Raw genomic sequence first — 72,089 nt, 5'->3', positions numbered from 1 at the left:
AAAAGTCACATGGTAAAGAAACTTGTTACGAAAAGTGACAAGCTTGATAAGAATCAAGTTAAGTCACTCAAACATATGCAAAGCATTAACAAGGAACAAGTATTGGTCATGTGATGAATTTAACATGAAAATCATGATGAACAAGTAATTTCACCTCAATTCACTCAATTCAATGCACTTACATAATTTGTCCTAGTGGTACAATCAAAACATGAATATTCAAACCCACTAGGTACTAGTAAATTAAGGCAAAGTATAAGTGCATTGATGAAATTCAATCAACAAGCAACCACTTGCAGTTTATTTAATTAGAAACAACTAAAGTAAACTAATATAATAACTAAAATAAAAATGAAATGCAATGAAGATTGAGTAAAACAAGTAGAAAAACATGGAAAAAGTAAGAAAAGAGAGGGGAGGAGGGGGCGGAAGTGCATTAGGGCTTAAATGGAAGAGAAATAAAAACTTTGCCCAAAACAGCACTTGTGCGTACACACAGACAAGTGTGCATACGCACATTAGGTGAAAAGGGAAGGGGTGCGTCCGCACGAATCGTGCGAACGCTCCGGACAGAGGGGTGTGTAAGAGGTGTGCGCGTGCACAAGTGTGTGCGCGCGCACAAGTGTGTGCGCATGGACATAAGACATTTTTTTTCTTGTAGGATCATATGTGCGTGCGCACATAGTTACATGCATGCGCACAGGAACGAAAAGGGTTGGGGTTCACGCGCACAGGCTATGCCAATGCTCCCACCAGAAGGGATGCAAGTTGGCATGCAGACGCACAAGCCTGTGCGGCCGCACAGAGAGTGCGAAAAGAAGGTTGCGTGCATATGCACAATCGCGTGCGCATGCACAAGGTGCAAGAACATAGGGATGCGTGCGCACAAAAGGTGCAAGCGCTCCAAACAGAGGGCATGTATACAAGTGTGCATACGCACGGGTCGGTGCGTACGCACAGGACACAGGAAATAGAAATTGCGTGCGTGCGCACAGGTGTGTGAGCACGAATGATGAGCGGATAATTTATACGCTTTTTGGCATTGTTTTTAGTATGTTTTTAGTATGTTTTAGTTAGTTTTTATTATATTTTTATTAGTTTTTAGTTAAAATTCACTTTTCTGGACTTTACTATGAGTTTGTGTGTTTTTCTGTAATTTCAGGTATTTTCTGGCTAAAATTGAGGGACCTGAGCAAAAATCTGATTCAAAGGCTGAAAAGGACTGCAGATGCTGTTGGATTCTGACCTCCCTGCACGCGAAGTAGATTTTTTTTGGAGCTACAAAAGCCCAATTGGCGGGCTCTCAATCGCGTTGAAAAGTAGACATCCTGGGCTTTCCAGCAATATATAATAGTTTATACTTTGCTCGAGATTTGATGGCCCAAACCGGCGTTCCAAATCAGCTCAAGACTGCCCGGCGTTAAACGCCGGAACTGGCACAAGAATGGGAGTTAAACGCCCAAACTGGCACAAAAGCTGGCGTTTAACTCCAAGAAAAGTCTCTACACATGAAAGCTTCAATGCTCAGCTAAGCACACACCAAGTGGGCCCGGAAGTGGATTTTTATGTCATTTACTCATTTTTGTAAACCCTAAGCTACTAGTTATCTACAAATAGGACCTTTTACTATTGTATTTGACATCCTGGAATCTTTTGATCACTTTAGATCTTAGGATCATCTTTGAACGTCTAGTTCTTAGATTATGGGAGGCTGGCCATTCGGCCATGCCTAGACCTTGTTCTTATGTATTTTCAACGGTGGAGTTTCTGCACACCATAGATTAAGGTGTGGAGCTCTACTGTACCTCGAGTATCAATGCAATTACTATTGTTCTTCTATTCAATTCAGCTTATTCTTGTTCTAAGATATCACTTGTTCCTCAACTTGATGAATGTGATGATCCATGACACTCATCATCATTCTCACCTATGAACGTGTGCCTGACAACCACCTCCGTTCTACCTTAGATTGAGTGGATATCTCTTGGATCCCTTAATCGGAATCTTCATGGTATAAGCTAGAATTGATGGCGGCATTCAAGAGAATCCGAAAGGTCTAAACCTTGTCTGTGGTATTCTGAGTAGGATTCAAGGATTGAATGACTGTGACGATCTTTAAACTCGCGATTGCGGGGCATTAATGACAGACGCAAAAGAATTACTGGATTCTATTCCGACATGATCGAGAACCAACAGATGAATAGCCGTGCTGTGACAGAGCGCATTGAACATTTTCACTGAGAGGACGGGACTGTAGCCATTGACAACGATGATGCCCAACATACAGCTTGCCATGGAAAGAAGTAAGAAGGATTGGATGAAGACAGTAGGAAAGCAGAGAGACGGAATGGACAAAGCATCTCCATACGCTTATCTGAAATTCTCAGCAATGAATTACATAAGCATCTCTATCTTTACTTTATGTTCTATTTATCTTTTAATCATTAATCCTCCATAACCATTTGAATCCGCCTGACTGAGATTTACAAGATGACCATAGCTTGCTTCATACCAACAATCTCCGCGGGATCAACCCTTACTCGCGTAAGGTTTATTACTTGGACGACCCGGTGCACTTGCTGGTTAGTTGTGCGAAGTTGTGATAAAGAGTTGAGATTGCAATTGAGCGTACCATGTTGATGGCGCCATTGATGATCACAATTTCGTGCACCAACGAACAGATGCCCTATTTTACAAAAAAAAATTTCTTCAAAATCTAAGGTGCCAAGCCTTAGCTCATCCAAAATTCAATCCCAAATCATTCAAAAATCCATAAATGCATGATCCAAATGATAATTAACCTACCAACTCAAAATTAAACTAACCTAAGTTAAGCCAAGATAAGCTAAACTGCAAGAAATCAAAACTATAAACAAAGAGAAAAGGGTAGGAAAGATGTTACCATGGTAGGGTGTCTTTCACCTAGCAGTTTGGTTTATAGTCCTTAAGTTAGACTTGTTGAGGAGACTCTTGCTAGGATGGCTTGTGTTTCCACTCCTCCTTGAATCTCCATCCATGCTTGGCTCTTAAAGCTCCTCCGGGATCCCATATTCGAGGTATCCGCTCTCCTTCTTGTGGGTTTCTATGCTCCAAGCCGGATGAACAAGTCCTCAATTGACCCTTGTAGCAATCCAACATTTTCCAAAATCACCCAATTGTGCTCTACACCCCACTTGAACTCTAAGTCTTGAATTGACTTTCTTGAAAAGCCTTGGACTCATTTGGCAACCAACACTCCTTTCTCCACCATGTACTAACCCAAGAAGGACCCTGAGTTGGTAATCCGTCTCTAAGATAGCATATTGGTGGGGGCCAATGAAGCTCATAGGTAAAATTGCCAGCCACTGAATATGTTCTTGTGCCGGAATTGCTTTCTCACTAACTTCCTATTCCCCATCACTCAAGTCATAACAAGGAGGTTGTGAGAAGTCTACCTCCATGTCTCTCTCAAACTCAAGGGGATGAGACTCATTAAGATCATTAAGGGGATTGACCAAGGAGGACAAAAAATCATTAATGATGGAATCCTCCTCTTGATAAATCTCCCTCAACTCCTCCTTTCTCTCCTCTGGTTCACATACTTCACTCTCTCCCTCTTGTTGTACTTCAAGCTCAAACCCTTCTTCTTTTCCTTGTGGCTCCTTGCTTTCCTCTTCACTCCATTCTTTAGTTTATCCTTTACATTTCTCAAGAGGAATGCTTTGATCGGATGAGCGAAGTAGAACCAAGCGATTCACCGCTTCGGCTATGATTGCCACAAATTGCCCTTGTGTCCTTCGGAATCCTTCTTGCTCTTGGAGAAAAGCTTGAAAGTCTTGATGGTCTTGGGTCAAGGGTGGGAAATCTTCACATTGATGTGAAAGTTGAGGTTCATAATTTGGGAGGAAGGTTGTATGTGTGGGAGGTGACTCATGTTGGTAAGTGCTTAGAGGTGGTATGTATGGATGTGGTTATTAGTAGTAGTGGTGTGGTGTTTGAAAATGTGATGATTGAGAATTATGTTGGAGGTATGGGTCATAGGCATATGGTGGTGGAGGTGTATAGTCATAGTGAAATCCACCATATCCTTGGGTTGGGTATGTGTATTAGGAAGGGTATGGTTCATTGTAGTATGGAGGAGCTTGCTCCTTCCAAAATTGATGCTCCAAACCCATGATGTAATCCACAATTGAAGTTATCAAACCCTACAAAATGATCACAACCAAACTCCAAACCAAGAGGGTGATAACTCATAGAGAAAATGGAAAATAAAAACTAAAGACATCAAGTGACAAAAGAAATAAAATGCTAATTATCAACAAAAGCAAACAGACAACCAAAAAGTATGTATTCACACTATTCACATATTTACAACAACCAAAATATAGCACTCATAACACTAGTTCCCCGGCAACGGTGCCAAAAACTTGATGTGAGCAAAACCGTCGGTTAAGAATTCCTTCTCAGTAAATGAGACTTAACCTCGTTGCAAGTATAGCTCTCAACCAACAAGTAATGCTCAATCAAAGTTTAAAATTTCTAAATAACCGAGAGTAATTAAAACTCGGGTCGTTCTCCCTATGAACTAATGCCATTGAGCGCACACAATTTTTGTTGTGGAAAGCAAGGGGTGTTTTCAATGAAGAAGTAAGCAAAGCAATAAAGGAATTAAAGAACTAGACAAAATTACAAGTAATAAAGTAATAAAAGAACAAAAGAACTATGTATGTAATATGAACAAGTAAAGCTTTAAAGTGATGGAAAAGTGATTTAAAACATAAATGAAACCTTGACTTGGGATGAGTTATGGAATCCCTTCCTTGCTATAACCACAACTACGATAATTATGATGGATTAATCTCACTAAGTCAACCCTTAACATCGAAGGATAAGTTAAGTGAGCTTACAAGTCCTAGCTAACTTACCAAATTAATTTGGTAAAAAGCTAGAGTTAGTGGAAACAATAACAACAAACAACCCACAAATTATCACTAAATGTTGGACATTATGGCTCTAGTAATCCATAAACTCATTTTCCCCAAGCCAAGGGGTGAAAATTACCCTATAATCAAAATTGGCATTTCATCAAACACATAGAGGGCATAAACATAAAGCATGGCAAAATTGGTAAATTGATGAAAACTATGAACCATAAATGATTAAAATCAATAAAGACAACTCAAACAAACATATAAAAGCCATCAAACATCAAATTAAATAACTAGAAGTCCAAAATTGCAAAACAATATATAAATTGACAAGAGAAGTGAAAATAAAGGAAAGTGTAGAACAAATGGTATAATAAAAGAGAAATTAAAGGAATAATTACGATGCAATTGCTAGAATCCAAATCAAAATTTGAAGTATAAAATGCTACAAACCCTAATTAAGAACCCTAAGAGAGAATTTCCTAATCTACACTACTCCTACTCCTACTATGTGTTTTTTCTATTCTAAGATGGCTCCTTGATATGTGTTGAATCCCCTTATATAGCACTCCAAATTCAGCTCCCAACCTTCAAACTTTGGGCCAAAAGCCCTCAGAAAATGCACAGCACGCGTTTCATTAACAAAATCACGTGCAAGGACCTGTACGGATGCACAGATGTGTGCGTCCGCACACTTGGCTGTTTTGGCTCCTGTGCGTACTGATGATTGGATTTTTGACGGTTTAGAATTTCACTAATGAAATCTCATTGTAAAGTATAGTTTTTAAACCAAGCAATAATCCTTTCATACAAAAGATTGTTTCTCGCAAGTAACAAACCCCTAAATTTATAAACCGAAGTATTGAAACCTCGGGTCGTTCTCCCTAGGAATCACAATAAAGTGCCTTGTTATTGGTTATGAGGCATGTTTGGGGTTTTTGGGATTTTAGACAAGAAATGTAAATTGCAAAAGAAATAAACTAACAACTAACAACGCTATTGTCAAGATATGAGAACTAGAAGTCCTATCCTAGTTATCCTCCTCAATTGTGACAACAAATTGTCCATTGCTCCCACTTAGTTGACCTCTAACTAAGGAGGAAAGTCAAGTGGATGAATCAATTTGATTCCTCAAGTCTTAATCAACTTCTAAAGGAAAGACTAGCTTTAGAGGCATTCAAATCAATTAGCAACTTCTAATTATCAATCAACAAAGAAATTAGATAACTCAAGAGTCACTAATTACTCAACCAAGGCCAAGAGGAACAAAACTACACTAAAACCCAACCAAGCATTTCATCAAACACATAAGAGGCATATAAGGAAAGCACATGAAATCTACAACAAGAATGAAATCTAACAATAATTATTGAAAGAAATTAACAACAACAATCAAAAGAAACACAATTATTATGAATTACCTTAAATTGAATTGAAAGAAAAGAGAAGGAACAAGAGTAGATCTACAACAAAATATAGAAGCAACATAAAGGAAATTACAACAAAAGAATAGAAGAAGAATGAATGTAATAATAAGGAATTGAAAGATAGAAGTAGAAGAAGATGAATCTAAATCTAGATCTCAGAACTAAACCTAATCCTACTCCTAATTTCTAGAGAGAAGTGAGAGCTTCTCTCTCTAAAACTAACTCTAAACCAATCCTAATGAGTGAAAATGATGAAAAGTTAAAAAGTCCCATTTTCTCTTTAATCCTTGGCTTTAAATAGCATCTTTGGCGCCACAACCCTTCTGAATTCACTGGCCACATTTTTATTAAAAAAATCATAAACCAGCACCGACGCGTATGTGCACAGCACGCGTACGCGTCCATGGGGTGATTCGCAAGGCGCGTGTAAGCGCCTGGTGCGTGCACGTCCATGGGCGAGTTCAACTCTTTGACTTTTCATGATTTCTCCACTTTGCATGCTTTTTTCTTCACTCCTTTGATCCATTCCTAGCCTTTTCAATTTGAAATCACTAACAAGCACATCAAGGCATCTAGTGGAATCAAAGGGGGATTAAAATCATCAAGTTAAAGGCCTAAAAAGCATGTTTTCACATCTAAGCACAAATAAGGAGACAATCACAAAATCATGCTAATTCATTGAATAAATGTGGGTGAAAGGTGTTAAAATCTCCAAAAATCAATACAAGATAAACCCTACAAATGGGGTTTATCACGTACGCACGGGTACTTGTGCGTATGCATGCTTAGAAATTTCCTCTTGTGCGTACGCACTCTGGCTTGTGCGCACGCACACTTAGCTAAAGCGGTCTTGTGCATACGCATGCTTTCTTGTGTGCACGCACAAGCTTGTGCACACGCATACCTTGATGTGTGTACTTTTCTTTGTTTTCTTCATGTTTTCTCTCTTGTACATGCTTTCTTCCACTTTTGGCCATCCATTCTTGCCTTTAAGGCCTAAAATCACTCACAAACCATATCACGGCATCGAATGACATAAAAGTGGGATTAATTTGCTCTATTAAAGCACAAGATTGCATGTTTTCACATTTAGGTTCAAATTGGGGACAAAACACAAACGTATGCTATTTTGGTGCTTAAGTGTGAGTTCATGTGCTAGAATCCATCCAAATTGAGTCAAAATATACCATCAAATATGGACTCATCAAGAGGCACCAAGATTCCAACAAAGACAACTGCTAATAGAGTTGTGACTCTTGATGAGCGGATAATTTATACGCTTTTTGGCATTGTTTTTAGTATGTTTTTAGTATATTTTAGTTAGTTTTTAGTATACTTTTATTAGTTTTTAGTTAAAATTCACTTTTCTGGACTTTACTATGAGTTTGTGTGTTTTTCTGTGATTTCAGGTATTTTCTGGCTGAAATTGAGGGTCCAGAGCAAAAATCTGATTCAGAGGCTGAAAAGGGCTGCAGATGCTGTTGGATTCTGACCTCCCTGTACTCAAAGTGGATTTTCTGGAGCTATAAAAACCCAATTGGCACGCTCTTAACGGCGTTGGAAAGTAGACATCCTGGGCTTTCCAGCAATGTATAATAGTTCATACTTTGCCAGAGATTTGATGGCCCAAACCGGCGTTGCAAATCAGCTTCAGAATTCCTAGCGTTTAACGCTGGAACTGGCATAAAAATTGGAGTTAAACGCCCAAACTGGCATAAAAGCTGGCGTTTAACTCCAGAAAAAGTCTCTACACATGAAAGCTTCAATGCTCAGCCCAAGCACGCACTAAGTGGACCCAGAAGTGGATTTTTACGTCATTTACTCATTTCTATATACCCTAGGTTACTAGTTCACTATTAATAGGATCTTTTGACATTGTATCTAGACCTCTGACACTTTACACATTTCTCATTGTATCTTCTACGGCATGAGTCCCTAAACCCCATGGTTGGGGGTGAGGAGCTCTGCTGTGTCTTGATGGATTAATGCAATTACTACTGTTTTTCATTCAATCATGCTTGCTTCCATTCTAAGATATCACTTGTTCCTAAACCTGATGAATGTGATGATCCGTGACACTCATCATCATTCTCAACTATGAACGTGTGCCTGACAACCACCTCCGTTCTACCTTAGATTGAGTAGATATCTCTTGGATTCCTTAATCAGAATCTTCGTGGTATAAGCTAGAATTGATGGCGGCATTCAAGAGAATCCGGAAGGTCTAAACCTTGTCTGTGGTATTCTGAGTAGGATTCAAGGAATGAATGACTGTGACGAGCTTCAAACTCCTGAGGGCTGGGCGTTAGTGACAGACGCAAAAGAATCACTGGATTCTATTCCAACCTGATTGAGAACCGACAGATGATTAGCCGTGCTGTGACAGAGCGCGTTGAACATTTTCACTGAGAGGATGGGAGGTAGCCATTGACAACGGTGAAACCCTACATATAGCTTGCCATGGAAGGAGCCTTGCGTGCTTGAAGAAGAAGACAGTAGGAAAGCAGAGGTTCAGAAGATAGAGCATCTCCAAAACCTCAACCTGTTCCACATTACTGCAAAACAAGTACTTATTTCATGTTCTTTTGCTTTTCACAATCAAACCTGATAATTATTGATATCCTGACTAAGAGTTACAAGATAACCATAGCTTGCTTCAAGCCGACAATCTCCGTGGGATCGACCCTTACTCACGTAAGGTATTACTTGGACGACCCAGTGCACTAGCTGGTTAGTTGTGAGGGATTGCAAAAGTGTGATTGCAATTTCGTGCACCAAGTTTTTGGCGCCGTTGCCGGGGATTGTTCGAGTTTGGACAACTGACGGCTTATCTTGTTGCTTAGATTAGGACTGTTTTATTTTAGTTGGTTTAGAGTCTTTTATTTGAGTTTAGTTTCATATTTTAAGTTTGGTGTCAATTGCATGCTTTTTTTTTCTTTTGGTTTTTCGAATTTGCATGTCCCTAGTCCCTTTTTGGTCTTTAAAAATTCTAAGTTTAGTGTCTTCTTTTTGCTTTCCTTTAAGTTTTCGAAAATTTGTGTCTGATTTTCTAAAAATTTTAAGTTTGGTGTCATTTTCTTGTTTTTCTCTTTCCTCATTTCAAAAAAATCAAATCTTCTCCAAAATAATTTTCAATCATATCTTTTCAATTGCTAATTCCAAAATCTTCTTAATTGACTAATTGATTTAGTTTTCAATTTGCCTTGATCTTATTTTAGTTTTCGAAAATTTATTTTGTTTTCCTTTTGTTTTATTTTAATTTTTTTCGGTCAAAAAAATTTAAAAAAAAAAGAATACTTTACTTTACTTGTGAATTCATATCATATTCCCTTTCTCCATCATGGACCTAAGTGGAATTGAACAGTCCAGAAGGACTCTGGGGTCATATGCTAACCCCATTACAGCTGCATATGGGAGTAGCATCTGTATACCTCCCATTAAAGCAAGCAGCTTTGAGCTAAATCCTCAACTCATTATCATGGTGCAGCAAAATTGCCAGTATTCCGGTCTTCCACAAGAAGAACCTACTGAGTTTCTGGCACAATTCTTACAAATTGCTGACACAGTATGTGATAAAGAGGTGGATCAGGATGTCTACAGACTATTACTGTTTCCATTTGCTGTAAAAGATCAAGCTAAGAGGTGGTTGAATAACCAACCTACAGCAAGCATAAAGACATGGAAACAGTTATCAGACAAATTCCTGAATCAGTTTTACCCTCCAAAAAGGATGACACAGCTAAGGCTGGACATCCAAGGCTTTAAACAAGAGGATAATGAATCCCTTTATAATGCCTGGGAGAGGTATAGAGGTATGCTAAGAAAATGCCCCTCTGAAATATTTTCAGAGTGGGTACAGCTGGACATCTTCTACTATGGGCTTACAAAAAAAGATCAGACGTCTTTAGACCACTCAGCTGGTGGATCTATACATATGAGGAAGACGATTGAAGAGGCTCAAGAGCTTATAGATACTGTTGCTAGAAATCAATATTTGTACTCTAGCAATGAGTTCTCTACAAAAGAAGAAGTTATGGCAGTAGCCACTGATCCTAATCCTCAAGAACAGATGGTTGAGCTTAATCAGCAATTACAACTGATGACAAAACAGTTAGCAGAATTTAAAGAAATGCTCCAAGAAACTAAAATTGCTAACAAGAACATAGAATCACAGTTGAATCAGGCAAAACAGCAGCTATCTAAACAGATAACAGAAGAATGCCAAGCAGTTCAACTGAGGAGTGGGAAGACATTGAATAACACTGCTCAAAGTAGCAAAAAGCCAAATAAGGAGCAATTGACAGAGGATAACCAAACAACTGTCCAAAATCCCTCTGAGGACACTAAGAGCCCAGAGAGGAATACTTTTGGCGTTCAAACACCAGAAAAGGGGGGAAAGTTGGCGTTAAACGCCCATTCCCTACCCAGTTCTGGCGTTCAAACGCCAGAAAAGGGAGAAAAGTTGGCGTTAAACGCCCAATATTCACCCAATCCTGGCGTTCAAACGCCAATGGAGGATCAGACACCTGAGAGTGCTGATAATAACCCCTCTAAAAAGGCTTCTCCAACCACTTCTGTAAAGAATAAACCTGCAGCAACTAAGGTTGAAGAATATAAAGCCAAGATGCCTTATCCTCAGAAACTCTGCCAAGCGGAGCAGGATAAGCAATTTGCCCGCTTTGCAGACTATCTAAGGACTCTTGAAATAAAGATCCCGTTTGCAGAGGCACTTGAGCAAATACCTTCATATGCTAAGTTCATGAAAGAGATCTTAAGTCATAAGAAGGATTGGAGAGAAATACTGAAAAAGTATTTCTCACTGAAGAATGCAGTGCAGTCATTCTTAAAAGCTTACCAGAAAAGCTTCAAGATCCAGGAAGCTTTATGATACCATGCACATTAGAAGGTGCTTGCACCAAGACAGCCCTGTGTGACCTTGGAGCAAGCATCAATCTAATACCTGCATCCATGGTGGACGAAATTGTGATCACTACAACTCAATTAATCCATAAACTTGGTGCTCAACACCATGGCATAAACACAACTTCGCACAACTAACCAGCAAGTGTACTGGGTCGTCCAAGTAATAAACCTTACGCGAGTAAGAGTCGATCCCACAGAGATTGTTGGTATGAAGCAAGCTATGGTCACCTTGTAAATCTTAGTCAGGCAAACTCAAATGGATATGGGTGATATACGAATAAAACATAAAGATAAAGATAGAGATACTTATGCAATTCATTGGTGGGAATTTCAGATAAGCGAATGGAGATGCTTGGTCCCTTCCGTCTCTCTGCTTTCCTACTGTCTTCATCCAATCCTTCTTACTCCTTTCCATGGCAAGCTTATGCAAGGGTTTCACCGTTGTCAGTGGCTACCTCCCATCCTCTCAGTGGAAATTTTCAACGCACCCTGTCACGGCACGGCTATCCATCTGTCGGTTCTCAATCAGGCCGGAATAGAATCCAGTGATTCTTTTGCGCCTGTCACTAACGCCCCACCTTCAGGAGTTTGAAGCACGTCACAGTCATTCAATCATTGAATCCTACTCAGAATACCACAGACAAGGTTAGACCTTCCGGATTATCTTAAATGCCGCCATCAATTCTAGCCTATACCACGAAGACTCTGATCTCACGGAATGGCTGGCTCGGTTGTCAGGCGAGCGCTCGGTTGTCAGGCGATCAACCATGCATCGTGTATCAGGAATCTAAGAGATATCCACCCAATTCTAAGGTAGAACGGAGGTGGTTGTCAATCACACGTTCATAGGTGAGAATGATGATGAGTGTCACGGATCATCACATTCATCAAGTTGAAGAACAAGTGCTATCTTAGAACAAGAACAAGCGGAATTGAATAGAAGAACAATAGTAATTGCATTAATACTCGAGGTACAGCAGAGCTCCACACCTTAATCTATGGTGTGTAGAAACTCCACCGTTGAAAAATACATAAGAACAAGGTCTAGGCATGGCCGTGAGGCCAGCCTCCCAATGATCTAAGAACTAGATGTCCGAAGATGAAAATACAATAGTAAAAGGTCCTATATATAGAAAACTAGTAACCTAGGGTGTACAGAGATGAGTAAATGACATAAAAATCCACTTCCGGGCCCACTTGGTGTGTGCTTGGGCTGAGCATTGAAGCATTTTCGTGTAGAGACTCTTCTTGGAGTTAAACGCCAGCTTTGGTGCCAGTTTGGGCGTTTAACTCCCATTCTTGTGCCAGTTCCGGCGTTTAACGCTGGAATTCCTGAGGGTGACTTTGAACGCCGGTTTGGGCCATCAAATCTCGGGCAAAGTATAGACTATGATATATTGCTGAAAAGCCCAGGATGTCTACTTTCCAACGCCGTTGAGAGCGCGGAAATTGGGCTTCTGTAGCTCCAGAAAATCCACTTCGAGTGAAGGGAGGTCAGAATCCAACAGCATCTGCAGTCCTTTTCTGTCTCTGAATCAGATTTTTGCTCAGGTCCCTCAATTTCAGCCAGAAAATACCTGAAATCACAGAAAAACACACAAACTCATAGTAAAGTCCAGAAAAGTGAATTTTAACTAAAAACTAATAAAAATATACTAAAAACTAACTAGATCATACTAAAAACATACTAAAAACAATGCCAAAAAGCGTACAAATTATCCGCTCATCAATCCACTATCAGAAAGCTTGGGTTGACTGAAGAAGTCAAACCAACCCGGATATGCCTCTAACTTGCTGATGGCTCCATTAAATATCCATCAGGCATAATAGAGGACATGATTGTTAAGGTTGGGCCATTCGCCTTTCCAACTGACTTTGTGGTGCTGGAAATGGAGGAGCACAAGAGTGCAACCCTCATTCTAGGAAGACCTTTCCTAGCAACTGGACGAACTCTCATTGATGTACAAAAAGGGGAAGTAACCCTGAGAGTCAATGAGGATGAGTTCAAGTTGAATGCTGTAAAAGCTATGCAGCATCCAGACACACCAAATGAATGCATGGGCGCTGACATTATTGACTCTTTGGTGGAAGAGGTCAATATGACTGAAAGTCTAGAATCAGAGCTAGAGGACATCTTCAAGGATGTTCAGCCTGATCAAGAAGAGCCAGAGGAAACAAAAGAATTTTTGAAAATTCCTCAAGAAGAGGATAAGCCTCCCAAACCTGAACTCAAACCACTACCACCATCCCTGAAGTATGCATTTCTGGGAGAAGGTGACACTTTTCCAGTGATTATAAGCTCTGCTTTAAATCCACAGGAAGAGGAAGCACTGATTCAAGTGCTAAGGACACACAAGACAGCTCTTGGGTGGTCCATAAGTGATCTTAAGGGCATTAGCCCAGCAAGATGCATGCACAAGATCCTATTGGAGGATAATGCCAAACCAGTGGTCCAACCACAAAGGCGGCTAAATCCAGCCATGAAGGAGGTGGTGCAGAAAGAGGTCACTAAATTACTAGAGGCTGGGATTATTTATCCTATTTCTGATAGCCCCTGGGTGAGCCATGTCCAGGTTGTCCCCAAAAAGGGAGGCATGACAGTAGTTCATAATGAAAAAAATGAACTGGTTCCTACAAGAACAGTCACAGGGTGGCGCATGTGTATTGACTACAGAAGGCTCAATACAGCCACCAGAAAGGATCATTTTCCTTTACCATTCATAGATCAAATGCTAGAAAGACTAGCTGGTCATGATTATTACTGCTTTTTGGATGGCTATTCAGGTTACAACCAAATTGCAGTAGATCCTCAAGACCAAGAGAAAACAGCATTTACTTGCCCTTCTGGCGTGTTTGCCTACAGAAGGATGCCTTTTGGTCTGTGTAATGCTCATGCAACCTTTCAGAGATGCATGCTATCCATCTTCTCTGATATGGTGGAGAAATTCCTGGAAGTCTTCATGGATGACTTCTCAGTATATGGAGACTCATTTAGCTCCTGCCTTAACCACCTAGCACTTGTCCTGAAAAGGTGCCAAGAGACTAACCTAGTTTTAAATTGGGAGAAATGTCACTTTATGGTGACTGAAGGAATTGTCCTTGGGCACAAAATTTCAAGCAAGGGAATAGAGGTGGATAAGGCAAAGGTAGAAGTAATTGAAAAATTACCACCACCTGCCAATGTTAAGGCAATCAGAAGCTTTCTGGGGCATGCAGGATTCTACAGAAGGTTTATAAAGGATTTTTCGAAAATTGCAAAACCTCTGAGCAACCTGCTAGCTGCTGACACACCATTTGTGTTTGACACACAGTGTCTGCAGGCATTTGAGACCCTAAAAGCCAAGCTGGTCACAGCACCAGTCATCTCTGCACCAGACTGGACATTGCCATTCGAACTAATGTGTGATGCCAGTGACCATGCCATTGGTGCAGTATTGAGACAGAGGCATAACAAGCTTCTGCACGTCATTTATTATGCCAGCCGTGTTCTAAATGATGCACAGAAGAATTACACAACCACAGAAAAGAAGTTACTTGTAGTGGTCTATGCCATTGACAAGTTTAGATCCTATCTAGTGGGATCAAAGGTGATTATATACACTGACCATGCTGCTCTTAAATACTTACTCACAAAGCAGGATTCAAAACCCAGGCTTATAAGATGGGTATTGCTTCTGCAAGAGTTTGATATAGAAATAAGAGACAGAAAAGGGACAGAGAACCAAGTAGCTGATCATCTGTCCCGAATAGAACCAGTAGCTGGGGCGTCCCTCCCTTCTACTGAGATCTCTGAGACTTTCCCAGATGAGCAACTCTTTGCCATTCAGGAAGCTCCATGGTTTGCAGATATTGCAAATTATAAAGCTGTGAGGTTCATACCACAGGAGTACAGCAGAGTGCAAAGAAAGAAATTAATTTCAGATGCCAAGTACTACCTATGGGATGAGCCATATCTCTTTAAGAGATGTGCAGACGGAATGATCCGTAGATGTGTACCCAGAGAAGAAGCACAAAGGATCCTGTGGCATTGCCATGGATCACAGTATGGGGGACATTTTGGAAGTGAGCGAACAGCCACTAAGGTCCTCCAATGTGGCTTCTACTGGCCTACTCTCTATAGAGATGCCCGAGAGTTTGTGCGTAACTGTGACAGCTGCCAAAGAGCTGGCAACTTGCCTCACGGATATGCCATGCCTCAACAAGGGATCTTAGAGATTGAGTTGTTTGATGTATGGGAAATTGACTTTGTGGGTCCATTCCCACCATCATACTCAAACACTTACATTCTGGTGGCAGTGGACTATGTATCTAAGTGGGTAGAAGCAATTGCTACACCCACCAATGATACTAAAACCGTACTGAAATTCCTCCAGAAACACATCTTCAGCAGATTTGGTGTTCCCAGAGTCATAATCAGTGATGGGGGTACTCATTTCTGCAATAAACAGCTTTACTCTGCTATGGTCCGATATGGAATTAGCCACAAAGTGGCAACCCCGTATCATCCACAGACAAATGGGCAAGCTGAAGTCTCTAACAGAGAGCTAAAAAGAATCCTAGAACGGACTGTCATAGCCCGAAGAAAGGATTGGGCAAAGAGCTTGGATGATGCTCTGTGGGCATACAGAACAGCATTCAAGACTCCAATAGGAACCCCACCATACCAACTTGTGTATGGCAAGGCCTGTCATCTGCCCGTGGAACTGGAACATAAAGCCTACTGGGCAACCAGATTCCTAAACCTGGATGCTAAGTTAGCTAGTGAAAAGAGATTACTCCAGCTAAATGAGCTAGATGAATTTAGACTCAGTGCCTTTGAAAATGCAAAGATTTATAAGGAAAAGGAAAAGAAGTGGCATGACAAGAAGTTGTCATCCAGAGTCTTTGAGCCAGGACAAAAAGTTCTGCTCTTCAACTCTAGGCTCAGATTGTTCCCAGGAAAACTTAAATCCCGGTGGAGGGGTCCGTATGTGATTACAGGAGTGTCACCATATGGATATGTTGAGCTTCAAGATACTGATTCTGACAAAAAGTTCATTGTTAATGGACAGAGGATCAAGCATTATCTTGAAAGCAATTTTGAGCAGGAATGCTCAAAACTGAGGCTGGAATGATCCTCAGTGAAGGTCCAGCTAAAGACAATAAAGAAGCGCTTGCTGGGAGGCAACCCAGTCATTAGCAGGTTATTCGTTTTGTTTCTACAAGGGCAATTATCAAAATTGAAGGAATTCACAGGGTTACAGAAGGATTCAGTGCAAAAAGTAGAGAAAAAGAGCTTGCTGGCGAAAAACTGCCAGTAAGGGGTACTTTGGGCGTTAAACACCAGAATGGGCACCATTCTGGGTGTTTAACGCCAGTAAAGGTGCCATTTTTGGCGTTAAACGCCAGAATGGGCACCATTCTGGGCGTTTAACGCCAGGTGTGCAGCATCCTGGGCGTTTAGCAAAACGCCCAGTGATAAAGGGATTTCTGGCGTTTAACGCCAGCCAGGGTACCTGGCTGGGCGTTAAACGCCCAAATTGGCCAACAAATGGGCGTTAAACGCCAGAAAGGCAGGGGGAGGAGATTTTGTTTCCCACTTCAAATTTTTTCAAACTTTCTTGTTTTGATCCATATTTTTCTGCATAAACACATCACAAACTTTCATCATTCACCTTCCAGTTTCAAAAATTAAAATCTTCTTCAAATCTATTTCAAATCCCTTCCTAGGCTCTTTCAAAAACTCAATTATCTCCTCAAATTTTTCCATATCTTCTCAAATCTCCCTCAAATTTTTGAAAATCTCTCCTCCTCTCCTATTTAAACACGTTCGGCCACCCCCTTTCCCCACACCATTCGAATTTTCTCTCCTCCTCTCTCCCCTCTTTCCTTTCTTTTGCTTGAGGACAAGCAAACCTCTAAGTTTGGTGTGCTTTTCCGTGATTACTAAGCCAAGATTCATCAAGATCATGGCTCCTAAGGGAAAACAAACCAATTTAAGAGGAAAGAAAGAGAATAATCCAAAGAATCTTTGGAATCAAGAGAAGTTCTTAACCAAAGAACATGAAGACCATTATCACAAAATAATGGGTCTGAGGTCAGTGATCCCGGAAGTTAAATTTGATCTGAAAGAAGATGAATATCCGGGGATCCAAGAGCAAATTCGAAACAGAGGATGGGAAGTTCTAACCAATCCTGAGATAAAGGTTAGAAGAAATATGGTTCAGGAATTCTATTCAAATCTGTGGCTGACAGATAAGCAGAGAATGACTGAAACTGCTTTCCATACTTACAAAACCATGGTCAGAGGGAAAGTTATCTACTTTCATCTGGACAAAATATGAGAGGTCTTCAAATTGCCTCAACTGCAAGATGATCCTGAATCTTTTAATAGGAGAATGGTGAGAGCAGATAAGGGGTTGGATCAAGTTCTAGAGGACATTTGCCTCCCTGGAACTAAGTGGATAACCAATTCAAAAGGTGTCCCAAACCAACTCAAGAGGGGAGACCTCAAACCAATTGCAAGAGGCTGGCTAGACTTTATTGGGCGTTCCATATTGCCCACTAGCAACCGTTCTGAGGTCACCATCAAGAGAGCAGTGATGATTCATTACATTATGCTTGGAAAAGAAGTGGAGGTTCATCATCTGATTGCTTGTAAAATCTACACAATTGCAAATAAGAATTCCACTGAAGCCAAACTGGCTTACCCAAGCTTGATCTCCTTGCTCTGTAAAGAGGCTGGGGTGAAGATGGGAGTAGATGAATTCATACCCATTGAACATCCAATCACCAAGAAGTCAATGGAAGGACAAATGCAAGACAACTCTATCAAAAAGAGGGCACAGGAGTTCCTCCCTCAATTTCCTGAAATTGACTACTGGGCCAGCCTAGAAGCATCTATCACCAAGTTGCAAGAAACTATGGAGCAATTTAAGGAAGAACAGCAGAATCAGAACTGCATGCTCTGCAAATTGCTGAAGGAACAAGAGAAGCAAGGGCGTGAACTTCAAGAGTTGAAACGCCAAAAGTTCTCCCCTCAATTTGAGGGAGCATCCACTTCTCAAAATCAAGGTTGTTGAGTCCTAACTCTGTGATAACCTTTATCATTAGGAGCCTATTTAAATTTTTGTTTTCTATTCTTACTAGTCTCATCTTATATCTATTTTTGAGTCCTGTTCTTAATTCATAATTAATAAAATTTAAAGTTCATGTCTTAAAGCTATGAATGTCCTATGAATCCATCACCTCTCTTAAATGAAAAAATGCTTTAATCACAAAAGAACAAGAAGTACAAGATTTCGAATTCATCTTTGAAACTAGTTGAATTAGTTTGATGTGGTGACAATGCTTTTTGTTTTCTGAATGAATGCTTGAACAGTGCATATGTATTTTGAATTTGTTGTTTTAAGAATGTTAAAATTGTTGGCTCTTGAAAGAATGAGGAAAAAGAGAACTGTTATTGAGGATCTGAAAAATCATCAAATTGATTCTTGAAGCAAGAAAAAGCAGTGATTCAAAAAAAAAACAAAAAAAAATAGAAGAAAAAGAAAGAAATAAAGTTGTGATCCAAAGCAAAAAGAGTGTGCTTAAGAACCCTGGACACCTCTAATTGGGGACTCTAGCAAAGCTGAGTCACAATCTGAAAAGGTTCACCCAATTATGTGTCTGTGGCATGTATGTATCCGGTGGTAATACTGGAAGACAGAGTGTTTTGGGTCACAGCCAAGACTCATAAAGTAGCTATGTTCAAGAATCATAATTCTTAACTAGGAGAATCAATAACATTATCTGAGTTCTGCGTTCCTATGGATGCCAATCATTCTAAACTTCAAAGGATAAAGTGAGATGCCGAAACTCTTCAGAAGCAAAAAGCTACTAGTCCCGCTCATCTAATTGGAGCTAAGTTTCTTTGATATTTTGGAGTCTATAGTATATTCTCTTCTTTTTATTCTATTTTGATTTTTAGTTGCTTGGGGACAAGCAACAATTTAAGTTTGGTGTTGTGATGAGCGGATAATTTATACACTTTTTGGCATTGTTTTTAGTATGTTTTTAGTATATTTTAGTTAGTTTTTAGTATACTTTTATTAGTTTTTAGTTAAAATTCACTTTTCTGGACTTTACTATGAGTTTGTGTGTTTTTCTGTGATTTCAGGTATTTTCTGGCTGAAATTGAGGGTCCTGAGCAAAAATCTGGTTCAGAGGCTGAAAAGGGCTGCAGATGCTGTTGGATTCTGACTCGAAGTGGATTTTCTGGAGCTACAGAAGCCCAATTGGCGCGCTCTCAACGGCGTTGGAAAGTAGAGATCCTGGGCTTTCCAGCAATGTATAATAGTCCATACTTTGCCCGAGATTTGATGGCCCAAACCGGCGTTGCAAATCAGCTTCAGAATTCCTAGCGTTTAACGCTGGAACTGGCATAAAAATTGGAGTTAAACGCCCAAACTGGCATAAAAGCTGGCGTTTAACTCCAGAAAAAGTCTCTACACATGAAAGCTTCAATGCTCAGCCCAAGAACGCACTAAGTGGACCCAGAAGTGGATTTTTACGTCATTTACTCATTTCTGTATACCCTAGGTTACTAGTTCACTATTAATAGGATCTTTTGACATTGTATCTGGACCTCATGACACTTTACACGTTTCTCATTGTATCTTCTATGGCATGAGTCTCTAAACCCCATGGTTGGGGGTGAGGAGCTCTGCTGTGTCTTGATGGATTAATGCAATTACTACTGTTTTTCATTCAATCATGCTTGCTTCCATTCTAAGATATCACTTGTTCCTAAACCTGATGAATGTGATGATCCGTGACACTCATCATCATTCTCAACTATGAACGTGTGCCTGACAACCACCTCCGTTCTACCTTAGATTGAGTAGATATCTCTTGGATTCCTTAATCAGAATCTTCGTGGTATAAGCTAGAATTGATGGCGGCATTCAAGAGAATCCGGAAGGTCTAAACCTTGTCTGTGGTATTCTGAGTAGGATTCAAGGATTGAATGACTGTGACGAGCTTCAAACTCCTGAGGGCTGGGCGTTAGTGACAGACGCAAAAGAATCACTGGATTCTATTCCAACCTGATTGAGAACCGACAGATGATTAGCCGTGCTGTGACAGAGCGCGTTGAACATTTTCACTGAGAGGATGGGAGGTAGCCATTGACAACGGTGAAACCCTACATATAGCTTGCCATGGAAGGAGCCTTGCGTGCTTGAAGAAGAAGACAGTAGGAAAGCAGAGGTTTAGAAGATAGAGCATCTCCAAAACCTCAACCTGTTCCACATTACTGCAAAATAAGTACTTATTTCATGTTCTTTTGCTTTTCACAATCAAACCTGATAATTATTGATATCCTGACTAAGAGTTACAAGATAACCATAGCTTGCTTCAAGCCGACAATCTCCGTGGGATCGACCCTTACTCACGTAAGGTATTACTTGGACGACCCAGTGCACTTGCTGGTTAGTTGTGCGGGATTGCAAAAGTGTGATTGCAATTTCGTGCACCAACTCTAAAAGAAGAAACTGAATATAACAATGAAAAAAGAAAGTGGAGCTGAACGCGAAAGCCATCAACCTTCTATCACTGTGCTCTCAGCTTTGAGGAGTATCAAATGGTGTCAAGATGCAAGACGACCAAAGAAATCTGGGAGAAACTCTAAGTTACACACGAAGGCACCAAGCAAGTCAAAGAAACGAGGATTGATATGCTGCAAAAAGAGTATGGACGTTCAACATGAAGGATAGAGAAAGTATTGATGATAAGTTTGAGAGATTCTCAATCATAATAAATAGCTTTGATGCTATGGGTGTAACACACAGAATAAATCCTAGTGAGAAAAGTCCTTATAAGCCTCACAAAGGAATGGGAAACAAAAGTCAGTGTCCTAGCCGAGAGTAATAACCTAAGTCCCATAACATATGATAAGCTAAGAGGGAAACTTTTTGCTTATGAAACGACACACACTAGCCAAGACTCAAAGAATAGATGGTAAGTCAAAAGTTGAATAAAAAGAAAGTGAGTCTAGTGACAGTTTTTCAGATGATACAAGGGCTTAAGCTCAAAGGAATACAAGAAGGACATGAGTAAAGTGATTTGTCACAACTGCAAAGAGGTTGGGCATCTCAAGTACAACTGTCCAAAACTCAAAAAGGAGGATAAAGGAAAGAAAGAAAAGAACAGGGTGCTCATGACATCTTAGGAGGATTGACATTAGGATTTTGCTAGTAAAGAATTTTATAAAAATAGTCGCGTTGTAAGTATAGATTCTGAACCAACAGAAATCCCTTCGTACAAACGTTTTGGTTGTCACAAGTAACAAACCCCTAAATAAATTGATAACCGAAGTATTTAAACCTTGGGTCGTCTTCTCAAGGAATTGCAGGGAGGTACGTTCTCATTATTGGTTATGAGTTTTGTAAATCGGGGGTTTTGAGAATGAGGAGAAGATATGATAAATGACAAGTAAACTAAATAAATGACTGTAAAATAAACTCTTGGCAATATATGAGAACTGGAAGTCCTATCCTAGTTATCCTTATCAATTGTGATGAGAATTGGATTTTTCTCCCACTTTGTTAACCTCTAACTTTGAAGGTAAGTCAAGTGAATGAATTAATTCGAATCCTCAAGTCCCAGTCTTTCCTTGGGAAAAGTTAGAGTTATTGGATCTCGAATTAATTCTTGAAGAATTCCAATTTTTGGTCAACAATGAGTTTGATAACTCAAGAGTCACCAATTAATCAACCAGAGCCAAAAGGTAGAAAAATCTAAATTATTTATATCATCAATAAGAGAAACAAATCATAGATCTGAAAATACCTCAAATAATATTTATTAAGAAAATCATAATATGAATGTCATTAAGCCAAATTGGCAACATATATAATTAAAAATAAGAGAAGTCAAAATAAAGGATTATTAAACCTGGAGCTCAGAAGAATTATAAGTTGAAATAATAATAAAACCTAAATCCTTTAAGAGGAATTCTAATCCTAAATCCTAAGAGAGAGGAGAGAACCTCTCTCTCTAAAAACTACATCTAAACTATGAAAAGTGAATTATGTAAAAGCCTGTTGAGTCTCTGCATGTTCCCTGACTTTAATCTGTGTTTCTGGGCCGAAAAATGGGTTGAAATGTGGCCCAGAATCTCTGCCAGCAACTTTTATAATTCTGCAGATTGCGCACGTCACGCGTCCGCGTCGTCCACACGATCGCGTCACTCAGCGTTTTTCGTATCACGCGTGTGCGTCGTCCACGCATTCGCGTCGTTCGTGCAGCTTCCAATCCGCGCGGGCGCATCAGGCACGCGATCGCGTCACTCTGATTTCTTCCATTTCATGCGGTCGCGTGAGCCATGCGACTGCGTGACTTCTCGCTGGTCATCTCCCCAATTCCTTGTGTTCCTTCCATTTTTTTGCACGCTTCCTCTTTATTCTCTAAACCATTCCTGCCCTATGAAGCCTGAAACACTTAACACACAGATCAAGGTATCGAATGGTAATAAGAGAAGATTAAGATTAGCTAAATTAAGACCAAAGAAGCATGTTTTCAATCATAGAACTAAACTAGGAAGGAATTGTAAAATCATGCAAATCATATGAATAAGTGGGTGAAAAGCTTGATAAAACCACTCAATTAAATACAATATAAACCATGAAATAGTGGTTTATCAACCTCCCCACACTTAATCATTAGCATGTCCTCATGCTAAGCTCAAGGAGACCAAATAAATGAATAGGGAAAGGCAAGACTTATGCAATGCAGCCTATGAATGTGAATGCAACTACATGCAAAATGTTTCTACCTACTTGGTAAAAAAAATAAAAAAATCCTTCAAGAATAAATATGAACTGGATTTCACTAATTCAAATCATACAGTGAAAATAAGTAAACTCGTAAGAAGATAGCTCATAAAGGCAGGGAACATAGAATCAAGCATTGAACCCTCACTGGTAGTGTATATCACTCTAATCTCTCAAGTGTATAGGGTACTTCACTCTAATCTTCTCTAATCATGCTTTCTAAACTTTGTTCTTCATCTAACCAATCAACAAATATTTAGTATATCAATGCAAACATCATGAGGTCTTTTCAAGGTTGTAATGGGGCTGAGGTAAAGGTAAGGATGTACATATAAGGCTAAGTGAGCTAACAGAGTGAATCCTTGATTAGTCTAAGATCTCACCTAACATATACATACTTTATAAAATTTAAAATTCTTTATCTAGCTACCCAAATTTCCCCACTTTTGTATTACATGCTCATGTATCAAATTTATTTTTGAATTTTGTCCCATGTGCATTACTTTATTTTGCATTTGGGGAATTCTTTTGTATCCCCTTTATTTAAATACTGAATTTTTTTTATATGCACATGGTAATTTAATTACTTTGATTTCACATGAGCATGCTTCCCAAAAATTTTTATTTTGAAATATCTTTATTCTTTTCAACTTTCTACCTTGTTTCTATCATCCATGTTCCCATAAAGTTTCCCCACACTTAAACAATTACACAATTTCTATCTTAAGCTAACCAAGGATTCAACTTGGGATTTTTATTTTGTTTTTCTGCTTAAGGCTAGTAATGTGGTTATAAAACAAGAGGGGATTTAAAGGCTCAAGGGGGCTAACAAGGGTGATGTAAAGGTAGGTTAATTTGAGAATGGTGAGCTAGAATCAAATAATGGCCTCAATCATATGCAAGCATGTAAATATACTAAATAATGGACATATAGAATGGAACAAAGTAAATATTGCAATTATAGAGAAGAAAACACACAAGAATAAAATATTATGGTTAAATAATGTAACCATGCGATTAAGCTCAAAATCTCACAGGTTGTGTGTTCTTTGGCTCAAAAACCATGTTCCAAATACAACTTCAAACAAGTGTAACAAAAAATTTTATTCAAATTAGTGAAATGCTATAAAAAGTTTCTTACAAAAGAAATTATTACTTTAATCAAGTGGTAAAATATGCAAAAATCAAAAAAATATGCAAATGCAACAATGAACTATCAAATAAAATAAAACATTGGTGTTGAATAGGAAATAAATAACCCATGAAGATCGGTATTGACCTCCCCACACTTAAAGATTGCACCGTCCTCGGTGTGTGCTAAGATGTGCAGGTGGACGGGTTGTTCCAACTGATGCTTTTCTCCAAAGATTGTGCAGATGGACTTGTCTTCTCTCCCCATGTAAACGTATTCCGCTTCCCTTCCGGGTGGCCATCCTAAAAGAAAATAGGGAAGAAAAGTAACCCAGAAATAAAGATAAGAAAATAAATAAAGTATGGTTGGGTTAATGCCAAATGATAAGGGTCTCATTTACATGGAAGCTTCAACATGTACGTGAGAAAACAATAGAAGCCATGGCATGCCAGTGGGACAAAATGTACAACAATGGGGAAGAGAGTGGGTAATGAAAGACAACGTAAGTTCATGCCATTGCAAAAGGAATACAGGTATAAAAGATTGACATTGACAGAAGATTAACATTACCCAACATTGTAAAACAAGTCACTAAGCATCAAAATGACACCAGAAAAGATGCAACAGTTAAATAAGAAAATCAACACCAAAAGAAAAATACTAAATTTAGAAAAGAAAAGAAAAATATGCACTAAATTAAAATGCAATGAATGAAATATGCAAATAAATTAAGTAAAATAAAATGAAAGATAAGAAGAATGAGAAGGGAAAGAAGTGTGTAAGAAAGGAGGGAGGGAAAAATTAGGATTGGGGAAGAAAAGATAAGATATTTGGCAAATTAGGATAAGCTGTGCGGCGCAAGCGACGTGGACACGTAGAGCACGCGGTCGCGTGACTTGCGCTTTAAGTTAATCGACGCGGTCGCATTGGTCACGCAATCGCGTGACACGTTTTATGCTACTGGCGCGAGGGCAGCCTCGCGCTCGCACAACTCTCTGTTCAAAATCTTATTTTGCCAAATTTTGGGTGACGCGATCGCGTGATCGATGCGATCGCGTGAGTGGCCAATATGGGGATATGACGCGGACGCGTGAGCCATGCGACCGCGTGGTAAGGTTGTGCTTTCAGCACCAGTCCAGCACCACTCCAACATAACTTTCGGCTATGCACCCTGTTCACGTCGATTTTCATGGCACGCGGCCGTGTGGGTGACGCGGTCGCGTGGGAGGCCAAAGTTCCCACATGACGCAGTCGCGTGAGCGACGCAGTCGCGTGGGGTCAAATTATGCTAAAGGCGCGCCTCCAGCCACGCTCTCGCATGACTCTCTGTTCAATTCTTTTCTACCCAACGCACTAGTGACCGGACACGTCAGCAACGCTGCCGCGTCGCGTGTGTGTTTTCTCTCTTTTTTTTCATATGCAGAATGCAAAATACAATGAATGTCATGCAAAAATTTCAGGTTCAATAAAAATTCAAAAACAGACTAACATTAAAACTAAAAAGAAAACGATCATACCATGGTGGGTTGTCTCCTCCCTAGCACCTTTAGTTAAAGTCCTTAAGTTGGACATTGGATGAGCTTCCTGCTATGGTGGCTTATGCTTGAATTCGTCTAGAAATCTCCACCAGTGCTTGGAATGCCAGTAGCCTCCGGGATCCAAACTAGGCATGTAAAGCCCTTAAGAAGCTTCAAACAGATTCTTAGGCTCCCGGGGTGACAAATGTCAGAGCAGATTCCAGGATCCCAAATCTTGCTTTTACACCCATTTGTGTCGGGATCTGTATCTTTCCAGCTGGGTGATAAGTAATTTGAATTCTCATTGCGGTTACCAAACAGCTTCCTAGATCCATTCAGTTGAGCTTTACACCAACCTTTACGTTTAAATTTTGAGCACACAACCATGTTGAACCTTGCAGGATAAATCTTATCACTAACCATCTTCTTCTTACTCTTAATGCCACAGAGAGCTCTAAGTTGATCATCCGTCTCAAGTAGCCCATATTCAAGTGGAATTAGAAAGCTAAGGGATATGAATTTTACCCACTTGAATGTTGTGAAGGATGATGGCAACTTAGGGGGAGGTGTTTCTAATGAACGTGCAAGCTCCACTCCCTTGTGCTATTCTTTGACAACTACCACCTCTTTGCAAACTTCTTCAATATCAACCTCTTCTTCTTGGTAGCTTTCTTCTGATTCAATTTCCTCTTCATTGTTCACCAAGGGCATGGGAGGTTGTGCTTTTTCTTCTTGAATCTCCATCTCTTGATCAACCTCTTCCAAGTCTTCAACCATAACATGCCTTGGAGGTTGTACACCCTCCTCAGCATCAATTTCAAACGTCTTGGAAGGGGGTTCTATGACTGGACTTTCCCATGAAGGTTCTGCATCTCCTAAATCTTCAACCACTTCTTCTTCTTCAATAATTCCGGCTTCCTCCACTTGTTCCAGTACAAAGTCATGCTCTGTACCGTTCACTGGAGTTTCTAGTATCTCCTTCATGCTACGTTCTTCATTAGATTGTCCACATGAAGCCATGTGGTTTCCTTGAGTATCCGAACGTCGGGAAGCTAATTAAATTATCGCTTGCTCTAATTGACGAATGGTTGCCTAAAATCAATCCACTGTTTCATTGAAACGATCCTTTGTCTCTTGATGCACTCGGCTTTCATAAATAGGATCATAGTGCTCTTGGATTGATGGATATGGAGATGGTGAATATTGAAGTGGTGGTTCTTGGGAGTAATTGGGTTGGAATTGGGGTGGTTCTATATATGGTTCATATGGCTCATAAGGTGGTTGGTATGGTGGTTGAGGGTTAGGGTCATATGGAGGTGAATGGTGGAAAGGGGCTTGTAAGTGTGGTGGTTCAAATCTATGTTGAGAATGGGGTTTATAGGCATATGGTGGTGGTTGTTGATAATTGAAAGATTGCTCACCATAGCCATTGCCTTGATATGCATCACAGAATGGTTGTTGATAGTCCATTGGAGGTGGTTGTTGCCATGAGGGTTGATCAATTCCTTGTGGCTCCTCCCATCTTTGATTGTTCCAACCATGGTGCATGTTGTCATTATAATCTCCTCTTCCTGCAACATAATTATACCTAGATTCATAGCCAAAGGGGTGAGAGAAAACAAAAACAAAAACTAACAAAAAGAAAATATTTTGAAAAAGAGATGATTTTAAAAAAATTGAATTTTGAAAAATAAGATAAGATAAGATAAAAATTTTAAAATAAAAATCTGAAATATTTTTTTTAAATATTTACAATAACCAATAATAAGGCACACGTTTGCAATTCCCCAGCAACGGCGCCATTTTGACGTTAGGATTTTTGCTAGTAAAGAATTTTATAAAAATAGTCGCGTTGTAAGTATAGATTCTGAACCAACAAAAAAAAAAACTTTTTCTTTATGAGTTAGTATAAGTCAATCAAGCCGCTTCAAAGAACAAAGGTCTCTTGAATGCCGGCTGAGGTCACTTTGCAGGTCAAAAAGAGAAGTCAAAATAATGGAATATTAAACCTGGAGCTCAGAAGAATTATAAGTTGAAATAATAATAAATCCTAAATCCTTTAAGAGGAATTCTAATCCTAAATCCTAAGAGAGAGGAGAGAACCTCTCTCTCTAAAAACTACATCTAAACTATGAAAAGTAAATTATGAAAAAGCCTGTTGAGTCTCTGCATGTTCCCTGACTTTAATCTGTGTTTCTAGGCCGAAAACTAGGTTGAAATGCGGCCCAGAATCTCTGCCAGCGACTTTTGTAATTCTGCAGATTGCGCACGTCATGCGTCCGCGTCGTCCACGCGATCGCGTCACTCAACGTTTTTCATATCAGCGTGCGCGTCGTCCACGCATTCGAGTCGTTCGTGCAGCTTCCAATCCGCGGGGCGCGTCAGGCACGCGATCGCATCACTCTGATTTCTTCCATTTCACGCGGTCGCGTGAGCCATGCGACTGCGTGACTTCTCGCTGGTCATCTCCTCAAAATCCTTGTGTTCCTTCCATTTTTTTGCACGCTTCCTCTTTATTCTGTAAACCATTCCTGCCTTATGAAGCCTGAAACACTTAAGACACAGATCAAGGTATCGAATGGTAATAAGAGAGGATTAAGATTAGCTAAATTAAGACCAAAGAAGCATGTTTTCAATCATAGAACTAAACTAGGAAGGAATTGTAAAATCATGTAAATCATATGAATAAGTGGGTGAAAAGCTTGATAAAACCACTCAATTAAATACAATATAAACCATGAAATAGTGGTTTATCAAGGATCTTGAGAACGATTCAGATGAGGAAGAAGACTCCGAATGCAAAGCTCAAATATGTTTTATGGCTGGTGAGGATCAATTTGATGAGATAAATTACTATGACCTGTCCATAGATGATTTACATGTTATCATAGATGATCTCACTCTAAATTCTGAAAAAACTGCTGAACAAATACAATAAATGCAAATCTGAAAAAGAAATGCTGAAAGCTGAAAATGATTTTTTGAGAGAAAAGGTGAAGGAAACCGAATGTGGTTTGGATATTATTGAAGAAAATAGATTTCTGAAATCTGAACTTGAGAAACTAAAAGGAAAGCACATTATGGATCCTTCTCAAGAGCTTATTGCTGAAAATGAAAGATTAAATGAAATAATTAAAAGATTGACTAATGATTTAGCAAAATTTGCTCAAAGTTCTAGTAACTTGGACAAATTACTTGCAAATCAAAGACCACTGTTTGGAAAATCTAGGTTAGGATATGTGACAAAAGATAATGCAGTTTTTGATAATTCTTTAACAAAATTCATGGCTTCTTCTTCAAAAACAAAATATGTCATCAACAAATCTGTTTTGGGACATGTTCCCACCTATGAAGAGAAATTTGAAAAATATTATTTTGATGAAACTGCATCATCTTCAAGGACCGAACCTACATCAAACAAGTCGGATCTAGGCTATGTATCAAGAAATGAGGTTGATTTCAAGACTATATAGTTTCACAAAAGAACCTCTTATTCAAGAAGACCATATGCTTTCAAAAATTCTGATTCGAATGATCTTGCAAAAAACAAACAAAGTAAAAAAAATTGTCAAAAGAAATTATCATTCTTCAAAAATCAGAAAACCTCAACCTGTTAATCATTTCCAGCATAAAAATTTAAATCAACTTTAGCAACATGCATCGAAAAATCATTGCTTTAATTGTAAGAAAACTGGTCACTCTTACTTACAATGCTTCATTAGAAAAAGAAGAGTAGGAATCCAAACTTATAATGTTGTTTGTGACTTTAATGCACTTGGACAACCAAGGTGGATTAACTTCAAAGGATCAAAATTAATTTGGATACCTAAGATTACTTAAAATTTTATGCAGATTTGCCTAGCATCCAAGAATAAGAAAGATATGTGGTACTTGGATAGTGGATGCTTGAGGCACATGACTGGAAGGTCAACTTTCTTCATCAAACTCAACAAGTATGATGGAGGTTTTGTGACATTTGGAGATGATGTAAAAAGTAAAATAGTTGTTGTTGAAAAAGTAGGTAACAATCATTCCACTTTGATTGATGATGTCTTTTTGGTTAATGATTTGAGACATAATCTTTTGAGCATAAGTCAATTATGTGATTTGGGTTACTTGGTGATATTTAAAAGATTAGAATGTTGTGTTGTGAGTGAAAAGACAAATGATGTATTGTTTATTGCTAAGCGTTGTGATCATGTGTATGGACTTACTCTTGATGAACTAAAGGATCAAAATGTAGCTTGTTTTCACTCTAAAGAATCTGAAAAGTGGCTATGGCACAAGAGATTCGGTCATGCTAGCATGTTTCAAATAAACAAGCTTGTCAAAAAAGATTAGTGAGAGGTCTTCCTTTGATAAAAGTTGACAAAGATATCACTTGTGATGCTTGTCAAATGGGAAAACAAACAAAAAGTTCATTTAAATCAAAGGAAGACATCTCTACTAAAAGACCACTAGAATTGCTACATATTGATTTATTTGGTCCAACAAGAACTCAAAGGTTAGATGGTAAACATTATGGTTTGGTAATTGTCGATGACTACACTAGATTTGGTTGGGTTTTATTTCTTGCACACAAAAATGAAGCCTTTTTGGCTTTTGAGATTTTAGCAAGAAAATTCAAAATGAAAAGTATTTAAAGATTACCTCAATAAGAATTGATCATTGAACTAAATTTGAAAACAATTTATTTGAATACTTTTGTGAGGAATTTGGGATATCACACAATTTCTCTTGTCCAAGAACACCACAACAAAATAGTGTTGTTGAAAGAAGAAACAGAAGCATTCAAGAAATGACCAGAGCTATGCTTTGTGAAAGTAATGTTCCAAAATTCCTCTGGGCTGAAGCTGTTAACACAACATGCCATATTTTGAATAGCGTAATCATAAGAAAATTTTCAAATAAAACTCCTTATGAACTTTTGATGTACCACTATTTCGTGGTACATTTTGTGCCTAATTTAGGTGGATTTTATCTACTTTTCCCACATTTATCCAATGAAATAGCATAGTTTTATGATTGTCTCCTAATTTGTGCTTAAGTGTGAAAACATACTTTTTAGGCCTTAATTGGTTGATTTTAATTCACCTTTGATCCCACTAGATGCCTTGATGCGTTTGTTAGTGATTTCATGTTGAAAAGGTTAGGAATGGATCAAAGGAGCAAAGAGGAGAAATCATGGAAAATCAAGAATTTGGGATGCAATCACCGATGCATACGCGTGGAAAAGTAAAGTCTCATGGCGAAGCGTACGGGTAGTAGACGCGCACGCGTGGATAGGAAATGCCATCGACGCGTACGCGTGACTCATGCGTACGCGTTGATGCTCGCACGTGACCCACTTAAAGTGAATCCGCTGGGGGCGAATTCTGGGCTTCCCAGGCCCAAATCCAACTCACTTATGATGCTATTAAACCCAAGGATTGAAGGAGGATTATGGGAGTTAGTCATTAAGTAGTTTTGGAAGTAGTTAGAGGTAGTTTTCTAGAGAGAAAAGCTCTCTCTTCTCTCTAGAATTAGGATTAGGTTTAGATCTAGATCTACTTCTTCTCTCTTGCTTTAATTTTCCTTTTTCATCTTTAATTATTTTCTTGTAGTTGTAGCATTCTACTTCTCTTGTATTGTCAGTTGTAGTTCATGAATTCTTATGTAGATCTCCATTTCCTTTTCAATGCAATTTATGATTTCCTTGTCTTTTTATGTTTGCTTTTGTTTTCTATTATTGATCTCTTGCCTTGATTAATTGTAGTTTCTTTGATCCTTGTAATTTGTGATGTTTACTTTTATGCCTTTTATGTGTTTATTGAAATGCTTCTTTTAGTTATGAGCTAGGTTTTTCTCCCCTTGGCTTTGGTTGAGTAATTAGAGACTCTTGAGTTATCTAATGCTTTTGTTGATTGATAATTGGAAGTTGCTAATTGAATTGCATGTCACTAAAGCTAGTCTTTGATTGTGATTAGACTAGGACTTGTGGATCCAATTTGATTATCTTCACTTGACTTTCCTTCATAGTTAGAGGTTGACTAAGTGAAGCAATGGATAATTCTCATCACAATTGATGATGGTAATGAGGATAGGACTTCTAATTCTCATACCTTGCCAAGAGCTTTTCTAGTTGTTAGTTTATTTCTTTTGCCATTTACATTTCTTGTTTCCTTATTCAAAAACAAGAACACTTCCCTACAATTCCTTTGAGAGACGACCCGAGGTTTGAATACTTCGGTGATTATTTTTAGAGGTTTGTTACTTGTGACAAACAATTTTTTGTATGAAAGGATTTTAGTTCGTTTAGAAACTATACTTGCAACAAGAATTTATTAGTGAATTCTTTACCAACCAATTTTCCACTCATCAACTTTTGAAAGGTCACCCACCAAACTTGAATTACTTACATATTTTTGGATGTAAATGTTTTGTCCCAAATAACAAAGAAAATCTAGGAAAGTTTGATCCAAAGGCATAGGAATGTTTGTTTATAGGATATTCCACAACTAGCAAAGCATGTAGAGTTTATCATCAAGATGCTAGAATTATAGAGGAGTCTATACATGTTACTTTTTATGACACTAACTTGGTTCAAAATATCTTGGAAGAGTGTGACGCAGGAAATCAAGTTCAAGACAAAGTTGGAGAATCTCAAAATCAAGAGAAAGAAATTTTTGGGTCAACTGAATCTAATAAAGTTGCTGCAGGAGATTCTACAGGAGACAATTCCGTTTTGTCTCATGAATATGGCAAAATTATTTGGCAAAACGACTTCTTTGGATCATACAGTAACCAAAACTGCTCCTAAGTCTTCCAGATCCCATGAGTGGAGATTTTTAAAAAATTATCCACATGACTTTGTTATTGGAGATGTCTTTCAAGGTGTCAAGACTCGTTCTTCAATAAAAAAGCAAATAAAGAAACAAATCTGGCTTTTATCTCTCAAATGGAGCCTTAAAATATTCATGAAGCTCTCACTGACCCTTCTTGGGTAAAGGCTATGGAGGAAGAACTTGGTGAATTTGAAAAGAATCAAGTTTGGACACTTGTTCCAAAGCCATTTAGAAAGAAAGTGACCGGCACCAAGTGGATATTTCGAAACAAGTTAGGAGAGGATGGTAGCATTGCTAGAAACAAAGCAAGACTCGTGGCACAAGGATATGATCAAGAGAAAGGGATAAACTTTGATAGATGAATCCTTTGCACCCGTTGTCCAAATAGGAGCTATAAGACTTCTTCTAGCCTATGCTGCTCATTGTGGTTTCAAATTATATCAAATGAATGTAAAATGTGCATTTCTAAATGGTGTAATAGATAGAAAAGTATATGTGGTACAACCCCCTGGTTTTGAAAATGAAAAATTTTCTAATCATGTTTTTAAACTCTTAAAAGCCCTTTGTGGGTTAAGACAAGCTCCTAGGGCTTGGTATGAAAGACTCAGATCTTTCCTTTTGAAAAATGGTTTTTAAAGAGGCACCACAAACACTACTCTATTTATTAAGAATTCTAATGATTCTTTCATTTTAGTCTAAATTTATGTTGATGACATTATTTTTGGATCAGCAAATGAGACCCTTTGCATTTTATTTGTAAAACTCATGACAAGTGAATTTGACATGAGAATGATGGGTGAACTTAATTTTTTCCTTGGGCTTCAAATTAAGCAAACTGAAAATGGCATTTTTATTCATCAAGAGAAGTATGCCAAGGAACTAGTTAAAAATTTTAGTATAAAAAATGCCAAACCCATGGGAACTCCCATGCACCCCAATTCAAAGTTAAAAAAATGGTGAAACTGAAAAAGATATTGATGAGACTAGGTATAGAGGAATGATTGGATCTCTTATGTACCTAACCTCCTTTAGACCTGATATTATAAAAAGTGTTGGAATGTGTTCAAGATTCTAATCATAACCAAAAGAGTCACACCTTTCAGCAGTTAAAAGAATTATTAGATATGTTCATGGCACATCCAATTTTGGTTTATGGTATCCTAAGATTGATGAGTTTTCTACAGTTGGTTATTATGATGCAGACTTTGTTGGAGATAGAGTGGATAGACGGAGTACATCAGGCATATGTTGTTTTCTTGAAAAGTCCCTAAACGTCTGGTCAAGTAAGAAGCAGTCCATTATAGCTTTATCCATTGCAGAGGCTGAGTATATCGCTGCTTCTTCATGTTGCTCTCAACTTATTTGGTTGAAAACCCAACTTGCTTATTATAAATTAAATACTGAAAATATTTCCTTACTATGTGATAATATGAATGCCATAAATATTTCTAAAAATCCATTTTTTCACTCTAGAACTAAACATATTGAGGTGAGATTTCACTCAATAAGAGAACATGTTCAAAAAGGGAATATTAGCATACAATTTTTTAAATCAGAAGATCAGTTAGCAGATATTTTTATCAAACCTCTAGTTGAAGACAGATTTTGCAAGCTTAGGACTAATCTAGGGATTTTAAGTCATGATTCATTGTTGCACATTACTTATGTGTTTGTTGAAGTTTTTGTCTCTTAGGTTGGGATGAGACAATTCTGGGCACAAGAAGAACCATCTTCCTGAATATCCTTTTTCTGTGCTAAGTTGTACGATCTGAATCTTCTGGGCCAACCCTTCAGTTTAGAGATACAGTAGTCTAATATGTTTTCTTAAATCCCATCATCTCTAGGCCCAATGAGTGTTACATTTGGTAGTCCAATGTGTTTTCTTAAATCCATGTGTTATTCTGTGCTTTGTCATGTACTAAATTTTTTGCTCTGCTTTACTTATTTAAATATTTTATTTTTATTTTAAATCACATTTTTTGTGATGTCAAGTTTTTTCAAGGTTTAGTCATAGGTGATACAATTGCATGTTTCAAGAAACCCTCTTTCTTGGTGCAGTTACTGATCTTTTCTCTTCAAAACTCCTTCCATCACCTCTTCAGTTCTTCCCCCACTACCTTTAGTATTGTGCTTCTTTTAAAACCTGATATTCACTCCAATGAGGAAGAAAACCGTAATCCAAAAAAGTCCAAGGGCAAAAATCCTCAAACTTCCAGAAAAGCCAAAACCCTCTACTCGCTCTCAAGACCAGACCTTTACACCTTCTCCTTCTCCCCCTACTTCTCCTCCTCGCACAGACCCTATGGCTCATATGAAAAATCCTTCAAGGTTTCCATCTTCCTCTAAGCCAACCGCACAACCTAGCGCTCCTTCCAAGCCAAAAACCTTGAAAGGGAAGCGCTCTGCTACAGAGGAACTTGCGCCTGAACCTACAAGACCTAAACCTAGGCCTGTTCCTTCTCGTCCTCAAAGAGGTAACCCTCGCTTTCCTCTCAAATCTGTTAAAGAGCCCTCTGTTGATCCTTTTGCTCATAAATTACACTTCATGACCTCTCACTCAAACTACAATTCTCACCATTTTTGATCTGCCATGAACAATAAATTCTGTGATAGTGTTATTGCTCCTCGTACCGTATATCCCACCTTTTTGGTTGATTTACCAAATTTGAAAAAGAAAGGTTTTGTTTATGCTAAAAATTTTGAATTTCTGGACTAGAACCATATTTTTAAAATAAAAAAACTAGTTTACACTGTTTTAGTCAAAGAGTATTATGCAAACATGACCTATCATGAGGGCAGTATTCATTCCTATGTCAATGGCTGAGATATTGTTCTGAATAATGAAACCATCAGTGATTTTTTGAAATACATTGATGTTGGACTGCTTGTGCATACACCTCGGGTAAGTGGGATGAAGGGGTAGGTCTCTCTTACAATGATGCTCTGGCTTATGTATGTGAATACATATCTTTGATTGATGGCATCACTCCAACTCACAAAGCTCTTGGTTACATTCATGCTCAGCTACAATGCATAGTGAACCATATCATTCTTCCTCAGAGTGGCTCATATCAAAGGGTGTCCTTCTGTGATACTTTGGTATTGTAAGTTATTCTAAAATAAACTGAAATATTGATCCCTGGTTAAAAATACATTTAAGTCTGTGACTCCTTCAAAATCTGGACATATCGATTCCTGAGTCTAATTTGTTCAATTTTAAAAACTTTCTCACGTGTGCATCCGTATCAACCAAGTCAGTATAACGAGTGTTACGTTTGATTTTTTCGTTGAGTCTGACAGACCCAAGTGAACATGAGGGATTAATATGTTTAGGTTTTGAAAAGGTCAAGGACTTAAATGTATTTTCAAATCCTTGAAGACTTAAATGTTTGTGGATAAAAGGTCAAGAACTTATTAGTCCTTTTCTCATAAAAGAAATATGCAAGTAATATTTGCATCTGTCAATAGATCAATCACCATAATTAAAATAATTACTCAAAAATATTTATAATTTCCCTTAACATCTCACTATAATTTATCAAATTAATCTTACAAAATTATTAATTTTTCTTAACATCTTACCATAATTAATAAAACTATCCAAAAATGACTAGTATTGAGTTAAGAAATTAACTAACTTAATTGATGATAACCAAGGTTCTGAAAACCGAACCGGTCATCAAACCGTTTTAGTTACTGGTTCACTGGTTTATAGGTTCAACCGATTCGACCGTAATTGAACCGAAAAAACCGTTTTATAATAATTAAAAAAATTACAATAGAACCTTAATAGAAGTTATTTTCTACTAATAACTAAATATAACTACAGATACTTCTGACCAATTGTAACCTCTGCATGAGAGTACACAATTATAATTTTAGAGTACATAAATTGTAACTTCTGTAAGGTATGTAATTGGCACTTTTTTGAACATATTCAACAAGTCTTCATGATTTCTTCAACCATTACATGTCGAATTTCAACCAACTTGCTCCCCATTAGTGCATGGTCAGTTTTACATACATATAGAAGAAGAAGCTTCATTATAAAGTGTGTTCAAGAACATGTGCAAAGCAATCGCACAAAAATCTATCTTTTTAATATATGCATGATAAATCAAGATTATGACCCTAAATCTGACTTCCATCCAGATAACATGATATAAGCAGGGTTGGACTTGTAAAATTAACATTATATAACCTAGTTATGTTTGTTTTATAAATACGATTACACAGATACATGATATTTTAAAATAAACCAAACAAACATGCATTCCAGAAATTACAACTCAGGAAAAATTCTCAAACTTTGAAGCATACTACTGTTAAATTATTTCCACTCCTAGTTATCAAAACCACTTTGATTATTCAAAGAACTATTCAGCAGCAACACACAATGGTTAATGTAGAATGCATTCACATATAGTGAAAACAGAACAATTGTTTCCCAGAACAATGGCTCGTTGATTTTTAGAACAGACTTTTCTTATTAGATGAAGTGAAAGTTAATACTGCAATGATGCACTACAACTCATAAAAGATTATAGGAAACAACATATCCAGGATTTCACCACCAATACAAACAGTTTCTGTGTTTCATAATTTACCGATCATAGAGTAGAAGATATCATTCTGATTTGATTTTCCATGTCACCACTTTCATGCATATATTCATCAAGAAATTAAATAAAATACAACAGATAAAAGAGGGGGTTGAAGGGGAAAAACAGCAAAGTTCAATATTAATTAAGAACAATTATTCAACCTATTATTCAACCTAGTAATTCACAAATCAATTAACAATTATTCAACCCATAACAAGTTCACAGATTATTCAACAATAATTATTCAACAATTGTTGTTAAAAAAATACCTAGAAGCTAGAAGCAATGAAGCATAGAACAGAGCTGGCGATGGAGGCAGGAACATAGCTTGCGATAGAGGAACAGAGATGGCACCGGCGACGGTGGAAGAGAGCTTCGCGATGGAGGCAGGAGGCGAGCCCGGCGACTGGGCTTCCACTACTGAGAGTCTGAGACGTTAGCTGCACGAGCAGGAGTGAGGGACCGAGTGAGCTTCGAAGCTCCAACTTGCGACGGCGTCAAGATCAGTCCGGCGGCTGAACGAAAGGGAGGGACTGAGCTCACCGGCGTTGAGAGGAATGACTAGCTCGAGGGTGATAGGAGGGACGAGGGAGAGAGTGTGTCCTGCTGCTGCACCGTTGGAGAACTGGAGTGAGTTAGGGTTGGTAAGGGTTGGGAGGGTTACTGGTTAGAGATCATAATGCTAAACGGCTGCGTTTTGGCATTGTCTGGGCAAAATAAGAAAACCGGCCGGGTTCCGGTTCGGTTCGACTGACCGGTTACCGGCCGGTTTAGCGGTTCAACTCCAATTTTTAATTTTTGCAGTTTTGGCATCTAACTGAACCGTAATTCTCATCGGTTCGCGGTTGAACCGTTCGACCGGGCGGTTCAAACCGGTTTTCAGAACATTGATGATAACAAACATTGATGAATTGAGGATAAACACCCAATTAGTTTTGATTGCATTTGATTAAGTGATGCAAGGCAAAATCAAAGTTGCAGCAGCCCAAACAAATGAAAACAAAAACAAGATCTTCGGTGGGCTTCCAATACTCAAAGCCCATAAAAAAATGCAGAGAAAAATATTTGGGCTGAATGAAACAGATCCAACCCAAGTCGAAGAAGCTTCCATTAAGCTGAAGCTTTCCAAAGCCAACGTTCACATGTTTGCTTCGGTAAGAATCAGAAAGAAAGAGAGAAAGAGAGCTTCATTCTTCTTGCTCAATTCATCGAAGAAGAAAGAAAGAGAAAGGTAAAACACAAAAGCAAATGTCTAATCACCCAAATCAAAACGAGCTAAGCTTAGTCGAAGTTAAAGGTGATTTATTTCCATTTGCATGCAATTTATTTTCTCCCATCCTTCTCGAACTTTCTGCGACACCATTTTGGAATAGATGGAGAAAGAAATCTCTGATCTCTGCTGTTGTAAATCAATGGTCCACAAAGTTACTTGGAGCCAAAGCATATTCTTAATCGTGTGGATTTGGATCTTGTCACTGAACAATAATCCTTTATTGCTTAGTTAACCTCGGTCAAGCAAGAAAATCATATTTGAACTCCTTAATTTAAGGGTTGATTGAAGAAAGTGAAGGGATGTATTATCAAAGCTCAAAGTTCAAGAAGTTAACCTGGAGAGAAACCCTATCTGTCATCCTGCATAAGGTATAAAAAGAAAAATTTTGCAGGTTGGAAAAGTAATGAGAGAGAATCAAATTTTGAGTATTGTTCTGAAAAGTTTGTCAGTGAAGAGTTCATCAATCTTGGACAGTGTTTTCTAAGTCAAAGAAGCATTCCGCCAAGATAAAGAATATAATCAAAGTTAGCCGAATCCGATTCAACTTATAGCAACAGAGGCTGTTGAAGCATCATTTTTCTTCATGTTTTATAGTTTGTATTTCATTTTAAATGTATATCTTTCTGTAATTTCTTGAGAGGTAAAAGGCTGAAAGAGAGAATACAAGAAAATGCCTGTGAGTGATAAAAGGTTGAGTGACACACTTGAGAGAAAAGTCTAGAGTAATTTCAGATTTCTTTAGGTTTCATGTATCTTGTATCTTGTACCTGTGAGGTGCTCCTTTCTAAGTTGGGTTAGCACTTAGAGTGGAGAGTTAGGTGTTACATAACTGTTCCGAGGGTTACCTGAAACTGTAGGTCGATCTCAGTCGAGATCTTCTGTGTTGGTCGGAGCCGACGTGTCCGGCAGGTGTATAGCGGCCGGAGCTGGTGTGTCCGACTTGTGGAACTGAAAGTGCTACTGATCCTTCGTCCCCGGAGGGTGGGGGGTACCTGCAAGGGACTCCGATGTTTAAGTTAGCAAGGGTCTTAGGCAGGTATTGAGTAGGATCAGAATATGAGTTATACCTGGGTGCTCCAGTGTATTTATAATGGTGAGATGTGGCCTCTTGTGGATAAGATAAGTTAGTTATCTTATCTTATCTTTATCTTATCTTCAAGTGAGGTCATCTTATCTTCAAGGGAACCGCCCTTCTCTTGTAGGCTTGGGCTGCCTTAGGATCTGGGGCGTGTTCCTCTATTTGGGCCCTTTGTTTGGGCTTTCTCATGACTTGGCCGAGCTATTTGAGAAGAGGTCGGATTGTCCTGACCTGAAGAGGTCGGTCGCTTTGTCTGTAGGACATCCCGGGTCGGACAACTCGACCCAGGATATGAACAGTGCCCCTACTTGAGCTCGATCTTCTTTTTGAAGTCGAGTCTTTGACTTCGGTCTTTCTTTGGTGAAGCCGAACTCAAGCATTTTGTTGACTCCTTTTGTAGCAGCTTTGAATGTAGAACGTTTCTTCTAAAAGACGTGCGCTTTTATATCAGCGTTTTTTTGGGAACGTGCGAGGGTTTAATGCCTTCTTTAATTTGAGCATTAATTGCCCCGTTTCCTTTTGGCTCTTTACTTTGATTTTGAAAACCCATAAACGGTTTCTCTCATTTAGCCTTTTCGTAACTTCTTTTCTCTTCTCTCTTTGCTTTCTGTTCTTTCGTTTGCGCTTCTGCTTTCTCTTGGAGTTTTTGTAGTTTTCGTGTTTTCTCTTCTGCGGCATTGCCCTTGTTCGCGTTTTTACTTGTGAGAGGGCGTCCCAGATTTTCGTCTCCTTCTTCAATTTCTTTGAAGCTTCCTGTTCTTTCCAGGTTAGTACTGCTTTCTTGTAGCTTTGTTTTCAATTTTTGGTGAAGCTTTGATTTTGCATGTTTGAAAGTTTGAATTTTTTGGAGGTCTTGTATTTGCTTGTCACTGTAACATGTTTTTTCTGTCTTTCTTTTATGCATTCTCTTGGCTTTTCCATTGAGGCTTTCTAGGGTTTTATTGTCGCTTGTGGTTTTTTCCTGCCTGATACTTTGATAAAAATCTGCGTTTGTTCCTCGCTTTGTTTGGAGATTTGCTTTTTGTCTGATCTTGAAAAAGGTTGCATCTTTAATGGTCTCTGCTTGGCGTGTTTGGTAGAATGTAATGATTTTTTTGTATTTCTCCTTGAAGAAAGGTGTTTGCTATTTTTTGAATTTCGTTTTGAGACATGCTGGGATGTAAGCTTGTAGATTGATTTCTGGAAACCTTGCTTTGTTACTGCCCCCAAAGGATACCCCAGGACTTTGCTTTGAGTCTTGGGGTTTTCCTTTTCTTTGTTCCATCGCCTGAGAAGTATTGACCGAGTTATTTTCTCCCTTTGTCCAAGATGTTTGTGGTAACCCCATCTTCTTTTCTTACTTGTAGGGTTAGTTGGCCTCATGTCTTCTCACAATAACATTGTAGAGATGTCTTCCAGAGTTCCCGAGGGGGTGTCTGATTGGCTGGACTCCCTTGTTTTGTTGTGTGTTTCTGTTGTGGATGCTGAGTTTTGCACAGAGCTGAAGAAACGCTATAGGATTTGTGGTGACAATGCCCGTGGGGAGGATTATGAGCTTGTCGCTCCTGATTCTGATGAGAGAGTTTGTTTTCCGACTTCCATTGAGAGGGAGCGTCCCTTCTTCTATGTCTATGAATACTTCTTCAGCCAGTTGAACGTTACTTTTCCTTTTACTGCTTTCGAGACCGACCTATTGTGGTCGTGTAATATTGCCCCATCCCAGCGTTACCCCAATTCTTGGCGTTTTATTAAAATTTTTCAACTTCTCTGCCGTAAATTAGATGTAACACCTTCCCAGACTATTTTCCCTTATTTGTTTATTTCTGCCAAGCCTGGCAGTTCTTCAAAAAAGAAAGCTTCCTGGGTTTCCTTCAGGTCCGCCCAGGGCCACAAAGTTTTTGCTATGTATGATGAGTCCTTTAAGGACTTCAAGAATTACTTCTTTAAGGTTCGTGCTGTCGAGGGGGCCCGCCCCTTTTTTCTTGATGAAAATGATGAGCCTTCTTTCCCTCTAGAGTGGCAGAGGGATGTGAGAGTGTCTCACTATACCTGGGAGATGCTTGATGATGTTGAGCGTGCCTTTGTTGTTGTTCTTAAGGATCTATGGGGGAAACCACCCCATCTTGATACAAAAAGGTTTTTGAATGACCCGTCCTTGGTTCGGACTGTTTTGGGTACTTGTCTGACTTGTCTCTTATACTTGTTTCTTAATTTTTTTTCTTCCTCTTGTTATGACTGTAACTCTTTGCTGTGGCTAATTCTGTATTTGCAGAGATGTCAAAGAACAACGACTCCATGAAGGCCTTTAAAAAGGCAAAGAAGGCAACTGCTGCTCTGAACATCTCGGCCAAAGTGGCCGGCGAGGGATCTTCTCAGGTCCCAGTGAAGCCTCCTGTGCCGCGTTCTCCCGAGCAGAGGAAAGCAATTCCTACTCCTTGGTTTCATCAGGTCGATCCTCCACAGACTTCTGCCGTTGCTTCTGGTGTTCCTCCCTTAAAAAAGCAAAAAACATCCGAGCCCTTTAACCTGGATGCCCCGGATTTTGATGCTATTAAGTTTGTTGACTAGCAAATTGCCCCCTATGGTGGGCTCTCCATGGACGACGTGTCTCTTTTTCAGCAGCTGGATTTTATCACCAAAAGTAATGTGAAAATGGCACATATGGGTGCGGCTATTTTCCAAATAGTTCAGGGGATCCCGATTCATGCCACAAAATCCTTCATGGAGGAGGCCAAATCAGAATTTGATCTGATCAAGGGTCTGAAGGATGAGTTGGAGGTGAAGTTGGTGAAGGTAGAGAAGGAGCTGGAGGGTGAGAAGGCCAGCTCTATTGCTTTGGTTGCTTCTTTGAAGTTGGCTGAGGACATGGCATTGAAGCACAAGGATAGTGATGCCAAGGCATCTTAGGCTAGTTTCACTAGCATTTTTCTGTTAGTTTTAGTTGTTTTATGCATTTTCTTGAGCTTAAAGTAACCAAGAATGGTTAAATGAACAACAAAGTAATGAATCATCCAAACAGTGTAATTTTGATGCAAATTCCATGAGTTTTTAGTTATATTACTTGAATGCTATGAATGGATGAATTCTCATGAAATTTTGCAAGACTTTGATGCAATTGTTTGGATGATTTCAGGGAAGAGAGGCTAGGCAAGGAAGCAACAAAATCAATGAAGGAAGCTTGAAATTCAAATGGGACGTTTAAGCTCCAGTTTAAGCCTAAACTGGAGCTTAAACGCCAAAATTATGAGAAGAGAGGAAATGCTGTAACTGGCGTTTAACCTCCAGTTTGACCTCAAACTGGAAGTTAAACGCCAGAATGAGAAAGGGCACTAAGGAGCGTTCCACGTTTAACCTCCAGTTTGACCTCAAACTGGAGGTTAAACGCCAGAATGAGAATTGAACTAAGGGAGGCACAAAAGCATTTCCACGTTTAACCTCCAGTTTAACCTCAAACTGGAGGTTAAACGTGTTCGACACTTTCTTTTCTCACCAAGAAGCATTCCACGTTTAACCTCCAGTTTGACCTCAAACTGGAGGTTAAACGCCAGAAGCAATAGAGAGGCACCAGAAGAGTTCCACGTTTAACCTCCAGTTTGACCTCAAACTGGAGGTTAAACGTGTTCGATGGTTTTTCTCCTCCAGGGTGTGTTCTTCATTTCCAAGTTTAACCTCCAGTTTGACCTCAAACTGGAGGTTAAACGTGTTCGATCCTAATGGCCTCCAGGGGTTGCTTTCTTCATTTCTAAGTTTAACCTCCAGTTTGACCTCAAACTGGAGGTTAAACGTGTTCGATCCTAATAGCCTCCAGGGGTTGCTTTCTTCATTTCCAAGTTTAACCTCCAGTTTAACCTTAAACTGGAGGTTAAACGTGTTCGACTATGTACACTCCTGGGGTGCTTTCTTCCAATTCCACGTTTAAGTTTTAGTTTGACCTTAAACTGAAACTTAAACTTCAACTTAAACGCCACTCTTTGAAAGGGTTTCTGGGCCAATTATATTGAGGTTTAAGTTAGCATTTGAGCACAAATATTAACTTAAACCTATTATGGTATGAAACCCAATTGAATATCATAGTTTATGGGATTGGGCCTGAAGAATTGATGAGTCTGGAACTTCAAATTGTTGAGTCTTGTGTCATTACTTGTTTATCACTAAGTTTGCTCAATGAATGTTACAGAATGGGATCACAGCCTCATCAGGATTATGGATCATAAACCCAAAGCAAAAAGGAAATCAGGGAAAGGCCTCAAAGCCCAAGAATCACAACAGAAGCTCAATTTAGAAAGTGTATAAATAGGATAGAATTGAAGTCAAGGAGGACTTTTTTTTTTACTTTTGGACACTTGAGAATTTTTCATCAATTTTTCTAGTTTTGAATTCGGAGCTATGACTCACTAAACCCCTTTCATTGGGTTAGGGAGCTCTATTGTAATTCAATGAATCAATAATAGTTTTATCTTCTTCTTCAATCTTTTCTCTTGAATTTTGTTAGAAAGCTTCTCGATCTAATTCCATTGGGTAGTTGTCTTGGGAAAGAAACTACCCATAATTGGAATCCTTCGGAACCTTGGGAAAGGAATGGAGGATTCATGCTAGAGAAGCTTTCTCACAGTGAATTGGATTGGGGTTTGGATGGATATTGTGACATGTAATCCTACCAAATTGTGGTTCATGAAACTGTGTGGTATAATCAGTGATCGAGCTTCATCTCTTCTTATGAACATTTAAACCAAGGGATTGGGAATTTGTTTGTTTTTAGAGAGAATTGGTGAGCCAAGGAATTGGGATCCAATCATATAAGATTGCCAAGCAAGATTCAATGAATGCATTGGTCGAGGAAGAGATGAAAATGTTTTGATTCGGAGATCTCAATATCTCCTCATACCCAATGAACTCCCCATCTCTGATCTACCTTTTCTATTTACATTCTGCAATTTCAATTCATGCAAATCCTCCCCAATTCCCTTTTAATTTCAGCAATTTACTTTTCCGCACTTTAATTCTCGCAATTTAAGATTCAGTCATTTCAATTCCTTGCAATTTACATTTCCCGCCAATTTACTTTATGCAATTCACACCCAATTCTTGATTCCGCTCAACTAATCAAACTTCTAATTCGAATTGCTCATTCAACCAATCCTTGTGGGATTCGACCTCACTCTATTGTGAATTTTTACTTGACGATAACCGGTGCACTTGCCGGAAGGAATTTTGCCGATTGTGCAATTTCCTTAATCGTAGCTATACTCAGTTATAGCACATCAGATAGCTATGTCTCAGCTTATAGGGAATTAATGCATCTCCGGGATGATTTGGAAACTGCTCGGGTTAACTATGCCGAGCTTCAGGGTCACCTTGTGGGTAGCGTAACTGCCGCCTCCGAGAACCTAATGGAGCAGTTCCAAATTGTTGCTCCTGATGCCGACTTGACTCTCGTCAGCCTGGACAATGTTGTGAGGGATGGTGGTGCGCGAAATTGTGAACAATACTTTTCACAACTCTCATAATCCCCGGTCATGAACCCCAAAAACTTGGTGTTCAATACCATGGCATTACACAACTTCGCACAACTAACCAGCAAGTGCACTGGGTCGTCCAAGTAATAAACCTTACGCGAGTAAGGGTCGATCCCACGGAGATTGTTAGTCTGAAGCAAGCTATGGTCATCTTGTAAATCTTAGTCAGGCAAACTCAAATGGATATGGTGATGAACACATAAAAACATAAAGATAGAGATAGAGATACTTATGTAATTCATTGGTAGGAACTTCAGACAAGCGTATGAAGATGCCTTCCCTTCCGTCTCTCTGCTTTCCTACTGTCTTCATCCAATCCTTCTTACTCCTTTCCATGGCAAGCTTATGTAGGGTTTCACCGTTGTCAGTGGCTACCTCCCATCCTCTCAGTGAAAACGTTCCTATGCTCTGTCACAGCATGGCTAATCATCTGTCGGTTCTCGGTCAGGCCGGAATAGAATCCAACGATTCTTTTGCGTCTGTCACTAACGCCCCGCCTACTAGGAGTTTGAAGCACGTCACAGTCATTCAATCATTGAATCCTACTCAGAATACCACAGACAAGGTTAGACCTTCCGGATTCTCTTGAACGCCGCCATCAGTTCTAGCCTATACCACGAAGACTCTGATCTCACGGAATGGTTGGCTCGGTTGTCAGGCGAGCACTCGGTTGTCAGGCGAGCACTCGGTTGTCAGGCGATCAACCATGCATCGTGCAATCAGGAATCCACGAGATATTCACCCAATCGAAGGTAGAACGGAGGTGGTTGTCAGTCACACGTTCATAGGTGAGAATGATGATGAGTGTCACGGATCATCACATTCATCAAGTTGAAGAACAAGTGATATCTTAGAACAAGAACAAGCGGAATTGAATGGAAGAACAATAGTAATTGCATTAATACTCGAGGTACAGCAGAGCTCCACGCCTTAATCTATGGTGTGTAGAAACTCCACCGTTGAAAATACATAAGTATAAGGTCTAGGCATGGCCGTGAGGCCAGCCTCCCAATGATCTAAGAACTAGGTGTCCAAAGATGATCTAGAGATCTAGAGTGATCAAAAGATGAAAATACAATAGTAAAAGGTCCTACTTATAGAAAACTAGTAGCCTAGGGTGTACAGAGATGAGTAAATGACATAAAAATCCACTTCCGGGCCCACTTGGTGTGTGCTTGGGCTGAGCAATGAAGCATTTTTGTGTAGAGACTCTTCTTGGAGTTAAACGCCAGCTTTAGTGCCAGTTTGGGCGTTTAACTCCCATTTGGGTGCCAGTTCCAGCGTTTAACGCTGGGATTTCTGAGGGTGACTTTGAACGCCGGTTTGGGCTATCAAATCTTGGGCAAAGTATGGACTATCATATATTGCTGGAAAGCCCAGGATGTCTACTTTCCAACGCCGTTTAAAGAGCGCCAATTGGGCTTCTGTAGCTCCAGAAAATCCACTTCGAGTGCAGGGAGGTCAGAATCCAACAGCATCTGCAGTCCTTTTTAGTCTCTGAATCAGATTTTTGCTCAGGTCCCTCAATTTCAGCCAGAAAATACCTGAAATCACAGAAAAACACACAAACTCATAGTAAAGTCCAGAAAAGTGAATTTTAACTAAAAACTAATAAAAATATACTAAAAACTAACTATATCATACCAAAAACATACTAAAAACAATGCCAAAAAGCGTACAAATTATCCGCTCATCACAACACCAAACTTAAATTGTTGCTTGTCCTCAAGCAACTGAAAATCGAATAAGATAAAAAGAAGAGAATATGCAATGAATTCCAAAAACATCTATGAAGATCAGTATTAATTAGATGAGCGGGGCTTTTAGCTTTTTGCCTCTGAATAGGTTTGGCATCTCACTCTATCCTTTGAAATTCAGAATGATTGGCTTCTTTAGGAACTCAGAATCCAGATAATGTTATTGATTCTCCTAGTTAAGTATGATGATTCTTGAACATAGCTACTTATTGAGTCTTGGCCGTGGCCCAAAGCACTCTGTCTTCCAGTATTACCACCGGATACATACATGCCACAGACACATAATTGGGTGAACCTTTTCAGATTGTGACTCAGCTTTGCTAGAGTCCCCAACTAGAGGTGTCCAGGGTTCTTAAGCACACTCTTATTGCCTTGGATCACAACTTTATTTCTTTCTTTTTCTCTTTTTTTTCGAAATTTTTTTTTTTTTGAATAGAAATGCTTTTTCTTGCTTCAAGAATCATTTTTATGATTTTTCAGATCCTCAGTAACATGTTTCCTTTTTCATCATTCTTTCAAGAGCCAACATTCATGAACCACAAATTCAAAAGACATATGCACTGTTTAAGCATACATTCAGAAAACAAGAGTATTGCCACCACATCAAAATAATCAAACTGTTATAAAATTCAAAATTCATGCAATTCTTTTCTTTTTCAATTAAGCACAAAATTTTTTTTTTATTTATTTAAGAAAGGTGATGGATTCATAGGACATTCATAACTTTAAGGCATAGACACTAAGACACTAATGATCACAAGACACAAACATGGACAAACATAAGCATTAATTTTCGAAAAAAAACAGAAAAATAAAGAACAAGGAAATTAAGGAACGGGTCCACCTTAGTGATGGTGGCTCTTTCTTCCTCTTGAAGGTCCTATGGAGTGCTTGAGCTCCTCAATGTCTCTTCCTTGTCTTTGTTGCTCCTCTCTCATGATTCTTTGATCTTCTCTAATTTCATGGAGGATGATGGAGTGTTCTTGGTGCTCCACCCTTAGTTGTCCCATGTTGGAACTCAATTCTCCTAGGGAGGTGTTTAGTTGCTCCCAATAGTTTTATGGAGGAAAGTGCATCCCTTGAGGCATCTCAGGGATTTTATGAGGAGGAATTTCCTCATGCTTGCTCCATCCTTTTCTTAGTGATGGGCTTGAGGTCATGCCTTCTCAGTTGAACCGGCTTCCCTCTTGAGTTTCTCTTCCACTGAGCGCCCTCTTCACAAATGTTTATGAGGACTTGGTCCAACCTTTGATCAAAGTTGACCCTTTTTGAGTTTGAAAGGGATCTCGGGGATCACCTTCTTCAAGGCCACAACTTCATAGAAGTGGTCTTGATGCACCCTTGAGATGAATCTCTCCATCTCCCATGACTCGGAGGTGGAAGCTTTTGCCTTCCCTTTCCTCTTTCTAGAGGTTTCTCCGGCCTTGGATGCCATAAATGGTTATAGAAAAACAAAAAGCAATGCTTTTACCACACCAAACTTAAAATGTTTGCTCGTCCTCGAGCAAAAGAAGAAAGAAGAGAGTAGAAGAAGTAGAAATGAGGAAGAAGGGAATGGCTTTGTGTTCGGCCAAAGGGGGGAGAAGTGGTGTTTAGGTTGTGTGAAAATGGAGGAGTGAAGAGGGGTTTATATAGGAGTGGGGGTGGTGAGGGTTCGGCTATTTGAGGGTGGGTTTGGGTGGGAAAGTGGTTTGAATTTGAATGGTGAGGTAGGTGGGGTTTTATGAAGGATGGATGTGAGTGGTGAAGAGAAAGATGGGATTTGATAGGTGAAGGGTTTTTGGGGAAGAGGTATTGAGGTGATTGGTGAATGGGTGAAGAAGAGAGAGAGAGTGGTAGGGTAGGTGGGGATCCTGTGGGGTCCACCGATCCTGAGGTGTCAAGGAAAAGTCATCCCTGCACCAAATGGCAAGCAAAATCTCGTTTTGTGCCAGTTATGGCGTTAAACACCGGGCTGGTGCCCAGTTCTGGCGTTTAACGCCAGCTTCTTGCCCATTTCTGGCGTTTAACGCCAGTCTGGTGCCCCTTTCTGGCGTTAAACGCCCAGAATGGTGCCAGACTGGGCGTTAAACGCCCAACAGCTAACCTCATTGGCGTTTAAACGCCAGTGGGTGCGTCCTCCAGGGTGTGCTGTTTTTCTTCCTGTTTTTGCTTTTTTCATTAATTTTGTGACTTCTCATGATCATCAACCTACAAAAAAGATAAAATAACAAAAGAAAAATAGTTAATCATAAAACATTGGGTTGCCTCCCAACAAGCGCTTCTTTAATGTCAGTAGCTTGACAGAGGACTCTCATGGAGCCTCACAGATACTCAGAACCATGTTGGAACCTCCCAACACCAAACTTATAGTTTGAATGTGGGGGTTCAACACCAAACTTAGAGTTTGGTTGTGGCCTCCCAACACCAAACTTAGAGTTTGACTGTGGGGGCTCTGTTTGGCTCTGTTTTGAGGGAAGCTCTTCATGCTTCCTCTCCATGATGACAGAGGGATATCCTTGGGCCTTAAACACCAAAGATTCTTCATTCACTTGAATGTTCAACTATCCTCTATCAACATCAATCACAGCCTTTACTGTGGCTAGGAAGGGTCTGCCAAGGATGATGGATTCATCCATGCACTTCCCAGTTTCTAGGACTATGAAATCAGTAGGGATGTAATGGTTTTCAACTTTAACCAGAACATCCTCTACAAGTCCATGGGCTTGTTTTCTTGAGTTGTCTGCCATCTCTAGTGAGATTTTTGCAGCATACACCTCAGAGATCCCTAACTTCTCCATTACAGAGAGAGGCATGAGGTTTACACTTGACCCTAAGTCACACAAGACCTTCTTGAAGGTCATGGTGCCTATAGTACAAGGTATTGAAAACTTCCCAGGATCCTGCCTCTTTTGGGGCAGTTTCTGCCTAGACAAGTCATCCAGTTCTTTGGTGAGCAAAGGGGGTTCATCCTCCCAAGTCTCATTTCCAAATAACTTGTCATTCAACTTCATGATTGCTCCAAGGTATTTAGCAACTTGCTCCTCAGTGACATACTCATCCTCTTCAGAGGAAGAATACTCATCAGAGCTCATGAACGGCAGAAGTAAGTCCAATGGAATCTCTATGGTCTCAGTTTGAGCCTCAGATTCCCATGGTTCCTCATTGGGGAACTCATTGGAGGCCAGTGGATGCCCAGTGAGGCCTTCCTCAGTGGCGTTCACTGCCTCTTCTTGCTCCCAAAATTCGGCCATGTTGATGGCCTTGCACTCTCCTTTTGGATTTTCTTCTGTATTGCTTGGAAGAGTACTAGGAGGGAGTTCAGTAATTTTCTTGCTCAGCTGACCCACTTGTCCCTCCAAATTTCTAATGGAGGACCTTGTTTCAGTCATGAAACTTTGAGTGGTTTTGATCAGATCAGAGACCATGGTTGCTAAGTCAGAGTTATTCTGCTTAGAACTCTCTGTCTGTTGCTGAGAAGATGATGGAAAAGGCTTGCTATTGCTAAACCTGTTTCTTCCACCATTATTGTTGTTGAAACCTTGTTGAGGTCTCTGTTGATCCTTCCATGAGAAATTTGGATGATTTCTCCATGAAGGATTATAGGTGTTTCCATAGGGTTCTCCCATGTAATTCACCTCTTCCATTGAAGGGTTCTCAAGATCATAGGCTTCTTCCTCAGATGAAGCCTCCTTAGTACTGCTTGGTGCATTTTGCATTCCAGACAGACTTTGAGAAATCATATTGACTTGTTGAGTCAATATTTTATTCTGAGCCAATATGGCATTCAGAGTGTCAATCTCAAGAACTCCTTTCTTCTGATTAGTCCCATTGTTTACAGGATTTCTTTCAGAAGTGTACATGAATTGGTTATTTGCAACCATTTCAATCAGTTCTTGAGCTTCAGTAGGCGTCTTCTTCAGATGAAGAGATCCTCCTGCAGAGCTGTCCAAAGACATCTTGGATAGTTCAGAGAGACCATCATAGAAAATACCTATGATGCTCCATTCAGAAAGCATATCAGAAGGACACTTTCTGATTAATTGTTTGTATCTTTCCCAAGCTTCATAGAGGGATTCTCCTTCCTTCTGTCTGAAGGTTTGGACTTCCACTCTAAGCTTACTCAATTTTTGAGGTGGAAAGAACTTTGCCAAGAAGGCATTGACTAGCTTTTCCCAAGAGTCCAGGCTTTCTTTAGGTTGTGAGTCCAACCATGTCCTAGCTCTGTCTCTTACAGCAAAAGGGAATAGCATAAGTCTGTAGACCTCAGGGTCAACCCCATTAGTCTTGACAGTGTCACAGATTTGCAAGAATTCAGCTAAAAACTGATGAGGATCTTCCAATGGAAGTCCATGGAACTTGCAATTCTGTTGCATTAGAGAAACTAATTGAGGCTTAAGCTCAAAGTTGTTTGCTCCAATGGCAGGGATAGAGATGCTTCTCCCATAGAAATCGGGAGTAGGTGCAGTGAAGTCACCCAGCACCTTCCTTGCATTGTTGGCATTGTTGTTGTTTTCGGCTGCCATGAGTTCTTCTTCTTTGAAGAATTCGGTCAGGTCCTCTAAAGAGAGTTGTGCTTTGGCTTCTCTTAGCTTTCTCTTCAAGGTCCTTTCAGGTTCAGGGTCTGCCTCAACAAGAATGCTTTTGTCTTTGCTCCTGCTCATAAGAAAGAGAAGAGAACAAGAAAAGGTGGAATCCTCTATGTCACATTATAGAGATTCCTTGAAGTGTCAGAGGAAAAGAAAAGTAGAAGACAGAAGTAGAAAATTCGAACTTATCAAAGAAGATGGAGTTCGAATTTTGCATTAAGGGATAATGTTAGTCCATAAATAGAAAGATGTGAGAAGAAGGGAAGTAATTTTCGAAAATTAAGTAAAAGATTTTGAAAACATTTTTGAAAAAAACTACTTGATTTTCGAAAATGAAAGTGGAAAAGAAATCAAGTGATTTTTGAAAAAAATTTTGAAATCAGAAATCAAAAAGATTTGATTGAAAATTATTTTGAAAAAGATGTGGTTAAGAAGATATGATTAGTTTTAAAAAGATGTGATTGAGAAGATATGATTTGAAGAACATTTTAAAATGATTTGATTTTGAAAACTAAAAGCTTGGCTAACAAGAAAAGATATGATTCAAACATTAAACCTTTCTCAACAGAAAAGGCAACATACTTGAAATGTTAAATCAAATCATTAATTGATAGCAAGTATCTTTGAAAATGGAAAGAAATTGATTTTGAAAAAGATTTGATTGAAAAATTGATTTGAAAAAGATTTGATTTTAAAAAGATTTTGAAAACTTTAAAAAAAATTTGATTTGAAAACAAAATCTTCCCTTTTAGCCATCCTGGCGTTAAACGCCCAGAATGGTGCACATTCTGGCGTTTAACGCCCAAAACTATACCCTTTTGGGCGTTAAACGCCCAACCAGGTACCTTGGCTGGCGTTTAAACGCCAGTCTGTCTTCCTTACTGGGCGTTTTAAACGCCCAGCTTTTTCTGTGCAATTCCTCTGCTGTATGTTCTGAATCTTCAATTCTCTGTATGATTGACTTGAGAAAACACAAAGTAAAAATATTTTTGGATTTTTAATAATTAGGACAAATCAAAATGCAATAAGAATCAAATAACAATGCATGCAAGACACCAAACTTAGTAGTTTGTATACTACTGACACTAACAAAATGAGAATGCATATGAGACACACAAAACACTCAAGTCAATTGAATTCAAAGATCAGAGCACGAAAATCATCAAGAATTACTTGAAGATCCTTAAGACACATGAATGAATGCATGCGATTGACACCAAACTTAACATGAGACACTAGACTCAAGCAAGAAATTTTTGGATTTTATGATTTTTTTGATTTTTTTGTGTTTTTCGAAAATTAAATGGAAAAAGGTATCAAAATTCTTAATGAGAATTCCAGGAATCAGTGCAATGCTAGTCTAAGACTCCGGTCCAGGAATTAGACATGGCTTCACAGCCAGCCAAGCTTTCAAAGAAAGCTTCGGTCCAAAACACTAGACATGGCCAAAGGCCAGCCAAGCCTTAGCAGATCACTACTCCAAAAGCAAGATTGATAGAAATCAACAAGCTCTTGTGATGATAAGTTGAAACCTCGATCCAATGAAATTAGACATGGCTTCATAGCCAGCCAGACTTCAACAAATCATCATGAAACTCTAGAATTCCTCTTCAAGAATTTCAAAAAAAAATAAATACCTAATCTAAGCAACAAGATGAACCTTCAGTTGTCCAAACTGAACAATCCCCGGCAACGGCGCCAAAAACTTGGTGCGCGAAATTGTGAATAATACTTTTCACAACTCTCATAATCCCCGGTCATGAACCCCAAAAACTTGGTGTTCAATACCATGGCATTACACAACTTCGCACAACTAACCAGCAAGTGCACTGGGTCGTCCAAGTAATAAACCTTACGCGAGTAAGGGTCGATCCCACGGAGATTGTTAGTATGAAGCAAGCTATGGTCATCTTGTAAATCTTAGTCAGGCAAACTCAAATGGATATGGTGATGAACGCATAAAAACATAAAGATAGAGATAGAGATACTTATGTAATTCATTGGTAGGAACTTCAGACAAGCGTATGAAGATGCCTTCCCTTCCGTCTCTCTGCTTTCCTACTGTCTTCATCCAATCCTTCTTACTCCTTTCCATGGCAAGCTTATGTAGGGTTTCACCGTTGTCAGTGGCTACCTCCCATCCTCTCAGTGAAAACGTTCCTATGCTCTGTCACAGCATGGCTAATCATCTGTCGGTTCTCGGTCAGGCCGGAATAGAATCCAGCGATTCTTTTGCGTCTGTCACTAACGCCCCGCCTGCTAGGAGTTTGAAGCACGTCACAGTCATTCAATCATTGAATCCTACTCAGAATACCACAGACAAGGTTAGACCTTCCGGATTCTCTTGAACGCCGCCATCAGTTCTAGCCTATACCACGAAGACTCTGATCTCACGGAATGGTTGGCTCGGTTGTCAGGCGAGCACTCGGTTGTCAGGCGATCAACCATGCATCGTGCAATCAGGAATCCACGAGATATTCACCCAATCGAAGGTAGAACGGAGGTGGTTGTCAGTCACACGTTCATAGGTGAGAATGATGATGAGTGTCACGGATCATCACATTCATCAAGTTGAAGAACAAGTGATATCTTAGAACAAGAACAAGCGGAATTGAATGGAAGAACAATAGTAATTGCATTAATACTCGAGGTACAGCAGAGCTCCACACCTTAATCTATGGTGTGTAGAAACTCCACCGTTGAAAATACATAAGTATAAGGTCTAGGCATGGCCGTGAGGCCAGCCTCCCAATGATCTAAGAACTAGGTGTCCAAAGATGATCTAGAGATCTAGAGTGATCAAAAGATGAAAATACAATAGTAAAAGGTCCTACTTATAGAAAACTAGTAGCCTAGGGTGTACAGAGATGAGTAAATGACATAAAAATCTACTTCCGGGACCACTTGGTGTGTGCTTGGGCTGAGCAATGAAGCATTTTCGTGTAGAGACTCTTCTTGGAGTTAAACGCCAGCTTTAGTGCCAGTTTGGGCGTTTAACTCCCATTTGGGTGCCAGTTCCAGCGTTTAACGCTGGGATTTCTGAGGGTGAATTTGAACGCCGGTTTGGGCCATCAAATCTTGGGCAAAGTATGGACTATCATATATTGCTGGAAAGCCCAGGATGTCTACTTTCCAACGCCGTTGAGAGTGCGCCAATTGGGCTTCTGTAGCTCCAGAAAATCCACTTCGAGTGCAGGGAGGTCAGAATCCAACAGCATCTGCAGTCCTTTTTAGTCTCTGAATCAGATTTTTGCTCAGGTCCCTCAATTTCAGCCAGAAAATACCTGAAATCACAGAAAAACACACAAACTCATAGTAATGTCCAGAAAAGTGAATTTTAACTAAAAACTAATAAAAATATACTAAAAACTAACTATATCATACCAAAAACATACTAAAAACAATGCCAAAAAGCGTACAAATTATCCGCTCATCAGATGGTAAAATTGTCCCTAATGACCAGGATGATGATGATGCCGACCCTCCTCCAGTGCCTTCTCTTAAAGTGTCGGCCTCCTCGGTTCCTCCCATTACATCTGATCTGGATTGCCAGATTCTGAACCGGGATGATGGAACTGTACATGCTGTGCCTATTCAGACTTGCCCTCCTTCTTTCCATACTGATGCTGTCAGGAAGGCTCCAGATCTTGGTTGACCTCCTTTTTAAGTATTTGTGTAATTAGCCCGGTTTGTGGGCTTTGAACTCTTTTTTTGTATATGATGCTTTGTTGACTGTTGATATTCCAGTTGCTATTTTTAGCAACTTTATTTTGAAAAACAAAATGGTTTCTCTGGCTCTTGGGGTTGGCTTCAAGCGGCCTGTTGAGTCTTTGTTTTATGGTAACTGCGATATGCTTGCTTGCAGCTTTCTTTATTATTTACCTGGAATTTTCAGAGTTGTTTTTTATCCATCCTCTTTTGATCGCTTTTGTGGCGAGGTCAAGGTCTATCGGGTTGAATTATCTCCCCTCTGTTGGTTGATCTTCTCAATTGATCTTTTCGAGCAACCCCTTGGGATTACTTTTTATAACTTTTCGTAGCTTTAGTCCGACTTCTTCATGTCGGTCCCCGTTTCGTTACTAGGTGACCCTTTTTTCTTAGATCTTGTTCAGGTCCCTTTTGAGGTTTTACCTTTTGTAACTTTATCTTTTTCGGGCGGACTTCGTCAAACCAGACTCTGTCGAGTTATTCGATAATCCTCTTTTTTTTTGTTCAGGTCTCTTTCAGGGATTATCTTGTTTTGTAGGAGACTGACTTCGTTAGTCGATCTCTTCTAAGTTGCTTTTGTAATCCTCTTTCTTGGACCTTTGTTAGGTCTCTTTCAGGGATTACTTTTACAGCTTGTCTTGTAGGAGACCGACTTCGTTAGGTCGATCTCTTCTAAGTTGTTTTTGTAATCCTCTTTCTTGGACCTTTGTTAGGTCTCTTTCAGGGATTACTTTTACAACTTGTCTTTGTAGGAGACCGACTTCGTTAGGTCGATCTCTTCTAAGTTGTTTTTGTAATCCTCTTTCTTGGACCTTTGTTAGGTCTCTTTCATGGATTACTTTTACAACTTGTCTTTGTAGGAGACCGACTTCGTTAGGTCGATCTCTTCTAAGTTTAAGCAATTCCTCTTTAATAGAGTTGGCCAGACCTCTTTCCAGTGATTTACTGATAACGTGGATTGACTTGGTCCGACTTTTTAGTGTCGGCCAGTCTTTTTAAGTTATTATATAGCAATCCATAAGACCTCGTCAGGTTCTTTTTGGGATCACTTTCAATAACTTCTTGCATTATTCTGTGCTCATCTTTGCCGATTTGTAGATGGTGGTTTCTGTCCTGGTTTAATCGACCTTTAGGTGAATCGCATTTTCACCTTTGTCGGTCGATCATTCCTATCAAGATCGTATAGTGAATCTGATCTTCACTTTCTGTTTGATCCGTTGCTTTATAATCGGACGATGAATGCTTCAGATTAATGCGTCTTGGGAGTTTGTAGAATATCTGAAATGTATTTTATTTAAAGAAAGTGCAAATATATACAGGCGGGAGTTTTCCATACCCTTAAGTCAGATTAAATCTCAATCTTGACGCCTCATTAAAAAACCTTTTCAGGAAAAAGAATGCATCTTGTGATGAGACCTTTATCTTTCCTAACTATAGAACTTCTTAGGTTACAGGCGTGCCATGATCTGGGGAGTTCTCGTCCCTCGAGTTCGGACAGTCTGTAGTAGCCCTTCCCAAGTACTTCTGTGACTCGGTAGGGTCCTTTCCAGTTGGCTGCCAGCTTTCCTTCTCCGGGTCGGGTTGTTCCAATATCATTTTAGATTAAGATGAGATCATTCTCAACAAAACCTCTTGGCACTATCTTTCGATTATACCTGGCAGGCATTCGCCATTTTAGTGCTTCTTCTCTGATCCGAGCTCTTTCTTGAATTTCCGGAAGTAGGTCAAGCTCTTCTCTTTGAAGTTGAGAGTTGGTTTGTTCATTGTAGTGGACTACTCGGGGAGACCCTTCCTCTACTTCTATTGGAATCATTGCCTCCACTCCGTATGCTAATCGAAATGGTGATTCGTTCATAGTAAAATGGGGGGTTGTTCGATACGTCCATAGGACTTGTGGAAGTTCCTCGGCCTAAGCTCCCTTTGCTTCTTGCAGTCTCCGTTTCAGTCTGGTCAATATGACTTTGTTGGTCGCTTCGGCTTGTCCATTGGCTTGGGGATGTTCGACGGAGGTGAACTGGTGTTTTATATTCAAGTCGGCCACTAGTTTTCTGAAGCATGCATCTGTGAATTGAGTGCCATTATCTATGGTGATGGAGTATGGGACCCCGAACCTTGTAACGATGTTCCTATATAGGAATTTCCGACTTCTTTGAGCAGTGGCGTTGGCTAGGGTTCTGCCTCGATCCATTTTGTGAAATAGTCTACCCTCACTATGAGGAACTTGACTTGTCCCGATCCCTGGGGAAATGGTCCGAGAAGGTCGAGTCCCCATTTTGCAAATGGCCAAGGTGAGGTCACGCTGATGAGCTTTTCTGGTGGGGTGATGTGAAAGTTGGCATGCTTCTGACATGGTTGGCATGTCCTTACAAATTCTGTAGCTTCTTTTTGTAGAGTTAGCCAATAGAATCCTGCCCGAAGTACCTTTTTGGTGAAAGCTTGTGCTCCGAGATGATTACCACAAATTCCGCTATGTGCTTCTTCCAGGACTTCCTTTGTGCTGGAGGTCAGTACGCATTTTAACAATGGTAATGTCTATTCACTTTGTGTCTTTATCAACATGTCATCCACATAGACCTCCATGATTTTTCCGATGTGGTCTGAGAAGACTTTATTCATTAGCCTTTGATAAGTGGCTCCCGCGTTCTTAAGGCTGAAAGGCATTACGATGTAGCAATAATTTGCTTTTGGTATGAGAAACGAGGTTTTTTCTTGATTCGGTGGATACATTGGGATCTGGTTGTACCCTGAGTATGCGTCCATGAACGAGAGATACTTATATCCCGATGAGGCATCTACTAGAGCGTCGATGCTTGGGAGTGGATAAAGGTCTTTTGGGCAGGCTTTGTTGAGGTCGGTGTAGTCGATGCACATTCGCCACTTCCCATTTGACTTTCTCATCAAGACGACGTTTGCTAGCCATAGTGGGTATTTAACTTCTCTTATGAACCATGCCTCTAGTAGTGCTTGTACTTGTTCTTCTACAGCTTGAGACCGTTCTGGCCCGAGTCTTCTTCGTCTTTGTTGTACCGGCCGGGATCCCAGGTAGACTGCCAACTTGTGGCTCATTAGTTTGGGATCTATGCCTGGCATGTCGGCAGCTTTCCATGCGAAGAGATCAACATTATCTCGTAGGAACCGTATTAGTGATTCCTTTGCGTCTCCTTTCAGAATTGTGCCAATATTAGTTGTTTTATCCGAGGTATTTCCGATCTGGACTCTTTCTATTTCTCCTTCGGGTCGTGGGCGGAGTTTTTCTCGTCTCTGAACTCCGCCGAGTTCGATTGTATGGAACTCTCCTCTTTCACCTCGGAGGTTTAGACTTTCGTTATAACAGCGACGCGCCGTCTTTTGATCTACTTTTATTGTAGCTATCCCTTCTGCAGTTGGGAATTTCATACATAGATGTGGAGTTGAAACTATTGCACCGAGTTGATTTAACGTTGTCCGACCTATTAATGCATTGTAGGCTGAGCTTACGTCGACCACGATATAGTCTATCTTGAGTGTTTTGGATTGGTTCCCCTTTTCGAAGGTTGTATGTAACGATACGTATCCCAGTGGCTATACTGGGGTATCCCCAAGTTCGAACAGGCTGTTCGGGTATGCTCTTAGCTCTTTTTCTTCTAAGCCGAGCTTGTTGAAGGCAGTTTTGAATAAGATGTCGGCAGAGCTTCCTTGGTCAATTAATGTACGGTGGAGGTTGGCGTTTGCCAATATGATTGTGATGACCATGGGGTCGTCGTGTCCTGAGATGATTCCGGATGCATCTTCTTTGGTAAATGTGATTGCTTGGATGTCTGGCGCCTCCTTCTTTCCTTCAACATGGTATACTTCTTTGAGGTGTCGCTTGCGGGATGATTTGGAGATTCCTCCTCCAGCAAATCTGTCGTGTTTCACGTGGACGTGTCTCTCCAGTGTGCGGGGTGATCATTCAGATCGTCCGACATCTTCATCCCTTCTTCTTTTTCTTGGTTCTTCGTCCCAATTGGCCAAGAACCGATCTAGTTTTTCTTCCCTTACTAATTTCTCTATGACGTTTTTCAAGTCAAAGCATTCGTTGGTGGAATGTCCTCGGACTCGATGATACTCACAGTATTCGTTCCGATTTCCTCCTCCCCTTTTGCCTTTGAGTGGCCGAGCAGGGGGTATTTTTTTCGTATGGCAGACCTCTTTGTAAACATCTACCAAGGATACCCTAAGAGGGGTGTAGTTATGATATTTTTTATTTTCTCCCTAGAGCGATCTTCCTTCTTCTTGGATTCTTTATCTTTATCTCGGTAGGCAGAACCGAACCTCGAGGCTTCCCCAAGTCGAGAATTCTCCTCCATGTTGATGTACTTCTGTGCCCATTCTTGTACTTCGTCTAGGGATGATGGGGACTTCTTTAATATAGATTGGCTAAATGGTCCTTCTCGTAGGCCATTTATGAGGCCCATGATGGCAGCTTCTGTTGGTAGACTTTGTATGTCCATGCATGTTTTGTTGAATCTTTCCATGTAGTTACGAAGACTCTCCCGATCTCCTTGCTTGATTCCTAGTAGGCTGGGTGCGTGTTTGGCTTTGTCCTTTTGTATGGAAAATCTGGCCAGGAACTTTTTGGCCAGGTCGTCGAAACTCGAGATGGATTTTGGAGGTAGGTTGTCGAACCATCTAATGGCTGTCTTCGTAAGAGTTGTTGGAAAGGCTTTGCAGCGAACTGCATCTGAGGCATCAGTGAGGTACATCCTACTTCTGAAGTTGTTGAGATGGTGGTTGGGGTCCGAGGTGCCGTCATACAGAGTCATATCCGGAAGTTTGAAATCTTTTGGAATTTTGGTCTTCATAATTTCCCTGGTGAATGGATCTTGATCTTTGTGAGAGCTATCCTCTGGGGTGGATCGAGTAGCTTTAGTTTTGAGATCAGCTTCGAGTTTCATAAGCTTATCTTCTAATTCTCGGCGTCGCCTTATCTCCCGATGTAGATCCTCTTCTTTTTCGCGTTGATGTTGGGATTCTTTCTCAAGTTGCTTTAATCGATCTTGAAGTGCTTCTATCACCCCCGGATTTGATGAATTTTTGTCTCCATTGGATTCCGAAGTATCTTTAACTATAGCATCCATGTTCTTGTGCGGCGTTCTATCTTCCAAACCTGAGTCGTGGTCGTTGTCATGGTTGTCCGCCATGGTGTTGGGATGACTTCCAGGTTCCCTGGCAACGGCGCCAATGTTCTGAGGGTTACCTGAAACTGTAGGTCGATCTCGGTCGAGATCTTCTGTGTTGGTCGGAGCCGACATGTCTGGCAGGTGTATAGCGGCCGGAGCTGGTGTGTCCGACTTGTGGAACTGAAAGTGCTGCTGATCCTTCGTCCCCAGAAGGTGGGGGTACCTGCAAGGGACTCCGATGCTTAAGTTAGCAAGGTTCTTAAGCAGGTATTGAGTAGGATCAGAATATGAGTTATACCTGGGTGCTCCAGTGTATTTATAATGGTGAGATGTGGCCTCTTGTAGATAAGATAAGTTAGTTATCTTATCTTATCTTTATCTTATCTTCAAGTAAGGTCATCTTATCTTCAAGGGAACCACCCTTCTCTTGTAGGCTTGGGCTGCCTTAGGATCTGGGGTGTGTTCCTCTATTTGGGCTCTTTGTTTGGGCTTTCTCATGACTTGGCCGAGCTCTTTGAGAAGAGGTCGGATTGTCCTGACCTGAAGAGGTCGGTCGCTTTATCTGTAGAACATCCCAGGTCGGACAACTCGACTCAGGATATGAACAATAACCAAGTCAAGTTAGTTGAGAACTTGAGAGAGAAAGGATTGGGTGAATCCTAAGAAATTGGTGTATATAATACTTTAACTATAGTAAAAATTCCACCACTGTTGTGGTGGAGACTGAATGTAGGTTGCATTGCATAAGGCAACTGAACCAGGATACATGCCTGTTTTCTCTTCTCTTTCTCTGAGTTATGTTTTCTGATATTTATGAAAAAAATAGAATTGTCTCATAAAGTTTTTGTTGGACAGTTCAAACAGATTCAAAGAAAAAGTTTGTAATTAAAGTCTAAATTCATTAAAATAAAATAAGACCATGAATTCAACCCCCTTCTCTAAGCTTTCTATAACCTTCAACTAGTTTTGCTTAACATCTTATACTATAGTTAATAAAATTAACATAAAAAATTAATATCTTTTATATGCTCTTACTATAATTAATTATAGTTAATAAGCTTACTCTAAAAAAATTACTAATTCCGAATAATATTTTACTATAATTAACAAAATTAATCTAAAAATATTACTAATTCCCCTTAAGATTTTACTATAGTTAATAAACTCACTCTTAAAAAAAAGTTACTGATTTTCTATAACATCTTACTATAATCAATAAAATTAATCTTACAAAAACTACTAATTTCCCTTAAGATTTTACTAAAATTAATAAAGTTAATAAAAAATACTAACTTTCCATAATATTTTTTATAATTAATAAAATTGCTCTAAAAATTTATTAACTTCCCTTAAAAATTTACTATAATCAATAAAATTAACCTAAATAAATTTCTAAATTTTCATATCATATTAATGTAATTAATAAAATTATTCTAAAAAATTACTAATTTTCCATATATCATACTATGATTAACAAAAATAGCAGCCAAAAGGTTTATTATACTAGCCAAAAGAGTAATGATTAATATTTTGCTTCCAAAAATTAATTAAAATAAATTATACTAAAACAAATTTCCTTAACAAATACTTGACTTCTTTTTTATCTTCCTAAAGCTTCTAATGCTATTCTACGTGTAAGTTACTTACAGAGAAAAAGGTAAATTCACTACTATGTAATTGACTTTTATTAACATTTAAAAAATATTACAAAATCATATTAAAATGTTAGCTATGTATATTAGTAACATTTTAACAAATGTTAAATATACTTTATGTTACTAAAAAATTTTACTAACATTTTTTTAAAGATTTAATAATATTTAATAAAAATGTTACAATAGATCTTTTATAGTAATATTATGAAAAATGTTACAATAGACATTTTTTAGTGACACTTAAAGAAATATTACAATAGATATATTTTGTAACACTTAGAAAAATGTTACCATAGATATTTTTTATAACACTTAAAAAATATTACAATAGATCACAACTAGAAAATTAGTTATTACAGACGGATATTTCCGATGGATTTTATCCCACAGAAATACAAACAGAATTTCAGAAGAAGTTTTTTTGTCAGAAAACAAAAAAAAATAAATTAGCATAAATTACAGACGAAAAACATAATCCGTCAATAATTCTATCAGTAAAATTAATTTTTTTTCATGAAAAATGGTTACAGACGAAAAATCCGTCTATAATTAAATAAACAAAACGCTACATTTTATTAAATTATTACAGACGAAAAATCCGTCTGTAATTTAAAATTTTCCATCTGAAAATTTTAATTTAGACCTAACCTATACCCTCTCTCTCTCTCTCTCTCTCTCCGGGGCAGCCCCCGTTCAAACTGTATTTCAAGCTCCATTCACAAACCAAACACGAGCTTCTTCCTCTCTCCCTGGCACGAGTTACTTCTTCTCTCCGTGGCTGCTACTTCTGCTTCTTCCGCCGTGGCCGTTGCCGCTGCCACCGCTCTCGTCGCGTCTACTCCCATCATCGCAGAGCTCTTTCTGCTGACGCTCTCATCGCATCTGCTCCCTCTGGCGCCTCTTTCATCTAATCTCAACTCGCTCTCTCACTTCTTCTTGTAACCATCTCAAATTTCAGGTATATAAATCCTGATTTTGTGATTCTGTTCTTTGTGATAAACCTTAGGACTCAATTTTTCTGTGCCAGTTTTAGGTTTATCATACTCTACTTTTGTGCTTCGTTGAATATGTGGGTTTACTCTGATTTTGATGATTTTTTTCTGCAATCGAAGCTTTTGTTTGAATTATTTGCTTGGACAAACATTGAATTTGTTCTGTTCTGCTTTGTTCAAGTAATTTGTAATTCAATTTGAGCTATTTGTTTGATAATTATTTACAACTTTCATTGTTTGATAATCATTTGCTTGTTATTCAGTGTTACAGCTCAAGATCTTGTTGACATTATGCTTCTAAATTTGCTTCTAAATTTCTGATATCTTCACTCTTAATGATGGATCTATAATGCCTCTACTCAAGGTTAGGGTTTTATGTCTCTAATTATATGCTAATTATGAGATTATGTTGATAGTAATTGAGATTGTGAATGTTGCAGAGCATGACAGTGCATAATATGTATGTTGGAGAGGGTTCAGACTTCCAATGTAATATATAAAAGGGTGGCTGAGCAGTGGAGTTCTCTTGGTGACTTGACTGCGTTTGTTGCATCGATTCAATTCGATTGATACAGAAGGAATACTCAGGATCTGCTAGAACTAGCGATGGATCTGTTAGACGAGATCAAGTTGGTCTAGCGGGTCAAAATACTCAGGTTAATATTTCAATTGCATAACCCTTATGGAGTTCTATTTTATGTTTCAGAATTGTTATTCTGGTAAATAAGGTTTAGTTCAATATTTAATCTGTATTGGTTTCTGTGTTGTTGGCTTATGTATTTTGCAGCTTGTTCATCAGGGTTCACTGAATTATATTAGTTCCCAGGTAAAGCTGGCCCTCCTTGTCTCTCCCAAGTCTTGAAGACATAATTAATTTTTAACCCTTTAATTCTTATCTTCTATGAGCTCTGAAGCAATGGTAAGAGGATTGGAGGAGTTAGTAATCAATATATAAACATTCACGTGCCTTTTACTTATGCCTCTTATTATGTTACAGCTTTCTAGAAAAACTCTTCTACCATCTAGCCATTCTAATCCCAGGACTTACATTATTGAAGCCTAGATTTTACTTAGCAATGAGGAGGGAATTTGAAGATGAAGCAGCTGAATTAATCGGTTCAGATCTGAGGGACCTTGGTTTTGCTGCTAATAAACTCGCCAAAAACGCTGTTAAACTAGCTGCTGTGTCCGGCGCCGGAGTCATGGTGCTTGAATCCATTGCTTCCATCGCTGCTATGTATGTATCTCTTGATGTTCCCTCTTCGATCGTTCCATCTCCATAATCTAATCACTAATCACTCATCTACAGCTATTTGCTTATTTTGGATCGTACAAACTGGAACACCAACATTCTTACATCCTTACTCATTCCATACATTTTCTTCAGCTTACCTTCATGGATTTTCGGCTTCTTCAGGTACCTCACCCTCTCTTCAGATAGTGAGAGTTGTTAGTAGATGATAAGTTAGAATAAGTTAGAATCTGTTATGAAGCTGTGCTGAGCTGGCACCTTTTCTGTTAGTAGGCGCGTGAGTTTGTTGTGTATAGTTCAGGTACAAATAACCAATCTCACGGTAATTACATGTACTACACCTTCAATGCATTCTACTAGATCCCTGAGTCTCTCTCTTTTCTCTCTTCTTTTTTTCTGATTGATTTCTCTTGGATCTGCATTACTCAAAGGTCACAGCAGATCCTTTTTCCATTGGCCTAATTAATTATTATATATGCAAGGGTGATGTTGGGAAATGGATTGCTTTAATTGCAGTTGTATTGTGTCTTTTCTTTCCAAGGCGCTTCCCTGGTATCGATGTATATATGCTACAATTTTGTTATAGGCAATTCGTAAGCAGTAGTAACTAACTAACTGGTAATGGTTTAAAGTTAACAGTGGCTAGTGGCTACTATGATCTCAGCTGAATCGTTGAATCCATTTGGACAACATGATTAAGAACTATATTTTAACATTGGTTTACATGTATCAAACAGTGTCATTGCTCGACTCATGAGTCATATTAGAAGTCAGCCCATGGAAAATTCAATGATTAATGAACATTGAGAACTCCTAATTTTACATGTAATGAGAATGTTTTATCAGGTTATACATGACTATGGTTATTCAGAATCATTCTTTTCTCTTTTGTTTGTAAAATTCATTGCATATTGTTTATTATTAAATGTAAACTCATAGTGACACATTCATAAATTTGTGGTTGGTTTGCATGCAACTTGGTTTTTGATTTTCAGTTTGCAGCCATTAAGAGACACTAGAGAGAAGCAGGTACAATTGTGGAAGGATTTTATTCTAGATTATTGTAGAACACAAAAGGTATTTGTAATTGGGCTTGAAGAAGAATTTCCTCTGTTTTCAAATCCTGTAATTGGAAGTAAGTTCAAAAAATTCTTGCTTACTTGCAAATTTCATTATTATTATTATTGAATTGACAGGTCTCAAATGTTCCCATATTTCTTTTTTTTTCCCGCATTTTGTTTCCACATTTATGTCATATGATTGTTTCCTGGTTTCTGATAGTGCAGGGTCTCTTACTTATGAAGCTAGAGAAGCATTCCTTTCAGCCTTAGTAGCTGATGGTATGGTTCATGTCAGTGAATTTATTGTTCATGTGATTTATTATTCTTGTGAGTTATGACTGGTTCTGAGAAAATTGCTAAAGTGGTATTCTAATCTGACAGGACGTGCTGAGTGGATGGATAAAGGACATAGAAAATGTCTTATTCTCTGGCATCGGATTCAAGAGTGGGCAGAAACTTTAGTACAATTTGTAGGTTTCCATTTTTATTTTGACAACCACAGCATTCCAGTTTCTGTGTTTGCATTGTGTTTGAATTCACTTTAATATTGATTAGGCAAGAGATAATGGGCTGGAAGATGGTATTGTGACGATGGAAGAAATAAGGTTTGGGACTGAATCTCAAGGAACAGGTAATTTGTTGATGCTTATAGATCATATTCTTCACTATCTTGTAATTTGGGATGGGACAAGTTTGGCAGTTATTAGTTAGTTCTTAATACTTGTGTTATCATCTTATCATGTGTTTGATGCATGGGATGGTATAGTTTTTGGAGTTGATAATTGTAGTCTGTCTTTTCAATAATTTTGTCGTTGCTTTTATCTTTAGATGGTAGAGAGAAAGTTTCTTGAATTACATTTTGTGGGACCTTATATTAATCGTGATAGGAGTTTAACTTCTGAACATTTTTAAATTGAAATTCTGTCCCACCTTAGCAGCTTCCAAACAGATTAACTGTGAAATTTGCAGCAAGGCCATGGAGCAAGTGAGCAAGAACTAGGCATTAGTAGATGCTATTGGAGAACCAATAGTTAAAGCTCTGGATCGTGCTCATAGGATTGGACAGAAGAAATAAGTACAAGTTTTCTGATTTTGCACGGAGGTTTGTAATTGTTGTGCATTATTACTATGTTCACTATTATCTATGCTTTTCTATATAGGCAGCATACATGTAAGACACCAAACTGGATATATCTAATTTTAAAAAAATTGCAACACATGAAGTCTATGATGCAACTTATAAAATTATTACAATATCAAGATAAAACCTATTGATATTAATCTAAAATGAATGCCATTGTCAGCATTAGTCATTATAGATAAACTAAAAGCCTGTATATCTAGTAAGTGTGATATCTCACTTGTATTGGCACAAAGTTTCCATAAATATCTGACAAGATATATATCCAACTCTGGCACAACAACCAATTTGAAGCATTGAATTTATACTTTTGGTTGGTCTTAATATCTTGTACAATGAAAATCCATAGTATACAATCGAAGAGAAAATAATTGAAAGGTCTTACAAAAAGCTTACACTTGATGCTTTAGTGATTCATATATGTACATATTAATTATAAGTAAATATATTTTTTTTGCAAGACGTTAAGTTTTGGATGGGTTCTCCAAGGTGATGTTGATAAGAATTTCACCTAACTGCATCTCTCTCTCTCTCTCTCTCTCTCTCAATCATTGTATTAACATTATCTTTTTTCTCATTCTGTGCCACAGTTGGGCAGAAGAGGATGTGGATCCTTCGTTGTTCCCACGTGAATTGATAGCAGTCCAAAGAATTGCAATTGGGTCTCCTGGAGAGGCTGCTCAGCCTGATGCAATTAGAGCAGCATTTGCATAATTCTTCTCAATGCTTATTTTTTATTTTGCTGCTGAAGGCTCTGGCATGTCAAACAAAGCACCATAAGGAAATTACTTTCCCTTTGGTGATCAACTCTTCTGAATCAAACCTATCAGGTTCAAGAAGAATTCATGCACATATGGTTGATGGATGCTGATTCATGTCCAATATTTGAGAAAGAATTCAGTTAATCTTTCTGTAATATATGTAAAATTATGTAAAATTTAGTATGGTTGAACAATATACTGACGATTATAGTTGATAATACACTCTGTTTATGTTTTGAATTATATTGACTTGCTTGTTTATAATAATTTTCTTTTAATTTTATAAAACGATGAATTTGTTTATTTTTGTAATATTATAAATATTCGAATACAAATTAGATAAAAATTTATATTAAATTTATATTTATTTTGTATGAAAACAAGTTTATTTTGTAATTGGAAAAATAAAAAAATCTATTTTAGCTTACTGACGGATTTACAAACGGATTTTTTGTCTGTAATATGAGTGTGAGATGATTGTCCAATATTTAAATTACAGACAGAAAATCTATCGAAAAATCCGTCTGTAATTACAGACGGAAAAATACGTCAAAAAATCTGTCTGTAATTACAAACGGAAAATCCGTCGGAAAGTTTGTCGGCTTTGGGAAATGGATGGAGAATTTACAGAGGAAAAATCCGTCGGTAACTGGTAAAAATTCGTCGGTAATTTTCCGACAGAAAAAAATCCGTCGATAAATAATTTCCGACGAGGCTTTTACAGAAAGACAAAATCCATTGGTAATTCCTTCTGTAATATATACCAAATCTTATTATTATTATTATTATTATTATTATTATTATTATTATTATTGTTATTATTATTATTATTATTATTATTATTATTATTATTATTATTGTTGTTGTTGTTGTTATTGTTCCTGAGAAGTTCAGGAGTTCTAGATCAACCCCCACCTGTATTATCACACTTCCAAAGAACAATTAACTTTCCTTAATGAAAATTAACTACATCTAATAACTTTCCTAGTTGAATGCAGCAGTTAGAGATAGACATCACTACAACATCACAGCATTATAGCATTCACAGCATTTCTCAAATTCAACTATGAGGAAATTAAAATAGCATTCCACCATTCACGACATCAAAGAGCAGCACTTTCAATGAATGAACAAAAATTCAAACAGAAGTAGAAGCATTAAATTTTTACCTATCTAATGAAGAACTGATGGCCGCAGATTTTAGTGTTATTTTACCTCATGGCCGCAGTAAACGAGGGTTGGCTTTGGTAATGAACCTAGTGTTACACAGAGTGACTCATACATCTGTTCTGCAGTTCCTTCAAAAAATCTCCCACAGCCTGCAATGAACTACAAAAAGCAACAACACAATAAATTAAGGTCTTCTTTTGGGTTTTTTTTTTTTGAAAAAAAGAGTTCAACACAATAAAGTGGAGCTTATTACAAAAGCTAAACATAAACCAAAGAAAGACAAAAGTCTAACAATAAATTAAGGCCACTTTATCATTCAAGAATGTATCTCCAGTAAAAATAGCAGGGTTCTCGTTCTCTTTGCCAGTCACATAATAACTTATGTGACTTTTGGTGTGACTGAGCAATTCAGGAAATTAAAAATAATAATTTTATTACAGTTAAATAAAAGAGAAATGCGTAGTCAGAAAGGAAGAAGGGTTCAATCACTAGAAAAATCAAGAAACAATAGCATGCATGATGCATCTAATAATAAGTAATAACAATTACACAAAGTTAATCTTCCTTGGTGACTTTTTCTAAGTAAAAATATTATATTAGTGTTACAAACACATAAACAGAGCTAGGAAACTATAACCCTGTATTAAAAACCTTGAAATATTTACACAATTATTTTGTAGATGAGATCAGCTCTCAAATTAATACCATTAAAGAACATACAAATGCAATTTTATTTTGTCCTAATAAAAGAAGAAAGAAAATAAGAAATAAAAATAGAATTATAGAAATTAGAAACTAACAGCTGAAGAGCTTATAGAAATTTGTTGTGTTCTTCATCAGTCCAGCTCTCTCTTAACTTGGTAATTCAGAAACAAAATCTGTGTAAAATCTAAAACTTATGTGGCAAAATTTGAAAGGAGTAACCGAAATTAAATAGGTTGAGCAAATATTAGATAATAAATTTATCAATTAATCTGGATGTAGTAATAATTTTTGTTAGTTACAAGAAGCTGCAAGCATGGAATGAATGATTTTGATTTTGAGTGTAGAGTTGTAAAGATGAGGTAAGGTGAGTGCACAGGACATGCTTGATGAATTGATCACTCAAACATTGCAGAATGCAGAGTATCAAAGTGAATAATAGAGAACAATAAGTACCATCAATTTAGGAACCAACATAAATATACAAAGTTGAAAAGAACATGACAAAATAGCCCAAAGATAGGTTCACGGGTTACTACACTATTAACCTCTTTCTAGTAAAATATAAGAGTGTAAATCCCACTAGCTACATGCCAACAATTCATTTCATACTATTATATTTCAACAATATTATTTTTTTATTGCAATTCATTTATCTTTAAATTTCTGTACTCTCAAGTCTAAATCTCCATCTATATTTCATTATTTTTATCACAGAAACTAAAGCATTATTTATCAGTTTAGCTTGGCTGCAAAACATAATTGCTATAACAAAAAAAGTTTATTAGCTTTCTATTATTACCTTCTAAAAGGTAGCTTAAAATAATGACTATGAGCAAACTATGGCACATATATAATTAGCTCAACTGTTCACATTATTTGTGTATAGCAACAGGTTTAATTACTTTATCATTCATTCACCTTCATGGACTCAGCTCTTTAATATTTGAAATTTTTTTTTGAAAAATTGAAAGAATAAGATAGACATTCTGATCCCCTCATACTAATTAATCAAGTCTTATAGCATTATGCAAAGATTGGTTAACAAAAATAGAAATGGAAAATTGGAAGGAAAAAAAAGTTAACAAAGAGGCAAACCCGATTAAGAGTGATATTAAATTGTCTAATTTTAAAGAACTATATACGAGTCCTTCTATGCCAAGAGCAATCAAATTGAGGATTTAAGATTACACAAATTCCAGTTCTATTTGTCAAAATATTCAAACAAAACTAAAGAGGTAAAAGAGGAGAAAACATAACTATAGTCTACTAAAATTAAAAAAACAGAACTCATCGCAGCAGTACATCAGAAAAATAGTGTAAATACAAACAATAAATTCAGAAGGATTTGAATAACAACAGAAGCAGCTTTAAACAAGAATAATTAATTGATCTCAAACAAGAACGGAAGGACATTTGTTAGAATGAAAAAATATAACAAAAAGATATATTTTCTTTCTTCCACATTCCAGTAAAGAAATACCTAATATGATATTTTTCAAGGGGAAAAATTGAAAATAAATTAGAGAAAGAGTGAGAGACCATACCTTATCACTGTTTGACAGCAAGTCCACCATGTTTGATTTCATTTGAACTAGAATTGTTATCATAAAATCTTTTTTAAATCTTCTTATTTTGTATCAAATTAATTACTACTCTATACAACAATTTCATCTAGAATCAATATATGAGTTTTTCCAATTGACAATATCAAACAAAACAGAAATTAGAAATTAGAATCCTAGCATAGTAAGAAAAAACAAATAGAAAACAGAGGATATGAAAACCTAATAATGTATGGTTTTTAACAACTTAATAAGCAAATAAACATGTTTCGAGATCGATAAATGAAAACCTAAAATTCAAAACCTAACTACTAAATAATCAATTAAAAACTTAAATCAACTAATAATTATACATCAAATTAATTATTACGTAGAGATTAAACAAGAGAACTGGAACTTACCAGGCCGTGGGACGAGCAGACGATGAAACCGGCGGAAAGACGGCGGTGCAAGCGAGAAGACGATGGCGCGAGAGGATGAACCAGAGGCGAGACAACGCGAGCTGGAGTGAGAATGAGAACATCGGATTGTGGTTTCGATTTGCGAACCGTGAGATCGAAGAGGCGAAACGAGAGTTAGAAGAAGCGGAGCGAGAGTTCGAAGAGGAGGAGCAAGAGGTAGTTTCACAGCTTCGAGAGTGGGAGTGAGAACGACATTCAAACGCGTGAAATTGGAGGAAAATGAAGAGAACCCAGCTTCGAAATTCTAGGTTTTATGAAATTGGGGGAAAATGAAATTTGGTAACATCTGTATATTTTTACCTTTTTTTAAAAGTAAAAATGATATCTCCTAACATTTATTTTACAAATGTTACTAAAAGTATAATTTTATTAGTATAGCTAATATTTTAAAAATGTTAGATAAAAAGTGTTAGTAAATATCTAATTTCTAGTAATGATCAAAAATTTATATTACTAACAAAAATAATTTCAAAAAATTCAAACTACAAATTTTGATACGATTTTTTTCAGACATTATTAAAGAAATAAGATATTTTCATCTTTAAATTTTGATAAGTTTTATGCCAAGTAATTTTTTTAAAAAATTTTATTGTAAATGAACAAATTGTTTTGACAAATAAAAAAAATGGAAAAATTATTATAAAAGATCACTAGCGAAATTTAATTATTAAAAAAGATTGTTAGTACAAAAAAAATTTAAAAAAATTAATTTTATAATATTTAGAAAGAAAAATCAAATCTCTTTTTAAATAGACAGATATATTTTTAAGTGATTTTTTCATTTATTTCTTCTTTACAAATCTTTCTGTGTTTAATAAATTAAATTCTACAAGTTTGCATTAATTTTGTGATCCTACACTAATATTCTGTAATTCTACACATAGTTAATTGTGCATTTTTGTACAAATTCTATAATTTTGCTTAGTTAATAAAATTCTATAATTCTGCACAATTTCTATAATTTTAAATTAAAATTGTGTAATTCAAAACTAAAATAATAAATCAAAACAAACGAATTTCAGAAAAAAAAAACTTTCTATAAAATTTTTATTTGATATAATTTTATTATAAGTAAAAAATCCAATGAATAATTGTGCCTTAGCAGAAATTAGACAACTCTAATATTTTTATATTGGGAGCCACTTATATAAAGATATTAAAAATATCTTTTTTTAAAGATGTT

General features: G+C 38.2%; 2 protein-coding genes and 1 non-coding gene across 10 annotated transcripts; 2 read left to right on the top strand and 1 right to left on the bottom strand.

Annotated features, from left to right (window-relative positions):
• The first annotated feature begins 50,721 nt into the window (after positions 1-50,721).
• Positions 50,722-50,829, top strand: LOC112716327 (small nucleolar RNA R71). Its single transcript, XR_003160297.1, has one exon. It is a non-coding gene; the product is annotated as a small nucleolar RNA R71 (small nucleolar RNA).
• Positions 50,830-62,401: 11,572 nt separating this feature from the next.
• On the top strand, positions 62,402-67,296 carry LOC112803343 (vacuolar protein sorting-associated protein 25). 8 transcript variants are annotated; one of them, XM_072198168.1, is made up of 12 exons: positions 62,402-62,759; positions 63,057-63,157; positions 63,234-63,449; positions 63,581-63,619; positions 63,857-64,030; positions 64,103-64,210; positions 65,041-65,180; positions 65,332-65,385; positions 65,488-65,576; positions 65,662-65,737; positions 66,080-66,208; positions 66,838-67,296. In XM_072198168.1, the coding sequence occupies exons 5-11, from the start codon at positions 63,870-63,872 to the stop codon at positions 66,139-66,141; spliced, it is 690 nt and encodes a 229-aa protein (XP_072054269.1). In that variant the 5' UTR covers positions 62,402-62,759; positions 63,057-63,157; positions 63,234-63,449; positions 63,581-63,619; positions 63,857-63,869; the 3' UTR covers positions 66,142-66,208; positions 66,838-67,296. The 8 variants fall into 8 exon arrangements, with proteins under 8 accessions (XP_072054269.1, XP_072054274.1, XP_025702628.1 ...); XM_072198173.1 differs by having other exon boundaries at positions 66,076-66,208; XM_025846843.2 differs by having other exon boundaries at positions 66,045-66,208.
• On the bottom strand, positions 66,510-71,420 carry LOC112803380 (uncharacterized). The gene is made up of 5 exons (XM_072229051.1): positions 71,405-71,420; positions 70,847-71,140; positions 70,428-70,474; positions 68,224-68,337; positions 66,510-67,157 (listed from the first exon to the last, which is right to left on the bottom strand). The coding sequence occupies exons 1-5, from the start codon at positions 71,418-71,420 to the stop codon at positions 67,149-67,151; spliced, it is 480 nt and encodes a 159-aa protein (XP_072085152.1). The 3' UTR covers positions 66,510-67,148.
• Positions 71,421-72,089: the final 669 nt, after the last annotated feature.

The sequence above is a fragment of the Arachis hypogaea genome, chromosome 1 (assembly GCF_003086295.3).
Source record: "Arachis hypogaea cultivar Tifrunner chromosome 1, arahy.Tifrunner.gnm2.J5K5, whole genome shotgun sequence".
Taxonomy (NCBI): Eukaryota; Viridiplantae; Streptophyta; class Magnoliopsida; order Fabales; family Fabaceae; genus Arachis; species Arachis hypogaea.
This window is presented reverse-complemented; position numbering and strand designations above follow the sequence as displayed.

Bases quoted from the DNA above. Each gene is read 5' to 3' on its own strand.
- LOC112803380 (XM_072229051.1), bottom strand. The intron at 70,475-70,846 runs GTAAGTTCCAGT...TAACAATTCTAG, and splicing joins TCTGCTCGTCCCACGGCCTG to TTCAAATGAAATCAAACATG. The intron at 68,338-70,427 runs GTATGGTCTCTC...TGCTTTTTGTAG, and splicing joins TGCTGTCAAACAGTGATAAG to TTCATTGCAGGCTGTGGGAG.
- LOC112803343 (XM_072198168.1), top strand. From the start codon at position 63,870: ATGAGGAGGGAATTTGAAGATGAAGCAGCTGAATTAATCGGTTCAGAT. The intron at 64,031-64,102 runs GTATGTATCTCT...ACTCATCTACAG, and splicing joins ATTGCTTCCATCGCTGCTAT to CTATTTGCTTATTTTGGATC. The intron at 64,211-65,040 runs GTACCTCACCCT...TTTGATTTTCAG, and splicing joins TGGATTTTCGGCTTCTTCAG to TTTGCAGCCATTAAGAGACA.